The sequence below is a fragment of the Mya arenaria genome, chromosome 5 (genome assembly GCF_026914265.1).
Source record: "Mya arenaria isolate MELC-2E11 chromosome 5, ASM2691426v1".
Classification (NCBI taxonomy): domain Eukaryota; kingdom Metazoa; phylum Mollusca; class Bivalvia; order Myida; family Myidae; genus Mya; species Mya arenaria.
In genome coordinates, this window is record NC_069126.1 from 44,295,672 (window position 1) to 44,363,115 (window position 67,444).

The 67,444-nt window shown below is 34.7% G+C and overlaps 1 protein-coding gene across 7 annotated transcripts; it reads left to right on the forward strand.

Annotated features, from left to right (window-relative positions):
* The first annotated feature begins 416 nt into the window (after nucleotides 1-416).
* LOC128233684 (uncharacterized protein MAL8P1.12-like) lies at nucleotides 417-21,171 on the forward strand. Of its 7 annotated transcripts, none has more exons than XM_052947484.1 (13): nucleotides 417-1,685; nucleotides 2,680-2,742; nucleotides 3,287-3,349; nucleotides 3,519-3,581; nucleotides 6,955-7,017; nucleotides 9,262-9,324; nucleotides 10,254-10,316; nucleotides 11,796-11,858; nucleotides 12,073-12,135; nucleotides 13,765-13,816; nucleotides 14,168-14,262; nucleotides 19,018-19,205; nucleotides 20,093-21,171. In XM_052947484.1, the coding sequence occupies exons 1-13, from the start codon at nucleotides 792-794 to the stop codon at nucleotides 20,229-20,231; spliced, it is 1,872 nt and encodes a 623-aa protein (XP_052803444.1). In that variant the 5' UTR covers nucleotides 417-791; the 3' UTR covers nucleotides 20,232-21,171. The 7 variants fall into 7 exon arrangements, with proteins under 7 accessions (XP_052803444.1, XP_052803446.1, XP_052803445.1 ...); XM_052947486.1 differs by having other exon boundaries at nucleotides 19,018-19,132; XM_052947485.1 differs by having other exon boundaries at nucleotides 13,783-13,816.
* Nucleotides 21,172-67,444: the final 46,273 nt, after the last annotated feature.

Below are 67,444 nucleotides of genomic sequence, written 5' to 3' on the forward strand. Positions count from 1 at the left end.
TTATGAATGGCTAATGTACAAAGTGGTGTACAAAACACGTAAAATACCGCATATGGTAATACGTCGATGTCTTCGTTAGAAATACTTTGGATATACATTATAATATTTCAATATTTATGCGTATACAGTATGTTTACTAATAAATAGAGAAAGACGGATACACATACAGTTGGTTGTTCTTCATTAACATAACGCTGTTTTTAAGAAGTATTAAAGAAGAATAGAATAGTAAGTTTCTTAAACATTGGTAATAAAAGGTTGCCAGACGTTTTTAAGCTTTTTATGTTGACAAACTGAAACAAGTGTCAACTGCACGTACACATTCGGTAAATAACTGATAATGAACCGCTACCCATGCAAAGTCAACACTTTAAATCTTCTCTTATCAAAACTGTTGACTGCTCCCTTAGCAACGTACATAAGTTGTTTACATTGAAAACATTTCGTGTGCTTTCTTATAGTAACTACTGTCGAGTTTTGATTATGTGAATTCAAATAAGGATTCTTTTTGAGTGTGTTTTTATATGGGTAAATGTGTTTTTCAAAGATGATGAATAAAGTGTTTGGTTAAAGACTATGGTAATGTATGATTCTACCTATAAACAATACATATTTTAAACAAGGAAGTTAATTGCTTCTCAAAACAATTTAGGTCGATTGTCCCCGGTGTTAAATGATAACATTTTACTAGAGATTTCTTTTGAATTTCACACTATTTATTTCATGATAGTGAATTTAAATGTACATTTAGAATTCGGATTATAAAGAGATCTTTTAAATCAACAATTAAAATGGCAGACAACCAAGTTCCGTGTGAAATGTGTTGTAAGGAACAGGCAGTTGGATACTGCAATACATGTGGAAACATTGGTGAATCGTGTTTCGGAATTCACAAGACAGGAAGGGCATTCCAAACCCACATTCTGAAGATGTACGGAAATGATGGATACAATTCAAGGAGTTTTATATATGATATCACAGAGGAGATATGTAAACACCACCCGACTGAAAGGGCGTTATTATTTTGTCAAATTCATGAATTAATGATTTGTGGTCGATGTTTTCGTTCGGATCATATTTCATGTGGTCATGAGGTTGTTGATCTGTGTCTTGAGGCAAACCATATTGATAACGACCAATGTAATGCTATGTTTGCAGCTTTAAATGCTTTTAAGGATGACAGTAAGCGCATAAAGAAAGAAGTTGATAGTAAAAAAGAAAGAAGTAGTGCCCATGTGGTTAAATGCAAAACAAAATTGGATGATTTGGAAAATAGACTAAAACAGAAAGTGGAACATTCGATAAGTAGTTTCAAAGAGGACGTGCAAATATTTCAAGACGAAAACATAGCCGCCTTTTCATGCATTTCTTCAATTTGTGAAGATAACGTGTCCTGGGCTATTCAAGAGGAAAGTAAACTCAATGAGTTTGTGAACAACTCATTTACAGGTCGCCTTTACCTCATGAGCCGAAATTTTGAGAAGGGATTTTCAAAGGCCAAAAAGCAGATGAAAGAGGCTGAATATAAGCATACCTTTAAAAATGTTTGTTTAAAGGAAAATACGGCTGCCTTAAAGTGCTTGATTGAAGACTTGACTGATGTTTGCGAACTTCAGGAGGAAGTTGATGGAAGCGACGAAGTAACCACGTTATCAATCGGGAATGCGACTGTCGAAAATGAAAAAGTATGTTTTTATCTGTTTTATGTATCCAAATGCATCCGACAATGACGACAGGTTTAAGATTAAACATTCAATGCTGGTAAGCAAATGCATCATTTTACTGGTCCGTTCTCAATAATATCGCATGTAGGAATATCTATTAGATAGAATTATATAAGTAGTGTATCAATAATGAATAAAGGCTATAACCGTATATAAAACTCTATACAACAAATAGGCCAACAGATGTACATGTACCATTAACCCGAATAATACTACGCTTTTATTTGTAAGAATCAAATTCCAGTATCCGATGAACAATTAAGCATGTCATTTAATGCAGCCATTTGCTATTTTGTTGATGTGTATACTCTTTACCCAATACAATTTCTGTATCGATTAAAGGTAAAACGTGTGATAAAAATAACAGAAAACAATATAGCTGCAGTATTATCATGCTTGATTTTTGCTTTTTTTTCAATACAAACTGATCGTTTGATGGCCTAATTTGTAATCTTCCAGACTAAATGAAGTATGTTTTTAATATTTTGCTTCGGAATTACTATTAATTTTCTGACATTATCAAAATATATGGGAATAGGAAACATAACGAAATCACAAAATTGAACAAAAGTGTGCAATATTTAAAACTTCGAATGGAGTTGATGGCCTTTCGGCAATTGTTCCTTGAGGCCAAAACAAATATATGTTCGTGTCTGATTTCATAGGATAGAATTTTGTTATGTTTTGTTGTGTTTCATAACTTGTAGCGAAACATCATTGTCACACCACAAAACGGCGACATTTGGTCTTGATTAATCGCAAGCAATACCTTCTATAAAACAATACATTTTGGCGTCTGCTGAATCAAAAAAGTGGTTTCAGAAAATGGACAAACTACTGGCCAGAAGAAGGACCTGATGGCATTTTAATGCTTTTGATTTTTAGTAAATCTATCATATACATTTTATCATATTTAAACATTTGCATTAGTTATCACAAAATGATTTATTTCCAGACTCGTAAGGAGCTTTTCGAAGAATTAATCCAAGCGAAACTGGACACAAATAAAGCAGAAACGGTAATTATATTTGTAGATAAATAGCAAACTAAGGAGTTATTTCAAGTCCACGCGTGTTATTGCTGAAATGTAAAAACTAGTTCGATCATTAAAATAAAATGGACATTTACCTTCTTGCACATACCATAATGTTGAAACTTTCTTCATATACATAATACGCGATAAGAAAATAACCGCAACATACGAATACAAATTATTGCATAAATTGTATGTTTTACGCCGAAAAAAGGGTGCAACATTGCAAGAACACTGAACAACGCGAATATGTGTTAAATGAAAGCCATAATAGTGCCGTTTCAGCATTGCTGCTTAACAAATGCATACCTTAAGTGAACTGTTCCTCGGTCAACAGTATGTTCCCTCTTGCGCAATGCTATTTGTTAAAAAATCTTACCGTACATATCTTTAATAAAGTCCTGGTACAACCCAAAAGTATGCGGGTGTGTAAAGATTGGTTTCATTATTTCAATTTGCAATAATGTTATTTAAGCGTCGTTGTTATTGACCTGTTTTCAAACTTCAAACAAATCCTCTTCTTTTTCAGGCAAGAAATGAGATCAAAGAACAGTTATTGCAAGCGAAACGGGACTTAGAAAACTCTGAAAAAGTAAGTAAAACACTTACAGTAGTTCTTACGATAAATGAAATGCGCAAGGGAATAGTATAAATTGATATGACTTTGCGATATATGCAATGACATTTGCGTTTGGCATTTTACATGTGTTATGATGATATATTGCAACTGCAAGCTTTATCTTTTGCATGTGTGCTTTCAGACACTGAAAGGGCTTGAACAAGAGTCACTGAATACGAAACAGAACATGGAGAAATCTGAAAAGGTAAAAGCAGAAATGCCTTTCAATGAAGAAATGAATTAAGGTAATGATATCAGTATTGTTGTGTGGACGCAGTTTGGCTGGTTAAAGTACATGCGTTCATATTCCCGATAATGACATCATTCACGCAACTCATTATTTATTTTTACACCAAAAGTTCAGTATTGCATTCTAGAATTGTTAAAAAACACATAATTCATTTTATTTAAGAAAACTTGTAAAACTCATTTGTTTATATACATATGGTATACGTATGGTAGTTACATGCGAAGAAGGGTTTTACCGATATCATTTAAGTTAATCCGTATAGCCTAGACGCTTGTTTATAAATTTCTGAACAAATGGAAGCGGTTCCATAATGTGTGATGGGTTAAAAAGAAATGTAAATAATGATACTCGTATTCAAATGGTGTATATTTTGAATTGTATTTATTTTAGTTATCAAAAGAAAATAAGATTCATTGGAGTACTTATAAAAAACCTGTTCTTAATGATGGTTTTCAAATGTTTTTGTAATTCATGATATCGAGTAACGCAAGTGTTTTCTTGTGTTGACAAGATGCACTGTACCCATCCTGGACTTCAATACAATGGTATATTGTCATTTTAAAAAAGCCATTGTCTATAGTATTTCATTCTGAACTAAATATTATTTGTAAAATAGTTATTATATAGTTTTTGTTTATATTTGAAAACGTGAAATGATTTCATCCATCCCAAATGGTATATGGAATACCTCAACATTCCTAAACGCTTGTTTAAAGCGACACTAAAATCCGAAATAGAAAGTAGAAAAAGAAGTATTTATTTAATCCAGATATTCAAATAATGTTTTTGATTACTGATTGTTCATCTCCATTCTAAATGTAAAAATACCATGTCTATCATTGATTATTTCTCAGTTTCAACCGCATATTTGTGGAGGCAGGATCTTTATTTCCAAACACAATCTCTGGTTGTACTTTACTTTAAACATGTGTGTTTATTTCTTCTGGCACGTCCTATCATAGGTATAATGTATCTGTTTGTCTCCAAATGTAGTACTTTTCATTGAAATATTTTAATCATTTCGCAAATGATACAATTCCCCTGTGAGGTCTGAACAAATACAGTATACTGATATTTAAAAGGAATTAAATTAAAGCAAATAATGTCAATTCCCGTATTTTTCATTTCAACATCTTTCGCCCAAGGTCCAATCTCTTCGATAGCATCGTAATTAATCGTCACAATACATAAAAGACATAATCCATTATGACATAAGTTAATAACACAAACCTGTTTACCAATGCTTTTAGTATCTTTTCCTTACTTATTTTCATATTAGTGTGGATTAATGTGATAAGTTTAACATTTAAGAAAGAAAAAAAACACACTTAATTGAAATTAAACAGGAATCTTTCAAAGGAAGGTCACTGGGTATACAATTATCTAACAGGCATGAACAATATTTAAACTGCACGATGTTATAACACCATCCAATTGCGCCGCGCATGGAGTAATTCCTCCACTAGTGACTAGTATCAATACGCGTACTATAACATCATTATAGTGAAACTGAAATAAGAAAATGAAAGTGTAAGCAGACTATGCTATCTAATGGAGTGTTATGGAATGATAACCAATACACAACCGAAGCTATTCGTATATCAAAATATAAAAAAAACAACAACAACATGTGAGCTGATTAAAATTATGATATTTAAGAAGCTATAAGAACTGAATGTGAAAATGTAATAAACATTCGAAGCTGCATTTGTGTCAATTTTAATAATATATAATATACAAGGATCATCATTCGTACTGATCACTTATTTAGTTTAACGTGTGACAAGTTTATAAATTACAACAAGGGTTTGTTTATCAAAAAAAAAAGTTGCGACCTTATACAAACATGCTTATATTTCTTATCGTTCATATCGAAATTCATCCTAATAACCCTTGAAATAAAACCTTTACAACCGTTACGACAGTCCTGGCAAAATATAAATGTATGTAGGTTTGTAAACTAAGATTTCAATGCATACATAGTAATTATGTTAGTTTTCGTTATCGGCATGTTTACCCAAGGATTTCACATTCAATCAGCTCATATCTAATGACCTTCGTTCTGCCTTCCTTTAGATGAAGGTTTAAATGTTAGTACAGTATAGTTTTGTCCAATCTTCAGGATAGTGGCATATTCGGTTCCCTGTGATTATTATGGCTTATTGATACTTTCAGTGAAAGAAAACAGTGCACTGTCTTTACTGGTTCAATATCTGATGCGAAATAAAAACACCCATAAATCGCTTTGCTGATGACTCGATCCTATATATCATCATCAATGACCCTATGTTTGCTGATCAACACTTACATTTTGACCTGGATGATACCAATATGCTTAAATGTGGTTTGTATCATTGTTCCCACCGAAAAATCACTTTACATATCTCAAAATATAAAAGGCAGGCACATCCGCCTAATTTAATGGATACTGTTCACATAGCGAGAGTTAAAACTAACAAACATTCGGGCGTCACAATATCAAGTATCTGCTCATGGCATGGACATATCTGATCCTTTGAAACAAATGCCTGCAACCTATTTACGTCATGCGATCATTCAATACGTCCTAGATCGTAAATAGCTTGAAGAATTATATGTATCATGCACCTCTTTTGAAACACGAGGCATATTGAATCATATCCGGAGCAACACGACTATTTTCTTTTCAAATCTGCATATAAAAACATGAAATAGATCTAAAAGGGAAACAAGGCGGAAAAAAAACATACAACATATTCTATAAGATGATTTAATCTCTTACAATAACCTTAGACAAATCCTAAAATATTCATATGAAAAACTGCAGATACAAACTCAGTAGCAAAAATTAAAACATAAACCCCGTGTAACAATGTAAGGGCCAAAGACGTAGAACCAAAATACAAATAATCAGAAACAAGAAACATGAAACAACAGAACAAAAAAACAGCACTCACAACACAGTGCTTACTTCAGAATTCTGTTGATATTCGCAATATTGCATGTCAAACCAAATTCCTTTCTGTCATCTTCAATATCCCCATGGAATGTTCTCCCGGAAACAGTTTGTTTTCCATTGTTGCCTTCAAGTATAGTCTTTACAAGACTACGAAAAATCATTTTCTTATTTTGACTATGTGAAGGTAAGGTGAAGGTCAATAATGAAATGCTGTGGATGCACTTAATCTTAATGAACATTGTTGAGCATTACCTTTGTCAAACCTTCTTTATATAAATCAGAGCAATCAAACTTGATTTTACCGTCACCTGACATGCTGTCGTCTAGTTTTTATTGTCAGTCATTGTCATTCATACAGATAAGTATGCATCATAATGTTCACGTTTTCAGACAAGGGAGAAACTCTGTGATGAGCTGCAACAAGTAAAACAGAAACTTGATCATTCTGAAAAGGTAAGACATTTGAGAATTGTGTAAAAGAATGTTATATAACGTATCTTCAGGGATGGCACGTGCAATGAAACGTTTACAATTATCTTTGGTAGAACAAACAAATGCACAAGTTACAGATATAGTCATGATAAAGAATAATCTTGATTTAAAGTCGGGTAAATGATAACAAAAATGATTTGCTCAATGAGCTATTTTCCAAAGTGTATTACTAAATTAAATGCTATCACATGTCGCGTGACTCTCTATTCATATACTATATGTTCGTTCATGCGTGTGTGTGGGGGGGGGGAGGGGTGGTTGTGTGTGTGTGCGTGTTCGTGTGTTACAGGATGAACTCTTAAAATTGGAACAGACTGAGTGGCAAGAAGTAAGCAAAAAAAATCCTTGCGAAAATAAATTTTGTGTAGGTGTGTAACATTGATATCAATGTGTGAATATCGATTAGCTGAATGGTCGATTGTATAATTTTTACCACACGCCTATATTTACACCTCATCTTCCATTTCTTAAATGAATGGCCATCCAATTGGCCATCCGATGAACGCAACATCTTGTTGGAATCGCTAAACATCGTGTCTGTTTATGAATTTTGTCAGCAGGCCAAGGAAAACTTTAATGTTGATGCTGAAAAGTGTTCATTAATGATTTGTTAAATGTAACAAGTCTTTGTGATGTTTCCTGTGTTATTGTGACGTATAATGATAAAATGTTTCCGGTTACCGTCGGGTCGTTCTATTTACCTGACGTTTGATAAAGAATAAATGAACGATTTTAAAAATAAGGTATATCTAACAATTCTGGAAAAAGTATTGTGAGTTATAAACTATGGGTGTAAAGAAAAGTTATAAATTGCGTGATTGATGTCGTTACCGGGCATCGAGGTTGGGCTGGTTCAAGCACGCGTTAAGTTCTACGGACACCACACACTAAAACTAACTCAACAGCGTTAATATACCCTCATAATGACATCAATCACGCAATTCATTCCTTAAATTATTTTCTATTGTCGTTAATAGAGTTCTATAACATCAAAACGTCGCTGTATGGTTTAGTGATCAACACTACGCATTATGACAGATGTATGGATGACGTTGGATGAAAGTGGTAAAAATTATATACGCTAATATTTAGTATATACGTGGAATATGCTATTACAAGGACAAACGAATTTGTATCGTGAACGACATACTTACCGGATCATAACGGAGGTATCGCTTGGGTGGAAGTTGACTTGATAAAGCTCTTAGGACAGGGTCACCAGCATTTGGAATAAGTATTTTGAGATCCATATGGGCTTCGGACAGCTTGTTCTTGTCTGTTCGGTATATAACTTTTCGAGGAATCTGTTATTACAAAAAGATTAAATTCAACATCATTATCGAAGAGAGATTTCCAATTATAATTGGCATTCATACGGCGATGTTTTATTAGGTAACCCTTGTCAAAAAGGCAGATATGACGAAAACATGGGGATTTTTTTTGGTTTTAGGAAACGGATAGCTCCATAGACGGGGCAATGATAGCTTACATTTTGGCCACACAATACTGCAACGCCACCAGAATGAATTAATGTTTCCTTAGAAATAAAGATAAAAGCAATAATGGACTCGGATGATTCAGCGGAATAAGAAGAAATATGATTTATTTGTGACATGCAAAACTGCACACATATAGCTTATTGTTTTGCAGAACAGACTGCAAAACTCTTGCATTTGTACTAACAATTCGCGAAACATGATCTCATCATAAAAAGATCATGATTGTCTTGACCTGTTTTTCATAGATGCAAAAGTGGTACAAATGTAAGACTGATTGTGGTCCATTTTCACATAGTTACAGTACCTTTTAAACATTAGGGGTATCATTAACTCGTTTAATTTCACAGGGAAAACTAGCAACATCATTGTATGCAGATTGTGTCTTATCTCTCTCAGCTTGGTTAGGCCATTTGGTGTATAGTTTGTATTTCATACGATATTACAGTTAATATATTAAACACAATATCCAGTCATTTTACGTTCTCAGACCAGGCAGGAACTGTGTTATGAGCTGAAAGAAGTTAAACAAGACCGTGATAATTCAGAAAAAGTGACACCTTTCACATACATGTTTATGAATTGTATAGTACAGTTATACATGGATAACACTTAGTATTGTGTCAATTGATATGGCTTTTCAATATACGCATTGCCATTTTATTATTTGTTCAAGTTCTGACTTGAGCTTTCACCTCTTTGCTTTCAGACAAGGGAGCGATTCGAACAAGATTTACAGAAAGTGAAACAGGACATAGATAAATCTGAAAAGGTAAGGTATACAATGTTGTTCAATACCTGTATGCAAGTTATTTGTAAAACGAATAACTGAAATAAAGAAAATAAAAGAAAAAAGCTGTCAGCCATTTGAATTGATCACAACAGATCATTAATAGTTTGTTAAGTTATATAAATATGTTCAGATAGTGCATACTTCATTTTATGCATCGGGTGTAGAAATACCCATACAATTTTGGCATTGTTTGAAAATGTGTTGCCTGCTGATAACAAAGAAAATTACATAAAATACATTTACACAATAAATGTAGACAGACCCATTTTTAAAAACAACTCAAATATATACGACATATATGTTAGAGGAACAATGTAAGGGACTAAACAAAACTGAATGTGATACATAAACATCACAAAGAGACCAGGTACAAATCAACATAGTTGTTTCAATGAGTGATGTGTTGACTGCCTTGGAACGGTCCGAGTAGCACGGTTTCACTGAAACACGATTGAACTGTATGTTTAAAGTAGTTTATAACCGAATAACCTAAATATATTCCAACATATGTCAAAATTATAATAAAACAACATCTTAAAAATGACACTCCAAAATCAATACATACTTGTGTACAAAAAACATCAATTTTGAGTGATAAACCTTTAAATACTTTCTAAATAATGCAAAGATGTAAACTAATAATTACTGATAACATGATTGTAACCGTGTATTTAATAGCAGAAAGCACAAAAATATTCAATGCTTGGTGAATGCTTTAAAATATACAGTGATATACTAAAGTCTTATAATTTTGAAATATTGTCGTGTTTTATGATCATTTCTTTTAAATAAAACTCGGTCTCCTTCATAGGTACCGTTGTTTTCGACATTTATTCACTCTTTTTGGAATTTTAAAACAATATTATTTATTGTGGTATATCTTATTTGGGATTTCTATACGCCTTCAGATTAGAAAGGGGATCGAACAAGAGTTTCTGCAAGTGAAACAGGGATTGGACAATTCTGAAAAGGTAAAATCAAGAGTTAAAAATACCAAGGACTATGGCAAAATATGGCATAAAATGAAATCTAGTATGTTCAGTATTCCAATTTTCAAGATTTCTGTTATTACCAAAAAGGTAAATGTCAACATCATTATCGCAGTAAGATGCCCACTTGTTCTTGGCAGCCTTATGGCGTTGTTGTTTGAGGTGACACTTGTCAAGAAGTCAGATATGACGACAAAGTGAATAATGTTTTGGTTTTTGGGAACATAGCTCGACAGTCGGGACAATGACATATTTTTGTTGGTCACGGAATGTAGCTTTACTAAAATAAACCGATTTTCCTTAGAAAAAAAGATAATTAACAATTTGCGAAACATGATCTCATCATAAAAAAGGTCATGATTGATCTGACCTGTTGACTTTGAGGCAAAAGTGGTACAAAGGTAAAAACAATTGTGATCCATTTCCAAATAGTGACAGTACCTTTTTATTGGTAACTTTTATCACATTAAGGACATTTCTCTTCGGTTGATATATACCCTGTTCTTGTCTGAAGCCGATTAATGACACAGACTTGAGTACCAATAACGCGTGCAATTACACGGAAAACTAGCAACATTCTTGTATGAAGTTGTTGTCTTATCCCGCTCAGCTTGGTTAAGCTATTTGATGGAATAAACGGTCTGAATCGTTTTTGTTGAGATCAGTCGAAAAAATTATGTATCGACACAAAGGTGTAACATATGCTCGCTATATTCTGTTTTCGTGATAACACTATAATTATAGCGGTTTCCTTTTCGCTTTATGTACATGTATTCCTCAGAATACAGCTAGGAATATAGCAATATTTTGAGATGATCGTAGACATAGCCATAACCTTCGTCGCTGTTTAGCGAAAATACCTAAACCTTTGAAGTGTCTTTTACCAAACACAATTCAAATAATGAAAATCAAAACAAACTACGTTATATATTCCTGTGGAATTAAAAATGTTGATGGGGTACTCCGTCAGAAATAGTTTTCTGGTTATATGAAGTCTAAAAAAAGTATTCGAAATTCTTAAGTTCTAAAAAACTGCAATTTCAGTATACACAGGCCAATATTGCGAGTTTTAATTTATAAATGTTGCTCCGTGTCCAAGCAAAACAATTTATTCATAGATCATGTAATAATATCAACATATGTACTATTTTGCAGTATAAATCACTTTAATATTCATAGACGTGTATATTACCATGAGTTACAAATCATTGTTTATCATGACAATACATATTGATTTGAAATATGTTAATATAAATGTATAGTAATGAATATGATAAAAATATGAAAATAAGACACCATATTCAAATATATTCGTATTATCTGTTATGCAGGACGCCAGTAGAACCGAAAAGAACTGGCTAAATAGCACATTATCTGATTTCTTCTGGTGTATAGTTTTACTTGTATAGAACATTACAGTTAACATATGTTACACAAAAACCAATCCTTCTACGTTTTCAGTGCAGACAGGAACTGTGTGATGAGTTGAAAGAAGTTAAACAAGACCGTGATAATTCAGAAAAGGTGACACCTTTAAAAAACATGTTTTTGAATTTTAGAGTACAGATATACATGCAGTAAAATACTAAAAGCAGTCATTACTATACAACAAAAGTAAAGGGCAACATAGTATTGAGACAACTAATATGGCTTTTCAATATACTCATTTCCATTTGTTCATTTGAAATTGTAATATAATTTCAAGTTCTGACTTGATCTTTCGCCTCTTTGCTTTCAGACAAAGAAAGGACTCGAAAAAGATTTACAGAAAGCGAAACAGGACATACAGAAATCTGAGAAAGTAAACAATGTTGTACAATACCTGTAAACATGTTCTTTTAAAAAAGAATAACTTCAATATAGAATACAAAGGTTGACAAACAATTGATTTGATAATTATAGTAATTAAGTTCTATAAACATGTACTGTTAGTACATACTTCATTTTATGTATCGGATGTAGAAATACAATTGTCATTCCTTTCATATTTTGGCGATAATGTTACTTTTAAATGCATTCTGATCCCATACAACCTTGGTATAATTTGAAAGGCTGTTGCCTGCTAATTATTTACAAAATGACCTAAAATACATTTGCGCAACGGAACTAAATAGACCAGCCCATTATTAAAAGAAAATCAAATATAAGACCTTGTTTACAAAACGAAGTAATGGTCCAAATGAATCTAAATGAGATACATAAACAACACAAACATACCACACAAGCATCAACATGTTTCTTTAATGAATGATGTGAAACACGGGTTCACTGAAACACGCATGTACTGTGAGTTGAAACTAGTCTATATGCGAATAACCTCACACATATTCAAACATGTATCAGTAAAAACAATAGTACATCACCTTGAAGCCTCGCCATAGCCAGTATCGACCTAAAACAATAAACAAATAAAGTAAATCGAACTCATCAACTGATAAATAATTTCAAGTACCGAATGACTTTCACGGTACAACATTACTTGCTTTAAATAATTATTCCGGTACAATATTTACGTATTCGTCTGCTTGTCTGTGACACACTATACGTAAATAGGAGTGTGTGTCGATGCATCCAGAACGCACATAATGGCAAAATTCCTTCCTTAATAGTTCCGTTATTTTCCGTCGTTGAAGATGCTTAACATACTTAGGTAAAATTGGTAGAATTTACTCAAGCCATTCTGCAATCCTAGCTTTAATTGTATAGCATATTATAGTAACCTATCGTACATGTTTAAAAGATCCGAATAAGTATCTGTCTTATACACTGAGCGTGGATAAACGTTGATTGAAAACATAAATTATTTTGTTTTTATTCATTTTTTATCATGAATTTATTTAATATTGTGATAAGACATGATTTTTATAGAACAAGTCGTTATTTTATTACACTACTATAGATATATTATCAAAATTTCAGTTTACAGATATGCATTGTTAAGTATGATTATTGGATGTAGGTACATCAAAGAGCAGTCGTCATTTTGGGCTGGAGGGCGTCTAAAATTCATGTAAAGTCTGTAGCTTTATTGTTGTGTTTTAATTACTTGGCAGAATGTTTTAGCGTATTGCTTGTTAAAGGTAAATATCACATTTAAAGGTCATTTTACAAACGTCATTGCATATCGAAACTTCTTAGTATTTTAGTAGGCACGATACAACGTTAAGACGGAGTTAAGAAGTACGAAAGTCACTTTAAAATGGTAGAATGACTTGGCTGTCTTTTACTAAAACCCATTGTGTGAAAAATATCAGTTTTTGTTTAAGATTGACTCATGCCTTAACAAAGATAAAACAGTGAATACAGCGATAAAAGATATGAAAAACGTATGTTCTGGTTGATATGTAGCGTGTGTCGTTTTTCGAAATAAGTTCTGTATACAAACCATATCCTCTTTCTCATTTATATGTTATAACTAATATTTTTAAAGGAATGTACAATACTCCAGGCAAAGTGTACTCACTTGAAGGAATACATTAAATGTAAGTTTCCCTTACACAATTACGTAGTATACACGTAAATAGATGTATAATTTGGTGACGAATTATATTATCTTTATTTTAATATATAGTTATGTTTTAGGTGATAGTAAATAATTATTATTGTTTAAGTCAGTGTTGGTTAATAAAAGTTGTTTTTAATTGAGTAACAACCCCAAATCTTTAACAAGGGAAAAGTGATCCATAGTATCGATCGTTTTGGCTGTTTTAAATTGGTTGTGTAGCTAGCTTCTTTAACAAAATCTAGCAGAAAAACAAACAAAATGTGTGTTTTACCAAATCCATTATCAATAATCGAAATTACAATATTAATAATTAGTATGTTTGTTAAAGGGACGCAGCCCACTGGAGCAGTGAAGGTCAAGATTAACCTGGAACAACACTTTCCAATTGAGTGTTTATTTACATTCCCGGATGGTATTCATACGGTAATCGTTTCTGTTTGTCAATGACGAGTGTCCAGCTGACGAATTCTCGCAAGTAATTTCTTGATATTCCTAACACCATACTGTTGATTGTAACAATAAAAAGGCAAAGATATATTGCACCACTTAATCGTTCTCCAAAACTACATTCACTTGTTGCAATATTTGTGATTTAGTTATCCAACTTATACAGACAGAATGCCCTCAACGTGAAACTACATTTCTGCCAATATATTATGGTATCTTTAAAAAATATTATGATTTGATCGAGTATCAGTACAGTTGACAATAAAAAGAAAAAACATGAACTTTTAAAACAGCATAATATATAACATAATATATACGCAACTTAAAATATATACGCAACTCAACTTATCTAACTATAGATTCAGCATAAGTATGCTCATCATGGTTGGTCCCCCAGCTAAAATCGTAGTATTTAAGGTGTGAGTTTTTTTACGAGAAAGTCTGGTAGTATGGCTATCACTATATTGAAATATGTATTCTAAGACTGCTTCCTGTACTTCGCAGAAAATGTGAATGCCCTAAATACAAAAAAAAATGAATGATTATATCACATCACTGATAAATTAAGTTATAAATACGATAGAGAGGTTGATTACGATCAAACTAAATTTGATTTGCTATTAAGAAGGAGGGTCTCTGAGGTTAATCGTTTTGGGGCATCTTTATTCGAAGTATTTTAAAACTGTTTTGCACATGAGGGTCGACTCCTGCAAAATATTCAACAATCGACCTTACCCTTTAAAGTTAGACATTTTAGTTGATTTTATGCTTTAGGACCGCAAATCGAAATCAGGTATTGTGAAATGTATTTTTGAAATGACATTTAAAATCATAAATGCGTCGGATGAAAAAAAAATGAAATGTAATGTGTTTTGCGGTTAAAATTGGTGCGGATTGAAGACCACTTTATTTTAATGCTTTCATAGATTGCAACGTTAATGTGAATTTGAAAGAAAGCCAACGAATCTTGAATACATATTTTGAGGAACCGAGGGGAATAGCTTATTAAAGATAATCCCGCAGATAATGGACACATGTTGACACTGCCTTACATTACCTACTACAAATAGTCAAAACGTTCTCAGTCAATATCAGGTTTCATTTGATCAACTTTACACTAGCAATTAATACGTTAGATGAAAGCAAGTACATTTAGATATATCAGTTTTTGATATGAAACTAGCTTATTGGATTAGGAATTCATCATATGTCATCATAGATAGTGACAGGAACTTATCGATTACAGTTTGAGGCCACTGAAACTATTTTTTGGATTTGATTTTTATTGCCTGTGAACAGAATTGTAACAGAAAGTGAAATCATGCTTGGCGAGACTACAGCTCTTCAACGCTTTGAACGCTTTTATTTTTCTATTCATGCGTAGCCATATTATGCTGACAATCCTTATGATTGCATTTCTTCTCCACTCAGCATGGACGAATGTTATGAAGTTAGATTCAGGTTCTTACTGATGTTGTTTTATATTACCCTACATTTCATGTTTTGTACATTTACTTTCTTTACTAAAGGATTCAAATATTGAGTTAAAGCTGAAATCCTCGCAACTATCAATCGAGCATTGCCCATCTTAAAAGTTATAGTTTCACATGTTACTTTTGTAAATAATGTATATGTATAATTATGTCATATGTTATGTATATATTGATTTTAATAGCAGGTGACATGCATCCAAATCCTGCCTCAAATCAAGAACCACGTCAATATCGTCCACTTCCTCAATATGTACAATACCTCACTTACCTAGTAAAATCTAATTTGTTCACAACAATGTCCTGATCGTATTTCCAAAGCTCTATTCAGAACTTAAAGATTTCAATATTCTTGATATTTCAGAGATTTTCCTTGATTCTTACAAAAAGACGATAATCACGGCGGAGATACTTTATGTGTTAAGAGCAAGATTTTGTAACAAAGACGGCTCGACCAGGAAATAATTGATTTGGAGTGTATATGGGTCCCATTAGTTATATCTAACAAATATATACTATCTAGTTTATTGTGTTGACCACCAAATACGACAGCAACCCATCCTCGGCACCCACGCGTATCATAACCTAAATGATACCCTGGGCAAAATGGCTAGGGAAACTTCATAAATCTTGAAAATTCATAATCATTTTCCGACCAATGAAATAGCCGATAAAAAAGGAAAGAATCTCCTTTTTGAATATCTATCGTCATATTTAACATTATCCTGCATAAAACGATTTATAAGCCGTGATTTCATTAGATTATTACGAACCAAGATTACAGCCGTAACTTCTAGGCCATCATGCGACCAATCAAGCGGCTGGAAATCACATTATTGATTATTTACAAGTTCGAGAATTTTACAGCTGATTTGCCCAGGGTATTATTTAGGTTATGATACGCTGGGGTGCCGAGGATGCAGCAACCAAGCACACATATATCTTCGAATCCATTCATCTGGCTATTAATTCCGGTATCCACGAAAGAATCGAAAAAATTGTGAGAAGTTTTCCGTGTCTTTAATAATTGATAATCCAACTTACTTTACTGAATCATCTGAGGCCATTACAGATATTATATTTACATCATAGGAAACACTTATTCATTCTAGTGTAGCTGCAGATCCATTTCTTGACCAAAATGTAAGATGTCAATGTTCCATCAAAGGACCCTTCAGTTTCGAAAAACCGAACTCTTTTTTGCGATATTGATTTTGACATCATATACTTATATCGTATCAGTTGTACCAGATATCTCGAAAAGCTGTATACCGAACTGACAAGTTCTGGATCACGAACCTCCCTTGCTAGACATCACCATTAGCCGACGTCATCGGGCTTACTGCAAGGCACGAGGATATAACTCAGAACAACGATTGAACAAGTTCAGAACGCTCCAGAATGAGACAACTAATCTAATCAAAACACATATAGCATCTATTCCTAGCAGATAACCTAAAAACTCAAAATACTTATTGAAAAAGCTGGTGGTCCTGTCTTAAAAGTGTTGTCAAGTCTACATTTGTTCAGGCGATACACCTGTTTCAATCCAAAACATATGTCATAAACGATACAAAGACTAATGCGGATGACATAAGGAAGAAAATCGAGTGCTTGAAATGATCCAACAATAACTTTTAAGATGCATTACAGGCGCCATTAAACTTGTATCAATCACTAAAATCAAGAAAGGAGTCGGATGAGACACACTGTAAAATCGTCGTTATAAACTTCGATTTATTCAATTTTGCAAAAATAAAAAAGTCATTCCAGAACATGTTTGTGATTTAGTACCACAAACAATCGAAACTCAAAACCTACTGGTTATACAACGCTGGTCATCACAAGCCTTTCCCTGCACGCACTTCTTATCACTTGAACTCATTTCTTCCGTCTGTAATCCGTTGTCTATTTTTCTAAACAGCAGACTCGATTTCATGATTCAAGGAGCAGCTAAAAAAATCATACTCTACCCGGCTTGCTTATTACCTTCATGGAAATAGAACCCTACAAGTGCTTCATACGCGACTTAACACACATTGTAGCGTTCTAGCTACTGATCTCCATGCTAAAACATTTTTGCGAGTCCGTACTGTATTGTACATTGTGAGGTAAAACACTGTCATCATTTCTCTTTTTAATGTACACGTTTCTTGTCTTCCCGATTATAGCTACTTGAGAACATAACATGTGCATCTCCAAGCTGACTTCCATGTAGTGTTGTGACTAAACGTTCAGTCTTTCATCTAACAAATCCAATTTCAAATACGTCTAAACCTACGGGGAACAAACTCAATCCACTTTACAATGCATTGTTTTCTATTGTTGCCTATACTCGTCATATAATCATTATTTGTTTCCAACTGTGATAAAACATACATTTGCAAGTATTTATATAAATCAATAGTATGTGTTTATTATTTTTTGTTCATTTAAACGTTAATAGTAACCGAAAAGCCATGATAAGCTTAACTACTGTGCACACTAAACCTGTTGGAAAGGACTTTCATAAAATGTCTACCATCTTCCAGCCGAATCCATTATTTTGATATTATATTCATGAATTGCATGGTTGGTATGTTTCTTTCAATATGACAATGTTTGAAACAAATACGGAGCATTATCAGTATGCCTTGAATGTACATGTTTAATATCCAGATCCAAATACGAATTTTTGATAATTACTTCATAGAAAAAAAGCATCATCAGTATGCCCTGAATTTATAGGTTTAATATGCAGATCTAAATACAAACTTGTGATAATTACTTTTAATGATTTCAAGATGTGCCCTCGCGATCAATGGGATATGGTGTCACAGTCTGTTTAATATAATATAACTATAAAGGTGTCAGTGACCGTTTGTGCCGTCTTCTCATACATATTCTTATTTTAATATAACTTTGAGTCTTGAAATAGATGAATTTGTTTTGGAGTAAATTGATCTGCTTTATTTTCATATAATCACAGTCAAATCAAGTTTCATCATTCACGTATGTTACGAAAGCCTGCCTTGTTTAAGAAAACAGTCAGACCTTCTTCCGTAGTTGTTTAAGACATATTTCAAAAAGGTCGTAAATAATCTACTTACATAAAATGTTGCTTTTTGCCAAACGGTACTAAACATCAGAAATTATAATAGACATTTAGAATGAAAATTAAAATATATAGTGTATGCTATATTATTATATGCATAGCTTTCCTTATTATACGAGCGTTTAGATGCCCTTAATATACTTGTAGAAATACAATCCGAGCCCGGGGAAACCGTATAAAGGCAGGATGTTTAGAGGATGTTTGAAGAACAACTATGAGGGTCAGCTGGTTTGTAGGATGTTGAAGGCGACGTTTAGGAGAGGTCTGATGTTTACTGTTACTAAAGACAAGTGTGTTGGGCTGGATGGCGTATCACTATTTCGTCCTTTTTTTTCGTAAGAATAGTTACACAGTACAAATAAGGGTCAGCAGGTGTCTAAAATGTTAAAGGCGGCGTTCGACGAAAACTTGTGTTCATTGTACCGTTTGACGAGAGGCTTTTCCAAGATAACGTCTCGGTAAATGATAGTCTCTCGTCTGAACGTGGTGTTAAGGGGGTACAAAGTACTACATAGTAAACATTCATGTGAATCAGCATCAGAATTTGTTACCTGTTAATAGTGCTTGTCAGAAAAAGCCATTATCGGAGGTGTTCAACATTTATAGGTTATTTACAAGATGTATCAATATTGAAGCAAAGAATACAAAAAAGTCATGCTTTTGGTGTAGTTTTGTACCAGCTGTTATAATGGACTCATTTTTACTCTTTGGGAGGCGCGAGTGTCGTTTTGGTTGGTGTCCAATTATTGGATGTCAGTACTTTCTGCTTAACTGTGATCATTTTTCTGAACTACGAAATAACTTCTGTGTAACACATAATGCGAAAAACTACAGCAACAAGTTCAGTAGCAAAAGGTTTAAACATAAACCCGGTTTAATGGCACTGGGTAAACGCCAAAGACATAGAACATAAAAATAAAAAAAATCACAAACATGGAAAAACAGCACAACATCCACAAACAGCACATTGCATACATACTATATATAAAAAAAACTAGGTATGTTTATCAAGGATTGGTAGGTACCGCCTTGGAACGGTCAGTAAAATGTAAATTTACAGGGGGTTTAAACCAGCTTAAGTGCATAAAACCTCACTCTCATCCCAACAATCCTCAATAAAGAAAAACACAAAAGGTAAATCTTATCAACTTGAGGAAACAATAAGATTTCATACCAAAGCATGCAAAATCACACCGTTACTGAAGTTATACCGTTGTTTTAGGTGGAAAACCGCTATATCAACGCTCTATGATGAATACATACAGATGGTGAAAGCGGAGCTTGCAGCCAAGGGCATCACAGAGACTAACATAGATTTAACGGAGGAGCTGGAAGAGACCTTCACTGTCGATGTTGCGTGACTTTCATCGATCTCCTGTTGTCGTTAGTCTTTCTATCAGGCGATATTTGTTTTAATAGCTAAAGATTTATTAAGTCATGCGAAATAATTGCATTATACGATAGCGTTATATTATGCTTATATATGGGAAATGTTAATATATGGCTACAAGCTATGTTGCAAATACCGTGCTACGATGTTGTTATATAACGTTTGGATCAATTGGCAAGAAGACATATAAAATGATAACAACAAACAAATCATTTACTTTTTCTAGAATATACTATATACTTTGTATCTTATCTTGTCTGGTAAATGTTTGTTTGGTAAGCGCTGCAAGCTCTCGGTCCTATTAAATTCATGACATAAGCGAGGTTTCGTAAGCCCTAAGTGTGTCTAAAAGTACAAAATGAAAGTTAATCAATTATTATTACAAATTATTCAATGTATTTAAAGTGTATCACTTTAAAGCACATGGATGAAGTTTTTATCATATATAGTTTGCAAAATTGTTGTAAATTGTGCAAATGTTTTGTTTGCATGATGTTATGATTGTATTGAAATTTAGCATATTAATCGGAATATGAAGACAGATGGGCTATCCATGTGTGCGGAGAATATCAGTGCAAAAAGGAACGTGCCAATACATATAAACGCTATTCATTTTTACGCACGCTTTTGTTGTATGTTGTCCTTGTCCTTGGAACAGTTACCCCAGCCACAACACTCGCGCTCGTGTATACTTTCTTCAATAGCTCGGATAGCAGATGTTGTAAATATTGCTTCTCAAGATGAAAGTCAAGTAAAATAACTTAATATGTCAGCTCAATGTGAACGCTTTATTGATTTGTTGTTTTGGCGTAGCAGTGTTGTTTTAAACAAAACTTCAACACCAATTAAACAGTTATTGATTCTTGTTTTATTTTGTTATTGTTTCTTTTGGGGTTTTTGTTTTTTGTTGTTTTTTTTTGGCGGGGGGGGCGGAGGGGGGGGGGCGTTCAGACATATTTTAGGTATATATGTTTCAATGTGGCTATTAAAAAGTTTTGTATTCCCTTAATTTCATCTCTTGTTGAGGAAATTTATGATTTCTTATAGAAAACACCACAAATAAGAAACAATTCATGTATAGACTCGATACACGGGGATATATATTACAGCAATAGTAAGATAATTGTTAAAATGGAGAGAAAACATGCAACTATGTTTATCTCATGTGCCGTAAGGTAAGTCATTGAAAATATAAATTGATATCTGTCATGTTTTGAAAGATCAGCCATTGAACATGTTAATAGGTCTCTTTCATGTGTTGCAGAGTCAGGCATTGCAAATGTTGATGAGTCTCTCTTATGTTTTATACAGTCAGACATTGGACATGTAAACGAGTCTCTCTCACATTTTGTAGGGTCAGCCATTGAACATGTTAATAGGTTTTTCTCAGCTTTTGTAGTGTCAGCCATTACACATGTAAATAGGTTTATGTCATGTTTTGTCGAATCAGCCATTGAACATGTTAATAGGTGTCTCTCATGTTTTGTAGGGTCAGCCATTGGACATGTTAATAGGTTGCCCTCATCTTTTGTACTTGCAGCCATTGGACATGTTAATAGATCACACTCATGTGTCGCAGAGTCAGCCATTGAACATGTTAATAGATTTTTTGTAGGGTCAGCCATTGGATATGTTAATAGGTTTCTCTCATGTTTTGTAGGGTCAGCCATTGGATACGTTAATAGGTTTCTCTCATGTTTTGTAGGGTCAGCCATTGAACATTTCAACAGGTTTATCTCATGTTTTGTCATCCAATGAACATGTAATTGGGTTTTCTCATGTTTTATAGGGCAAACAAATGAACATGTTAATGGAGGTTTCCATAATTTTAAAGCATGTTTACATTGTAAAGTCAGCCATTGAACATGTACATAGGTTTCTCTCATGTTTTTTTAGGATCATCCATTAAACTTGTTAATAAGATTCTCTCATGTTTTGTAGGGCCATCCATTTGACATGTTAATAGGTTCCTCTCATGTTTTGTAGGGATCATCCATTGGCCATGTAAATAGGTTTCTCTCATGTTTTGTAGGGTTAGCTATTGAACATTTCAATAGGTTTATCTCATGTTTTGTCATCCAATGAACATGAATTGGGTTATCCCATGTTTTACAGTGCAAACAAAGGAACATGTTAATGTGGGTTTCCCATAATTTTAAAGCATGTTTACATTGACCGTTCCTTTCAAAGCAACAGAATGAAAAACTCAAGTATTTCTTACTGTTGAAATAAAGGCGGATATCACACAAATGTACCTTGGCAGGTAAACGGTTACAAAGTTTGCAAATGCCAATTTAGGGTGTTACCCGTCATGGATTTATTTACATCCACATATTACACTCTATTTCAATATAGTTTTACCAACAGATTAAGGATTCATCCGTTTTGGATTGAATTCCATTATGGATTACTACTTTGTTTAACTAACTTTATAAACTAAGATTAAACCTGAACTAAAACAGGAAGGTGAAATAAAGTCCCAATCATATTATATCAACATATAATTCAATATCAAATTGTGTTGTTGTTTTTTCTGTAAATTAAAATTAAAAAAGCAACGTATCTGTTTAACGGAATCCTCTTTAATTTTTTGCATAATAATGTTTTAATCGAAAAAATACGCTTTACAATTGTTATAAAGTTATGTTTTAAACAAACCTCTTTAATTTTTTAAAACGCATTAACACAATACTATCTCGATTACGCTTCTTTATCTGGGTACTTTGGTATCACGAAGAAGTTTAAGCAAAATCTCCAAAAAACATTTTTTCGATCTATTCACGATTATCATTGATCTAGATGAACTCATGACAAAATACAAAGTTATATGAAGGAAACGATTACCACAAGTAATAATTATTAGTCAATCGTGTATGTGTGTATATGTTTATGTTTATTTTTTTGTATATGCATATAAAAATATAATCACCTATATACCATTCATTGTATCGTTATAATTTTGATAATTGTAAGTTTTGGTATGTTATATGTTGTCTGTAGTGCACGAAAGTAATTGCATATATATGTATAAATATTTACACATGTTTTGTACTTGTCGCCTTTCTTTTAAGATATTCGACCACATGGGTCTATGATATTCTGGTAAATATTGTTCTGTTCTGTTCTATATTAGCGTGCTGTTAAGAGAACATGTAAACAGTGTTTATATTTGATTGTTTGACTACTTGGATTGTCTCTGTAGTTTTCATTGGTTTATGTTAGTGACATTTGTATTCTTAAGTACATGTTTCTAGTTTATAGTTTATTTTTGTATGTGATTAATGTCATATGATAATACTTTAATAGTGAAAATATGCCTGGACTGCATTGGATTTAGCATTTGAACTTGTTTAGAGCTTAACCTGTGAAAATAAACATTGTTAAAAAAACAATTAACCTTTGTTACAGAAGTAATGTAAAAATTTAGACAGTATGATTCATTAAATTGGAAACTTATAATAAAATTATTATTATTGGTTATAAGTATTATTCAACTGTTATCTCTGATATGTATTTTATTTAATATTTTCCATTTATTGTATGTTTTTATAAGCTATGACATTGCAAAAATAAATATGTCTGTCATTACTACCGACAGAAGTTGACCTTATAGTGTTGTTCAGTTAATAAAACTGGTATAGACTAATAAGCGAACACAGAAAACAAACAAAATGTAAGAACATTTATACGCATATACTGAGCTGTGCGTTGAAATCGTTTATCTATACCTCTTTAAGTGATATATCCGCAGTTCTTGATAAAGCTACAGAAGCATGTTGCTGTATTGTAGTCAAGCACATGTAGTTTATCGGCATATAACCAGATGTATAACTTGGCAGTTATTCCTATAAGGTTCCAGGTAATTTTTGCTGCGACAAAGTGCTGAGAGCACATTCAATATGATAAGAATTGCTATAAATCAATAATTTCAATCATAAACAATTATTGTAAAATACATGTAATTGATTGTTAATTCCGCGATAAAAAACGGCCGTACTTGCTTGACATGACATCAAATTGCAAACAGTGGTAAAACAATTGTCTAGTAGATTACATTAAATGTTTATTAAAAATCCTCGCTTAGCTGCTACAGCTTTTCAGTACGTTGTTTTACTAGAGTTTTCGGAAATAATTTTTTGACGCTGTGGCTATCTCCTCAAGCTATCCCTTGCAAGGTAACAGACCCATAAGGACCGATCTCAAGATCATGGTCTTCGGTCGACCTGACCGAAACTGGGTCTCAAACAAGGGAGCTAAAAATCATCTGCCAAACATCAGATACTGTACTAAAGTAAGATACAGCAGATTTTCCAACATCAGATTAAGTTTGTTCAATGATTGCAGGACAATACTTGTTCTGCTCTGTGTCAGGAATGATTAACACCGGTAAAGGTAGTTCTATATTAAACTCTAGTATGGCTATGATAACTATAATACACCCAAAAATGTCCAATGTATGGTCATTAACTACGGTAACATTTAGGTCGATATCAAAATTTTCAAGGTCATCTAATGAAGGTTTGTGATCAAGGATTGAAATATTGAACATATTGCAAAGTATGTAAATATTCCAAATAAACACTTATTCACTAGATCTAATAAATTAATTTATCTAATATTTCCTAAAATAACTTAACTATCTAGCAACATGAATCAATGTTGTATCTTTGAATATTGGTAACGTAATGGTTGAAGTGGACGCGTTTCAAATCGGAGATACATTTTTTTTTGTTTCAATTAAAGTCTGGATTCTTTCTTAAACATGTGGATTAATTGGCATTTGCGTACGGATTACGTGACTCTGTAATCATGACTAACAAAAGAAAAGACATAAATGGTAGTGGAAGTACTCGGACAATATAAACATAAGCAAACTGACAAAACAGAGAACCTTGAGTTTGTAAATATTTTTCAAAAACGCAATATTTGTTTTTTTATTATACAAGTCATTGTTTGATTCTATTTGTAATATTTATATAAACTTTAATTAATCATATATTTTGTTTGTACATTTCAACATTGGAACGCTAAGCGAAATAATGTTGGAGAAGTTTTATATTACAAAAAAATAAGTGATAGAATTGAAGTATTAAATAAAAATCATTTTGATAAAATTATTTGGCTTTAACTTGATCGCACCCTCTTTAACATCCCCGAATGTATTTATTTATGTGGTACCTACATTTGGGGTGAGGTCTCGCCTATATACAATACTTTTAATGTGCAATTATTTGACATATTAGAAAGTAATCTGTATTATACGAGTCTTGGTTGTGTATGTGTATGCGATGATTTAAAAAGTTGGGTTGGAAACTATAGTTCGTAGCGTTACACCGTAAAGCGGAGCACAATTGTGTCAAAATAGCCTGTCCAAAACTGGTTTGGTCAGCTTTGTAGTTGGCGCTATAAAGTGCGGGAATGACGTAGTTTAGCGGGTCAAGTTGGTTTTGTTCATTCCGAATATAATGATATATTATCTTCGCATGTATGCAATTTGTTAAACAATATATTACATTTTGGGTGGTTATGTCACGAGCAATGGACTGAAGGGATTATTATCCCCCTTCATAAACACGGTTCAGAATCTGATGTCAATAATTACAGGGGATTAATACATATGTTACTATATATAGTAACACATTTGTACAGGGATTTCGCGATTATTTGCATGACTCAGCGATTATCAGTTTTGCGGCCCGGGCCGATTATCGATTATCATTTTGCGGCCCGTAGAACGTTCGCACGTGAATTCAATTTTCGCCTTAAAATGAATTTTGGCGACTGTGAAATAATGTCTTGACTAAATAAATAAAATTGTATTGATCTGCTTAAACATAGTTATTGTTATAATCTTACAGGAAGGTAAACGCGAACGCAGTTTAGGAAGATATGCTAGTGTTTGATAACCAGTGTGGACCGTTAGGGTGGCGTTTTTCATTCTGCGTTTACATTCAAAAAACCAAACAAAGGGAGCGGCAAAATTGAATTTACTTGAAAAACAGCATCTGTTCATACATGCTGACATCATTAAAACGAGGGATTGGTTTATCCAAGTACAAACAGTCGTTCTACTTGATAGGTGTTCATGTTTATTGAATTGAATTCAGTTATTCAGACCATAAACAGAAAGATGTCAGTGATTCGTACAGAAAAAATCGGATAGACGGTGTGGACTGTTCAAAGTGATCAATTGAAATTGGAATGGGAACATAAAAGTGACAACAAAATACTGTTTGCCTGTTTGGCTCACTCTCAAAAACGAAATAAAAGTAAATTTAATTTGAGAGTGAGTTAACTCATCGTTGTCAAGCGAGAGCAAAATAAGCACAATTGGATAGCAGGTAAACTTTAAAAAGCAAACTGTAGACTTACAAATAAATAAAAACATACATATGTATTAAAGAGGTTAATACACGGCGTTGCCGGGCCGTTGAGTGAAAATTGGCCCTCGTGCTCATTATGTCCCTCGACTACGTCTCGGGCCATTATGAGTCACTCGGGACAATTATCACTCAACGGCCCGGCAACGCCGTGTATTAACCTCTAAATATCTTTAGGAAACTTATTTACCACTGTTATAAATAAGCGTGTCGAAACGTTTTGTGAAGATATTATTTTGGATGCCCAATTCGGATTTCGAAAGGGGCGCTCTACAATTGATGTTAAATATATATATATATATATATATATATATATATATATATATATATATATATATATATATATATATATATATATATATGTATATATATATATTTAACACATACATAAAAACATATAATCACACACATACTTATGTAGACATACGGCAATATTTAAAAGTTGTGTGTGATTATATGTTTTTATGTATGTGTTTATGTTTATGTATATGTATATAAAAGATATAATCGCCTATAAAATCATTCATATGTATTGTTATAACTTAATTTTTGGTATGTTATACGTTGTCTGTAGTGCATGAAAGTGTATATATATGTACGAATATGTACAAATGTTTTGTACTTGCCGCCATTTTGTATTAAATTCGGCATTATAACCAGTACACTAGTTGGCAATTTTGTTGTTAGGTAATAACTTTATGTGTTTATATATATACTCGTTTGCACTACATTGTTTTTAACTATGCATGCACGTTGACATTGATCATTATAAACATATGTGTTGTTGACGATGTACATTGTACAACTCGAATTAAACTGTCCGTCTGTCTGTCTGCAATAGAAGAGCGAATAAACAATGTGATTGATGTTGCCAGTAGCACATGCGACTCATAATAGAGGCAATCTGTTTAAAACGTCATTGTTGATGAAGATTCAAAATTAAATATACATATTCATTTCATGCATATCGGTGAAAGAATGAGAAATGTTGGTGAATGATAACATTTGATCATTCCACTCTGTACAGACAACTCGGGACTATTTTTTCCATCGTATATAAGATTTGCTTCCCTTGTTTTTGAAAAGTACATGTATGTAACAAAGTTGAGTACATATTTGCTGTCGTCTGTAGTGCAGTATTAGACACATTGGCCAAATCGTATAGAATTGTCAAAATCAAATTATGCAATAGTTTTAATAAAACAAACATTTATGCGATTGATTTAAACTATTAAAAAAGAACAAATGTACCAAATTATGTATGAACTATTGAATGAATGAATGAATGAATGAATGAATGAATGAATGAATGAATGAATGAATGAATGAATGTAAATATTTGTATAGCGCATTATAAAACAAGTCTCTAAGCGCTGCACACGCGAATTAAAAGGTTAAAAAGTCCACATCATTTCACTGATACGCCAATTTAAATAGGTGAGTTTTTAAAGCCTTTTTGAAAACTGTCAGGGAGTCAATGTGTTTAATTTCTACTGGCAGGCTGTTCCAAAGATTGGCTGCACATTTATCAAATCTCTTTTCACCATATGTTTTAGTTTTTGTACGTGGAACGTTCAGTAGTTTAGCAGAGTCTGATCTCAGAAGTCGTATTGGCTGGTATTCACTAATTAGATTGTTCATGTATACAGGAGCAAGTTCATGTCTGATTTTGACTTTGTACTGTACTCTGTACGGAACCGGGAGTCAGTGTAGAGAATATAGAACCGGGGTTATGTGGTCACGCTTCTTTGTAAGCGTGATTAAACGAGCGGCAGTGTTCTGGATGCGCTGCAGTTTGTCGATTACTTTGCAGTTTGCACCACATAGCAAAACATTGGCATAGTCCAGCCGAGAGGTCACGAGAGAATTCACAAGTGTTTTACAGGCATTTATGGTAATGAATGGCCGAATCCGCCCAATATTACGCAGATGAAAAAAACAGGATTTTGAAATTGCATTAGCCTGTTTGTCCATGCTTATCAAAGAAGGCACCTAAGTTTTTCACAAATGATGATTCATGAACAATTGTTCCGTCAAATTGTAATTTGCAGCCAGAAAAATTCTTTCCTTGATGTTTTGGTGCAAAGATGATGAGTTCAGTTTTGTCCTGGTTGATCTTAAGCATGTTCAGGTGCATCCAGGAACTGATGTCCGACAAGCACGCTTCAATTGCTGGTACTACACTAGTCCAACTGTCTTTTGGTTTAATGACAAGGTAGCATTGCGTATCATCAGCATAACCATGGTGTAGCATGGTGTGGTTCTTACATATATCCCCTATTGGTCTAGAGAACATACAGTACTTTCTCGGTCCCAGTACCGAGCCCTGAGGAACGCCAAAATCTAAAGAGGTTTCGTCAGAAACAGCCGACCGAACTGCAACGCGTTGAGACTTATTACTCAGATAAGAGTGAAACCACAGCAGGACAGAGCCAGATATTCCATAGGCATGTTCCAAACGTTTAAGTAGAATAGGATGGTCGATGACATCAAAGGCGGCAGATAGATCTAACATTATCAAAACCACACATGAGTTATTGTCAAGTGCGGCCGCTATGTCTTGGTGGACTCGCAGAAGTGCTGTCTCTGTGGAATGTCGTGCACGGTACGCAGATTGTAAATTGTCATGTAATGTATTAGTGTCCAAGTGATCCTCCAGCCTTCTTGCTACCAACCCAGGTTTCTTTAGTAAGGGTCGTACAATGGCCTGCTTAAATTGAGTAGGTACTTCAGAGTTCAACAATGATTGATTCATTATAGCTGTGATGATTGGGAGGAGACTATCTAGACAGGGCTTCAACAGAGATGTTGGAATGGGGTCCAATTCACAAGACTTTGCAGATGCATGTATGATGGTTTTCCTAACCTCTTCAGGGGTAACAGGAGCCAGGGCTTCCATGCGCTCTCCAATGAACTTAACATCAGCCCGAAGGACATCATTGTCAGTCTGATTCTCACTCAACTTGTTACGGATACTGATAATTATTCCAATGAAAAAGTCACAAAATTTATTTGCCAAAGATTTGTCATTATCGGTGGATGGTAACACCGTATCTCGCTTACAACCCATGAGAGTGTTTGTGAGTTTAAAAAGGTGACGCCGATCGTTACTGTTTTCTTCAATTTTGGATGAATAGTAATCCTTTTTGGTCTGTAGCATAAGTTTATTATAGATAATACAAGCTTCTTTGTATATCTCTGTATGAACTGTCAAATTAGGTTTTCGCATCTTTCTCTCAGCCTTACGACGGTTCCTCTTAGCAGCACGGAGACTATCATTATACCATGGTGTGTTTGGCCTGATGGTTATCACTTTGGTTTGTAATGGGGCATGTTTATCTAACAGCTCCTGGAGGCCTGTATTATACCTCTCTACAAGTTCCTCAGTCGTACCCTCTATGGACTGCAGCGTTTGTGAATTGGTGATATCTGTTACAAGATCGTCAATAGATATATCACGGAAGGCACGAAAAGATACAATTTTATGTTCTCTTTTTGGCTTTTGAGTTTGTAGATGGGTGCATATGGCAAGATGATCACCAGATGGGCAACCTTTAGAGTCAAATAGGCCTGGATTCTCTATCACGGGAGTTTCTTGGAGTAGAGAGCTACTTTGTCTGGTTATGAGTACATCCAGAGTGTGACCACGATAGTGAGTTGCACCAACTACATGTTGAGATAACCCATGTACTTCGAGAGTCTCAAGGAACTTCTGACTGTCAACGTTGGTAGAGTCATCGAGATGAAAGTTTAGATCACCTGTTAAGATGACTTCTTCTGGGCTCAAAGCTAGTTCATCTAAATATGATGACCACTCCTCGAAGAATGTTGCAATGTGAAAGTTGTTGCCCTTTGACACAGGAGGTCTGTATAACGAACACAAGATAAAATGTGAGCTATTGGTACTGATGTCGCATTCCATATGGTCAAAATGTGTTGCCTGTGTAAACGATTGTACAGACTTAACATTGATGGTATTTTGGTATACAAGTCCTACACCACCACCACTCCTCTCTGATCTAGAGACATGACAAAAGTTGTACCCATCTGGGAGGATCTCTGATATAACACTATTGTCGACAGCAGTTCCTAACCAGGTTTCAGTCAGAACAAGCAAGTCAATGTTTTTATTTACTATAAAATCATATATAGAAAGTGTTTTGTTTTTGATTGAGCGGCAGTTCAAGGTATATAGAGACAAACTTCCTGAAGTAGGCTGAACATCTTTGCTAGCAATCTTCAATTGTCTCTTTCTATGGGCGTTTGTAGAAATTGTGTGATCCGCTTTAATTGGTATCAAGTTTGTCCAATGAATACCAGCATTAGATCTTGTCCTCAGGCGACCGGCCCGTTTACCTCTATATCGAAGGATATTGAATGACTTAAGCCTACTTAGTACTTCTATAGATGGTAATATACTCCTTCTAGGTGTAGATCTTAAATCCAATAATTGGTCTCTATTGTATGTAATTGCCATGTCACATGGTGAGCTGTTGATCACTAAATGTGTTGAAACTATGAAAAAAAAGTAGATCCAATATTGTTCAATATTGAAATATTAAAATCAATCTAACTAATTAATCCAGTAATAATTCCACAAATCAAACTCATGAACATAATGGTATCCACTTCACAAATCACTCTGCCAAAAATCCAAATTTTAGAATCACTAGTTTTCACATAATAATCCAAAATGTGAGAGAGCAAAACATTGCAGCCTTCACCAGGCGCACTAATACGCTAATTGCTATTTCATGGAACATACTGTTACAATTAACCCGCTTGGTAGGTATCGGTTGAATATTTGCTTGGTCAAATGTGCTAGTAATAGATCATTTTCATCCAACTCTAACCGCGTATATGTATGCACAAGCATTTTGAATTTGACCAATTTCCTTCAATTGTTTACCTTAATCAGTTCAACAATTCATTTTTCTTTTCAAAGTTATGCTCAGAAAAGGCTTGTCCAAAAGCTGAACGATAAAGTCAAGTCTTATCAAATCGCTCATATCATTGGCCATAAAAACCTAAACATTTTAGTAATTAAAGCAGATTGAAACCCAACTAGCCTTACTAGACCATGGTGTATTGCGACATCTTGTCGAGAAAGCTTTCAAAGTCTGCGCTCCATCCATTTCAAAAGCATCTTCGGGCACATCCTCGACATTTCTCTGGGATTTTCGTAAACACAAAATTTAACGGGAACTTGACATTCAACTCTATGAGATATGAAACTAATTTCCTGTCTTAACAACAAACATCCTTCGGCTGTACTGAGCATGAATTCACCCCGAAAGAATAAATACCGTAAAATCCAGAGTCTGAGCGCGACAGTGATAGATATACACTACGAAAAACACTAAAAGCAGTTGCTTTTAGGAATACACACTTTTATAAGTCCATCTTTGTTAATTAAAATCTGTGAAATTGTTCTTGAATGTACAAAAAAATGCCACAAGCTCAAGTTTCATTCAATTGCATTTCTACGCGATATATGTTTTATTTCCGGAATCTTTTTGATTTAATACTTGTTTTCAGCCTCAATAAATCTTAAAAATGTGTTTCGTGGATGAAAGTAGTCTTTTTTTAAAAATAATTTCAATTAATTATGTACAAAAGTGATTATGTATCTACTGAAAATTTACTCAATAAACTAAAAAGCAAACAAAATTGGATAGCAGAATGGACAATGATAAAAAAGAGCATTCCCAAGGCAGTTATTGACACACTAGAATGTGGGGTGCTTGAATCAACACAGAATGTTTTCCTAAAAATTGACATGGATACTCTTAAATACTAAACAAAATAAATAAGGACATTAAAGGTAGTGAACCTAAGTTTAACCTCCAATGGCAAAGTAAGAAAATCCCAAGTGAAATAAAAGGGGAAGCTAGTTTAAACAATGCAAACCTAAATTGGAAAAAAATTGGAAACATATTTATAGCTCAAATGCATCTTTAGGTGCTCGGCAATTTCAATGGAAGTACCTATTAAATATAATCTTCACAGAGCATCGCCTTGCTCTTATGAAAGTATCAAGATATGGATTATGTAATATATGTCTGAAGAATAGAGAGACATTATTTCATCTCGTTTGGGATTGTTCAGTTGTTAAACTAATTTGGAACAAAATTAACAACTTAGTGAATCAGATACTCAAATATAACAAAGAAAACAGTATTCAACTGAACTATGACTTTATTGTTCTAGGGGTTGAAAAATCTAAAATAAAAGACATTATAAATACAATTATTTTTTAAACAAAATGGCAAATATGGAAACAGAGAAATGAATGTAAATTTAATGGGGCAAAAGGAATATCAGAAGAAGCTGTGTTAAAAAAAAAATAAGGTGGAATATTAGAATATTGTACATGCATAATAAGTCGTACGAAATATCAAAGATTAAAGAATTCATTTATGTATACTCAAAAAAGATAAAAGCATAAGCTAAAAAATAAATTCTAAAAAAAATGAGTGTAAAAATTCTTTCTTTAATGAAAGATTTTTTTAAATACTCACAATTAAATTCAGGGTAAGAGTCACACATCAACGCCTTCAATTTTTTTGTTTTCGTTCCATACCTGAAGGCAGCAACAAGTGTCAATTCTCCATGAAGTAAATTTGATAATTTCACCATTGCTTTTGTTTTTGATAACTAAGACAATGGCGAAAAGAATCAAAGATAAACATCCCTGGGACTCTCCTGAAAGACAGAAAAAAAAATGAATTCAAATAAAATTTAACACTTAAAATTATGCAAAGCCACAAAATCTGATCTTAGCTTACATATTTATGATACTCTGTAAATATTTTATTATAGCTTGAAAAATATCAATGTCTTAATAATACAATGTACATTCTCTATGACAATGTTAAACTGTTAAATGTTGATACATTTCGTAACAAAAATAACATCTAGAACTTGACAAAAAGAATAATGTATAAATTCGAAGCACGTGTAAATTTAACGGAAGTAGAAATGTTCAAGATAAGGGAAGTAACCCGTGAATGGGGCTACACTACACCATATTTATTCCAACACTGCATTGATGTAGTGCTGATAAAATATATATGTATGTCTGATATATTTCTTAAACAGTTCCTTTGTCGAAACACTGGTTGGTTATTTTTGTTATGTATAATTGTAAGTGCTGTAAGGGGTGCCCCGATCCCTGGTAGCACATATGTTTCGGGGAAAATAAAAGGGACTTCATTGATGTCTCAAAAAGAAAAATAAGTTTAATTCCAACAATGATTTCCATACTTCTTTTTTAGTGGACGGACTGCTCGCGCGAAAAGGTAGTAACCTTGACATAGTGGTTAGGCTGCAGTTACCTCCCTTCGCAAAGAGGCCACAGAAAGGGACTGTCGTCAAACAAAATTTACACCAGCGGGAAAATATATTTAAAAAATTAAACATGATAAATGCATAAAATCAGTGACGCCACCCGTGAAAATATTTTTTCTGTGACCACTCGTGAAATAAAATACGATCTTTCACTGAATTCAACAAATTTCCTTTATATATATTCAGTAACTTGAACATTCCTTAGTTTATTTACGTTTCATTTATGTACATTGACAGAACATATAAAAGTCATTTACATAAAACACATAATCCCTCATTATGAGTTATTAGGGCGATAAAAGCTTAAAACACATCATATTTTACTGCTGTTCAATTCAATAGGGAATAATCACAATGCAAGCGTTACAAGATGCACCAGAGAATATCCCAAATATAAAATGCCAGATAAAAAAGCTGGGTTTATCTATACAATTGTGTTTAACATGAATACTAATAGTGTGCATCCTGTAATACTTAATATGGATTGATAAGCTAAAATGTCGCAGATTGAGTATGAGCCATTCATATTGATGTAATACCTTTTAAATTTAATATTACATATTATATAAAATGATTATGTACTTAAATAGGATACTATAACTTAAGAAATAAAATTACAATGTTACAAAGCCCCTACTTAACATGCAGCATGTTGATATTTGGGTTTCTCAAATCATCAAACATTCCTTTTAACACTATGTATGATGAGGATTTATTCTAAAATTTAAAAAAAATGCATTAACACTAAATATATCTTTGTTTGTGAATATATAAAATGAACTTTTAAGTATCCGGTAAAGTAACAAACTCTTGGTTAAGCTTACTGGCCGAGATATACAAATTATCCCTAATTGTCTGATATATTGGGCATGTCAACATAACAAGAATTTCATCCTCAACGCAATTTCTACAGAGAGGATAAACATGATTCGCAAGGGCTAGACCTGCATATCTATCATTCTCAATTTTTATTGGAGCAACTTCACACTCCTTTTTTGCAAAAGAGGATCTATGTTTGTTGGGAATGAGCATAACCACGTTTTTCTCAGTTTCAAACTCTTGTTTAAACAGTCTATAGGTTCTCAATTCGTTTCTTCCAGTCCCATTTCACCACTCTCAGTATTTAACTGTTGTTTCCATTCATAATTAACATAACAGTTCATATAAGCTATAAAAAACCCACTTGCACTTTGAGCTACTTAATAAACAGTTTTGTTAAAGTCTAGAAATTCGTCAATTAGAAGTTCAAGATAGATTTACTGACAAGCAGTTTGGAGGTTATGATTTCCATTTACGAAAGAGAATGGCGATCGGCTTTTCGACGAACATCTAAAGTGAACTACATTATTTTTGTGGGTCAACATACATACAATTATCAGAAACCACCCATCAACATATTATTTTCAGCAATAAGTACAACATCAATCAGCATATAATGGAATACATGTTTTCTTATAATCAAGATCAATACCTTTACCAACGCAAATGTGTTCTTCTGTCATATTTCCTTTAACAATATTAACATGCATATCCATCATTAACTATGAAAAGTATAAATTTGAAAACAGGAAAGAAGTATAATAATATAAAATAAATCTTTCTAATAGATAGAAAGGTAAAGTTTTTATTACATTAGTTAGTGTATGCATATCATACTAATTAAGCCTATGCCATTTCCATTGAACGGCACAATGTAACATACTGAATATCATTAGCAACATTTTAAAATAAAGTGATCATTTTAAGCAGTCATCTTTGCAAATCAGTAGAATAACAAAAAAAAACGTTAAGGAGGCTGTATTTATACTGTTATCTTTTTTCCTTCCATAACAATCTGCCCGGTGAAGAGGATGTCGCCTTAAATGTTCCCGTAGCTAGGCGGTGGTCCCGGTGGATATGCGGGATCGGATGCAGGATACGTCCCGCCCGACGGATAATTGGCCGGTGGTGGAGGGTAAACCCCAAACTGGGGTCCTTGCGCTCGTTGCTGTGTGTTAATCAACTCCTGTTGAAGGCGCAGTTGCTCCTGAAGCATCCCGTTTTGTTCCTGGATGTTTTGTGTATTGACATTCGCACCCACCCCGTCCATACCTGATCCCCCATAAGCAGTGTTGGTGCTTGACACGGTCCCTGTATGTTCAAACAATATTACAGTCCTACCATTTCGACGATTTTGAACACGAACACCAAAATAGCTACCATACGTGCAAACAATAAACATGCCAAATATGTTGACACCTAGAGCCAATATGCAGCCGGCAATTATTATACCAGCCAGGAGCTTTACTTTGTCCTCATAGCCGGTTCCTTCGTCGTCAAACCCATACGTGTCGGTATTCATGCCCCCAGTCCCGGCGAGAATCGTACCGATGAAGCAGCCCATGAATAGAAACATGGACAGTATGTATTGACCAGTGATCTGAAACATAAAACACTGAATATCAATGACCATTAATATCGAGCGGGTCTTCCTATATCATTGTTTCCTTAGTTTGTTGTATTTTGCCAAGAAATACAAATAATTGAAACGTAATCAGTTTAGTTATCGCTTCTAAGTGTCAGTGGATAGTTCACTACATGTATACTTTTGTATGTATTTGAATGCATGAAGCTCATTACGTGTACGTGTGTATTGATATCGACACATTCCTGTGTTATATTTTCAGGCTCATGATAGCTTCGGATAAACAGGTAGTAGAATTCCAACATAGAACCTTACAAATTTAGATTGGTGTAATTTGACAAAATATTTAAGAATTTAACAGTTTTTATATCATGCAACATTCATACTTATGCCTCACAGTTCCTCATAAATTTCCTGCAATAGCCAAGGACGCTATAATGCAAAGAGAACTAATATTCATGTAATACATAATAGCTTCACTTTCAAATAATGCACGAACTATTATTGGGTTTTTTTCTCGGTGAATATGTTTCCATATAAAAGTTGTCTTTTAATGTGTAAAATGTCACATGTTTTGAATTATTACTTATATACACATTTTGTCTATATCGGTAACGAAATGTTAACCAGTAGTCTGTTTCAAAACTAGTAGTAGAATGTAGTTGTGTTAAATAGTTTCCACGTCAATTTCAAAATTAGGTCATTTTTAAACAGGTGCCATTTTAAGCCGAGACTAGTTCTTAGGAAACTGTCATTGTTGTCTAACATCTTTGTGTTTTCAATGTGATATACTCCTAGTATATCTGTTGACGTAGAGCGGATATCTGCCCATTCACCGAAAACGACCATGTTGCATGAATTTAACACCAAGTATTAATTTCCAAAAAAAAGGGTGAATACGCTCGATTTCTTTCGATTTTGTAACTCCCCATATCTCAGACCGGTGTTTCAACATAGATCCAACAAATGCGTCCAACAATTGACAAAGAACGCTAGGCTAAAACTTGTAATGCTTTGTATTATTTTTAAAACCTAAAGAGCCTTAAGACCTTTCCCTGCTATGGAGTCTTGGTTTTGACCCAAAGACCCGGTATAGTTAAAAATGTTCCAAATATCATCGTTCATGAGACTCTATCATAGTTGGGTTTTTTTATTTTCACATATATTTTTTCTCTAATTGTCTAATCCTAAGTGACACTGGGACATTAATTAATAGTTTCTACAAAAGTGGCGTGCTGACAACAACAGTGCGAAACTTAATGTATATATTTGCATTTGCAAAGTACGTTTGTATGGCTGAATATCAAAATAGTTCATATAACAAAAACAATAGAAAACACTGGGTATACCGGGGTTAGCCGGGGAAATAGGCCGTCGTTTTACCTTTCAGGTGGCCCCACACTGCCGGGTGAATGCTGTGGTTTGTCTTCGCTTTAAATATAGCGGAGAATGGGCCATACCTAGGGTGCGAGGGGTATGACTGGGGATTTTACCATCTGTTCGTCCCCGCAGGGCGGGGATTTTAAGCCGGTGTTTGCTGGACCGAAAGTCATAGTCCCCGCTATTCCCCGGACCTGGGGGGTCCGTGGTTACAATTGACGGGTACATTAGTAGTAATAACAAAATCACTATTGAAACTGTATTAACATCCTTGTGACAGGCAAATAATCGAAGAAACTTGTTAATCAATGATATTGTTTAGGTTTTGATCGCATGATCATTATTGTTACCATTTACCACCCTTATTTCATTTCCATAATATATCTAATCAACCAGCTATACAGCTGTATGTATACAATTATTCACACTTTTGCAATACATGAACATTCTCCATATTTCAGCTGTACTTGAATTGTTTTCGATAGTGGCAACCTTATCAAGATGATAACATACACTTATATTTCGTCTCCTTTCGTATATTTGTTTGACGTGATACTTAGATGCATAAGTCAAAAAATAACTTCTCTCCTGTTCTGTTTAATACTTAAGGATTTTATATAATTTTGAGTATTTAATTGCTGTTCCTGGTTATCCATGTACCGACCAAATGTTTTCATACACAGATGAACCCAATCATAAAATATTATATGTTTTTATTGACACTCATGTCTTGCAAAAGTTCGCTAAGGTAAGCGTACGCCGCTTGTGACGTCACTTGTATTATCAACGTCACATATATTTTACAGCAATAACACGTCATTGAACCAATTATAAACTACCTCCACCTCCCCCCTGAGCTTAAGTCGTATCAACTTCGTGTTAAAAATTATTATTCACTGGCGGGACTAGTGGAGGTGAACAAGGGCCCGTCCCCCTGAATGGACGGACAATTAAAAACTTATTTTAACCTTAAATTGATACCTTGAGTTAACTATAAGAACGATGGTTTATTTATATACATAGTTTTTTTCATGAGTAATTCCACTTTATAAGATGTATTAGAGTGTTCTTGAATGAAGGGTTGAACTGCATCAGTGACAAGCGTCAATTCAATACCTCAGTAAAACTAGAACTCCGCGAGTCGGATGTGTCGCCTGACGAATTATTTACTGTCGACATTATAACTGTTGGATTGGCATTTTATTCATTTATAGACAATGATGTTGCCATTTAAATTTCAAGTGTAAGTGGCATTTGAACTGAAGGTAAAACCGTTAAGTCGGACAAAATTTAACAACGAAAATTAACAAAGGGCTATAACTCTAAAATTATGGAAGCACGAGTTACGTTTCATGTGTACTGCACTTGCCCTCAATGAGACCTATCTACCTATTAAGTTTCAGGTTGATATCTCTTATAGTTTACGATATATGCCCCTGGCAAAATTTAAGCTAATTAATTAACAAAGGGCAACAACTCTTAACATATAGATGCAAGGGTTACGGTTCTTGTGCACTGCACTTGCCCTCAATAGGATCTATCTAGCTACAGGTATGAAGTTTTACGTTGATACTTCTTATCTTCTTCAAAATATGTCCCGGACAAAACTTTAAGCATGAAAATTAACAAGAGAAGAAGAAAGCAAGAGTTACTGTTATTGTGCACTGCACTTGCCCATTTTGAGATCTTTCTAAATATGAACTTTCAAGTTGATAACTTATATTCTACAAGATGCCCCGGACAAAACTTTAAGCATGAAAATTAACAAAGGGCAATAACTCTTAAAATAGTTAACGAAAAATGCCCCGGACAAGTGAAATCGGGACACGGACGCCAACAAAGGGCAATAACTCTAAAAATAGTTTACGAGATATGCCCCGGACAAGTGAAATCGGGACACGGACGCCAACAAAGAGCATTAACTAAAAATTTGGAAGCAAGAGTAGCAGTGCTTGGGCTCTGCACTTGCCATTAATGCGACCTATCTACATAGAAGTTTCAAGTAAATACAACTAATAATTTACGAGATATGCCCCGGACAAGTGAATACAGGACGCGACCGCCGCCACCGCCGCCACCGCCGCCACCGCCGCCACCGCCGTCGCCGCCGCCACCGCCGCTGACAAAAGTAACCACTATATGTCGACTTTTCAGGTGACACAAAATGAGTAGGTTTGACCCCATTTATGAATTCCTGGATGCACCATCGTTATTTATAATCCAATAAACTACATAAAACAAATCCACCTGTAAGAATTGAATTACCCACTAAATATAAACAAGACATACTTTGTTTTGATTGTATGCGGGAAAAAAACCCAACACAATAAGTAATATATCTTGCAAAATATATTGCCAATCATGAGCTTACCGCGCATCCTATTTCCCGTTTCTTGATGTCATCTTTTGCGAACTCGCCGCCTTTAAAAGCGATGAACGTACACACGGCAGCGTGGATCATTCCCTGAAATCATCATCATCATCGTCATCATCATCTTCATCATCATCATCATCATTATTATTATTATTATTATTATTATTATCATTAGCAGCAAAAGCAAAAGCAGCAGCAGCAGCATTATCATCATCAGCATCATCATCATCATCATCATCATCATCATCATCATCATCATCACCACATCATAATTATCTTAAATGTTAAGCATATAAAGAAATTTAAAAAACAACAACAGAACAATATTTTTTATACCAAGATGCCGACGAAAAAACAACCGACGAAATATGGAGGTCCAAATCCTCCCTCCGGGTACTTGACAACGGCGATAATTCCGATGCTGAGGAGTCCAACAGACAGGAATCCCATCAGACCGGCTAAAATCATGTATCTCAGCAAGGCTGCCGCACGACCATCGTCTGGTTTAGATACGTATAACATGAATACGCGGTGTACATTCTTAAACGGTTAGAATGGTTTTGGTTAAGGGTTGTTTCCCCATCACCATCCGCTGTCAACATTTTCCAAATGTTAGTATTTGATTGAAATAAAAATCAACAACACGAAGTCGCTTTGCAACTGCAAGGTATGTTATATGAATGCACCTTAAACAGGTAAACTGACATTTACAAAGAGCATGTGTCTGTTTAAGTACTTTTATGTATTTACTTTGTCAAAAACCAAAAATCATTCAGGTGGGATGAAAACTAATTAATTCATTCATAAATGAATTCAATAATTCGTAAACTAATTGATTAAACTCATTTAAAAATAAATTAACTTTCAGTTGAAAGTGTTAACGTAACAAAAAAGTTAAGGGTCGTCTTTCCACAACATGACTCCTTTTCACTGATAGCATCACATTAATTATTAGTTCAAAGATTAACAAGAACCATTACGAACGTTTAAACGTTTATGACGACCTAACGTCGTGGCGTGTTTATTTGTAAAAAAGTATGTTAATTCAGTAACCGTCTTTTTTATTCAGTACAAAAATTCTATAAAAACATATACCTTCAGAAGTCATAGTTATGTCCAAAACTTTAAAAACCTTAATACTTATCTCCTGACGCTTGATACAATATTTTAGTTTTATTACGAATGTTTGGTTGTTAAAATAGAATATTGATATTTGGCCATCCATTCTATACGCATGGGCAGATTGCCTAAATAGACATGCCATTTAAAATGATCTTAAGTCATTTTCTAAAATGTTCATGGTCAATTTAAAAGGATTATTTAAATATTTTAGACATAAAGTTAATAAAAATAAAAAACAACTAAAAATTTATAAATATCTATATCATATAACCAGTGAGATATTTGAATCTTTAAACAGGTTTATGTTAAGGTGTTTAGTTAATAGAAATATCGATCACTCCTATTATCAAGTATCGTGTTTTGTTTTAATGTAAAATTTCATTATATATTAAGACCGAGACACAGTTTTGGTCGGAACAATAGGGTTAAATCGGTTAAATCGTTCACTTAAAGTTAAAATCAAAGCGCTTGAAGAACTGGGCTTTCATGCGTTGAAACTTTTCGCATTCGTATTCCACATCGCTGTTTTACATTCAAACAGGAAACCGTGTGTCCTCAAAGAAAATAAGAAAACTGTATTTCTAGTATTGATTTCATCGAATTAAATTTCAATAGTCGTAATTGGTTCAAGAATTACAGTTGATTATATTTTATATAGAACGGACGCCCTAATTGAACAAAGACATATGCACACAATTAACTGTCCGCATTTTTTGCATCACAATAAAACTTATCTGCATGTTATTTGCATGATGATATGGTTATTATTGGTTAAACTGTTGATGATTTATAAAACAGCTTTAATCTGCTACACGAGTATCGTGTTAATTAGGGGTGGAGGTTCTCGTCGATCAATTTAAGATCATGGTATTCAAAAAGGGGTAATATACCAGTCGATGAAAGCTGTTTATACGCCAACAAACATACTGAGAAAGTAAATGAATTTAATTATCTTGGTAGAGTGTTTAATTAAACCGTTTTTTTTGTTATTCTAAACCAGGACGTTATAGCCAGGGAAGGTTTCAAGGTTTATAGGAGTCTTGTAACACTGCTAAGCATTATAATTTTCATACCTAGTGTTTCATGCCAGTCTTTTATTCCATTTTGTATAATTGCGCGAATTAACGGAACGTGACGTGAATTTTGGACTTAACGTCGACGTCACTTCGGACACAGCATACACACTTTCCATGATACAATGGAAACATATAGAAGGAGCCTCGAGCATATAGGTCAATCCCAAGAATTGTATGATGACTTGTTGGTTCCCATTACCAGAGACAAACTTCGGATTGAAATGAGACTTAATATGACCCGTGACCATGGCAACCGACTGTGGATGCTACAGAAAGTGAGTCGAGCTATTGATACGGCAATCAACGTGCTACAGTAAGGAGTAATCCCTGTGCTTCAGGAACCCCATATTCCAACAGCATCGTTCATCACCACAAGTGACAGAACAAACAGGAAGCATATGTACAATCGGAAAGTTACTAAACAGGTACATAATTTTCAGCGTCAAGCAAAGCCAATCAGCTGATCAGCCTTTATGACTGCCTTCAATCAACACCACCGGTATTGAGCGACGTAGATGGTATACTCGTACGTTTGCGGTTAAATAGATATGCGATTAAAGAGATTCATATGGCTGTGAGACCCAAGCGACCCTTATTCGCCGTTGTCCACATACAGGTTTAAGTCTGTACTGTTTGGGGCGGCGTGTTCTTCATTAATCCTATGTGCAATCATCATCAACCACCTCAAAATCACAAAGACAACTGGCTGAGAGGTATCGTTATCGGATATTATTACAAAGCGTGAAATATTGCAGAACAAGTTTATAATTCGCTTGATATACTTCCAAATCACCATTCGTACCAAGATCATTTTGCAAGGGTTGTGGAGTTTGATATGATTGGGATTCGCCACTGCCGTTCGAGCTTCAGGAGAAATGATAAGAAATAGCTCGGGCATCAATTGTGTTTCTTCTATATCAAACAGCAGATGCTTGTTCAACCTTGTAGCCGAAGACATCGTCAATGCATCGGATGAAAGTATGTTGCAGGCGTTTTCAATTACTAATATAGCGTTATATGGTTCAGCCGAAAGGACTTACCCTACCACAGGATACAGTTAATGGCCACAGTGATTGGCGCGCGGATCTGTAGGACAAGTATTCAAAGAAAAATACAAAAAAGAAAATATAAGTTCCTTCCTAATATGTTAAACAAGACTTCATTGAAGTTTGATCAGGGAAACAAACTTAACAGAGAGGGTTAACACAGATAACGAAACCTCTCTGTAAACTTGAGCCAGCTGTCTTTTTGATTTTGAGGCGGTTGATGATGGTTGTGTAGGATAAATTGAGAACACGTAGTACAGACTTGAACCTGCATGCAGTCAACGGCGAATCAGGGACGCTTGGGTCACTAAACCATAGGAGTCTCGTTAATCGCATAACTATTAAATCGGAAGCGTCTTAGTATACAATCTAAGTCGCTCAGTACCGGTGGTGTTGATTGTAGGCAGTCTTAAAGGCTAGACCTATCAGCTAATTGACGGCAGCTGCAATTACCCACAATGCGTCCGGGTGGTGATTGAATCTTTCATGACTCCATGGTGAGACATATAGTGAATGGGATATTCGTTTTTAACGCTAGTGTCCACTTCATCAATAAATCCCCTATCCCTTGTTCACGTATAATTTCACTGTCTTTCTGCAATGTGAATGGTTCCTTTCGCAACCGCTTGATCAGGTTTTCTGTACGTCTCACACTCACATTTGGTCAGCATCGGACGATGGACATCTTTCCATGAAACCTTGGATACCTTTAAATTAACCAGTTTATGTTGTGTCGCAGAATGTAAAATGGCAGTGTCCGTTTGTGTATATGCCATTGACTGGAAAGTCGCTGCTTCGGGGTTCAGTTTGTCTATTTGTCGTCTGCTGTTCCTCACGTACAATTCCCTAGTATACGCCTTAAGACTAATATATCACTATATATAGATAAATGATAAAAAAAATTAATAGATATAAGCCAACAGCAATCTAAGAAATACATTTACTGTATTTGAGTAAGCATCTGACCAGTCAACTGAATAAATTACATTACAGTCCTAATCTCAATGAAACTGATAAACGTTCATGTGTATCATCTTTGATATAACCATCCATTGCACTTTCACTGACCCGACGGCCATGTATTTTAAATAGTCTGTTTTAATACCATTGTTTGCAGCAACAGTATCACCACCTGATCTTAAGGAGTACAAGCAATATCTCTTTACATCTTTTACATTAGGCGTTAAAGCCGAGGTTCTACATTTTCGTATTTACCTGTTTAGTTTTGTAACCGTCTTTCGTTAAACATATGTTGCAAAACAAATACACCTTATCTACCAGTTTGCTCCAAATAATCAACTTCTTAACATTCTCAACTGGGCATAACTTTGTATTTGTTTTAGCAATGTGGCTGACAAACTTTACATTGACGGCAGAGTGTTCACGGCGCTGTACCCGAACTCCCCCCGAATGCTCGCGCTTGTGTGAGTCGCACTCGTGATGGTGCATAGAGGAGATTCGGCAACCAAGGCGGTCCCGCCTCCAGTAATGTCTATGTTTGGTATAGCAATAATATTGATAAATCTTGCAACGTCTCTATGATCAGTTTGTACAACAATGGTCTGATACTATTATTCTCAACTAAAGTAAGAATATTCTAAACAATTTATGAAAGATTTTAAATTCAAGAAATATCTTGAAATTAATATGAACAATAAATATAGAATTGCATTATCCAGACTACTATGGTGTTCACATTCTCTGGAAATCGAGGTTGGAAGATACAATGATATATCACGTATAATCGTTAATGCAAACTTTGTAATGCAAGTATGGTTGAATCTGAACACCTCTTTATACTATGCTGTCCTTTTTACTCTGACATACGTCTACAATATAATATTTCAGGATCATGGAATACCTTGAATACATTTGTCAAGATAATGTCATCAATTCAAATGATAGTATAACTTTAAGACGTTTGGCTAAATTCATAAACCATGCTATGCCTCCATTGATGCAGTGACTTCTTAGTTTTGTACCTTTAAGTATATTGTTGTATTAGAACATATAAAATTGTTGTATGTACTGTTCAAATCTTTGTATTCTGTGTGCATCTCACTTAATATGTGTACTGTTACTTGTTCATGGCCAAAGGGTCTTGTGTTGCCGATATTGCCAATAAAACTTGAATCATAGCCCACCATCACGATATTTATCAGTCTAACTCCCTTTAATAAATATAGCCATATAAGAATCGTGAAAATCAATGTCACATACACGAATATTTATTAACTCGGAACTTCTTAAAAAGCCTGCAAATGCTACCAAAAATGCACAAATGATACTCTTAGCGGGTAAAGCGGCCCTACTCCCTTACCCATTACATAACGACCATTTATGAAAACGCATTAATGCACCATGCTCTTTAGTGTCCCTGTGACTTGCAAAGCAGGTCAAGGAGCAGGGTCACTTTCTCTGCCAAATACGCCAGGCAGTCCGCTAATTTCTTGTTGATGATCCTGAAAAAAAACAAATGTATAAAACAAAATCACAATAACAATTATCTTATTCGCATAACATAACTTGTTACAAATCACAAACTTATATTCTTCATCATGTTAGAACACAAACATAAATTATGCTTCTGTGTGTTTATGCAAAATTAAAATTGTTTATATCATAATTAATCCAGCGTGTGCTACTTTCTACGTTCTTAATAATCATGGATAAGCAAATCTGCTATATAGCAATACTGCGACGTCGTTCTTGCGATACCGCAGCGACAAGTGTAAATATTCCAGCGATACCGCCTCTTGATAGAAATACTGCAATTATCACAAACGTCCCTCAAGGGAGATTATCCACTGTACAAGACAGATTTACAATCTTTTAAAACACAGTTATTTCGCTTTACTAAAATCAACATTTAACGCTAGCATTCTAAGTTTCAAATCAGCATTTCCAAATATCGCCTTTCCATTTTTACATTTAACATAATACTGCTTCTCTGTGTGTTAATCAAACCAATCGATAATTTCATCGATTAACACACCATTTGTACACAAACATGCCCCAAACAATGATGATTTCCAGCACGGACACACTAAAATACCTCTTGCTCTATCATGTGCCATCTTCTCAACCACTCTAGGAATAACCATTGGCGGCACAAACAATCCTAACTGACCGCTCCTGTTTTCCGCAAATACATCTTCACCTTAACAATTCAAATTCCAAAATCAATCTAGAGTAAAATTTCGGTAATTTTACATTATAATAATGCAAACCAATCAAGTTGTAATTGACCGTATCTCTCAAAAATCGTTTGCAAAATGCAACTGAATATTCCCCAGTCATCAAAATCTCATAACCTTGACAAATAATCAGCCATTTCATTTTCAGACCAAGGTATTCATTCCAATTCTAGTAAAATACGATTTGCCATGCAAACCTAGAAAATACTGAAAGCAACATCCAGTAATTCCCTTTTCATGGAACCTTTTACAGCAATTGATCAGACACCTTGATTATCAGTATACCATTCAACCTTTTGATGCCTTACAATATGTACCAACGACAACAATACTCTGTACACGGCAAATAACTCCCGCCATGTAGACGACTTTACATTTTCTTTATTTGACCAGACTCCTTGCGAAACCATGTATAGTACTAACTCCATACACTGCGTAGTCAATATCACTAGCATTTGAATAAACTACCTTAGTACATGATATTGACTGCTCTTCCTTTTTGGTATTCTTTAATGCTAAATTATGAACTCAAAACAACAACCGTTCTTTACTCTCATCGCTCAAAAATATACGAATCCCAATAACGTGCATTCAAAATGTCAGCACTCAAGTACCTAGTCATAATTTGTGAAATATTCCCAAGTACAACTGCCATCGAAATCAACTATCCTAGTATACTAGCAACTTTTCTAACAGGAAGTCGAGCCTTTTTATCAGCTGAAACAATCAACTCTTAGATACTAGTTGTTGAATATGCTTTACTTAGTCTACGAACTGGTATGGAAATGGAACCTTTCAAAATATTAAGATCGCCGCCCTAATTTTTGAACAGGGGTCCATATGCATTTTGTTGTGTTTGGAATGAAGCCGGATTTTAATAAATCGGACTTAATGTGAGTACTTAAGATTAAAACATTGCCATATGTACTCGAATAAGCAAGACCATCATTTCGAAACATTGTAACCAGCAACCCTACTCTAATCCGAATGGCAAAACCATAAATTTGTAGTATACGATGTCATACAATGAAAACCCAAAATACTTCGTATGAGGTTCGTAAATCTGCACAAAATAATGATATGCACTTGTAAGATCAAACTTGATCATGAAATATCCTATCTGAATTAAAGCCAATGCAGTTTTTTGATGTCATCATATATAACATTCTGGTTCCATAAATGTTTATAAACCTCTTTTAAAATCTAATATCAAGCGTTTTTTACCAGAATTCTGAACTGAAACGGTAAAAGGATTGACTACATATGAATGTTTACTACATTTCTCTATTAGATCTATCTAGAAAATCTTGTATAGACGCAGTAACAAACTCTGGCTCTAAAATAGCTGACTTGTTGTTTTTTACAAAAAGTTTCTTGTGGCTTCGAATATAAAGGAATCTTATAACCATGATTTATGATATCCAAAATAAAATTATTAGTGTCAAGGTTTGCCAAAAGTTTAAATGATCTTTGAGCCTACCCTTAACAATCATATGCTTCTGAACCTGTTCTTACTCGAAAAACAATCATGGGTAAATCGTCTGTAATCATACTATACTAATCATATCATCAGAAATCACGCTTAGACCGGCTGGCTGGTCGCTCTAGGTTACTGTACGGACGTGGGGACAGTTCCGCCGGAACTGGGTCTGCCAAAGCCTGGAACTGTACCGTAGCCGGATGTGAAGACTAGACCATAACCGGAGGTATTGCTAACGGATCCGTAGGGACAAAAACGACCTCGTCCCCCTCCCACAGGAAAAGGCGGCTGCACAGATAAGCGATTGCTAGAAAAGTCACAAGCCTTACCCCTTGAAGAGCGTTTTATCTAGAGGGCTTTGCTCTCAGCCCTGTGAATTTTAGGTTCATCTTCACTGTTGCTTGCTACTTGGTTTTACTCGTACTAACGTCTTGTTTCCCATCCACCCTCGGAACTATCTGCAGTCCTTATCAACTTATTTCTCATGTGTAATGTGTCCAACATCTCAATTAACTGTTCATTGTAATATTCAATTTCCCCTTGTTGTAAAGCCCATTTTGATTGTTTTACAGTATCTACACGTTCATTATTGAATTGAAATTGCACTTTATCTACTTCGAAAAGCCACTTTATATCCTTCTCTGAGTTGAGTTGTTTAACATCTGAAGCTACAGAGTAACTATTACCATGTACTGCTTGCTTCAAGCTACTCAATTCTGACAAAATAGTACTTAGCCGCAACTGAATGGGATCACGGTTCTCAGTCTCAGAATTTATCAAGGATTCCGTCGCTATAACCTAGCACGTGGTCGCGCACAATGAAATTAAACCGGTTTTTAAAACCTTACAAATTAGTCTTGCCAGTCTGACTGTCCAAAGCTGAATGAGCAATTTAACCAATACTACATTTCCTCCTGCTGATTTACAGCGCCACCTAAAGTTTGTTACATTAAACTAAGTAAATTAATTGTTTTCTAATTCGTAAACTCAAACTAAGAAAAATACATTTCTCCTATATCGGTGTGATATTACCGCTGACATTTGCGACATCAATTCTCGTATCAACATTGTCAGAGTTTTCACATTCGGACGATCTTTGTTTAAATCTGAAAAAGGCACATGTTGCTTGACGTTAATTCATGTTTTGTTACCGTTTGTACATCTGCTACCTGTTTGTTCTGTCATTTTCGGTGATGAAGGATTCTGTTGGAATATGGAGTTCCTGAAGCTCAGGGATTTCTCCTTCCTGTAGCACGTTGCAATTGATTTCCGTGTCAATAGCTCGTCTCACTACCGGCAACATGCACTGCCGGTTGCCATGGTCACGGGCCATATTACGTCTCATTTCAGTCCAAAGTTTGTCTCTGATAATGTGAACCAACAAGTCACCATATAATTCTTGGGACTGGTCTAAGGACTCGAGGCCCCTGATGTATGTTTCCATTTTACCATGGGAAGTATGTATGATGTGCGCAGTTTTCTCCGGGCGTGGCAGTTCAAGCAAAGACTTGTGCGTGCTGGTGATCTTATGCTACTGACCAAAATTTTAGAAGTTCGACGGCTATTTACGTATTTATCATGAGCTAATGAAAAACCAGCAATATTTCAGACAGCACATGTAACAATGATCGTAGAAAGCTGCTTTTAAACATCAGACAGGATGTGGTTCGAATACACTTAAGTCCAATTTTTCCCTTCTGTTATGTCACAATTACGATTCGACAACGAGGGTTTAGGCAAGTTAAGATAAAACTCTACTATGAAATTTACTATGACACAGCTTTTGGTGGCGCCGACGGTTCGTTTACTTGTATCACCTCTGCATTGCGGTTCTTGTTTTCATCACTTTTGGAAACGTCTGTTGCCTCGGGCGTGTCTGTCTGCGGAGTGTCAGCATTTTAAATTCTAGGTCAATGGAATAATCTTCAAGTGACGTCGACGTTAAGGCCAAACGCCGCGAAGTCACGTAATGTAAGTTCACGCGTGTAATTAATGACAGGCATGAAACACTAGGTTTGAAATTATAATGGTTAGCAGTGTTATGATAATATTAAAAGCCTTGAATATTATTAAACACTGTACCAAGAAAATAAAAAACCATTGACTCTCCCAGTTGGCGTATAACCTGCTTTCATCGACATGTATATTACCCTTTTTGAACACAATGATATTATATTGATCCACGTTAACCCCTAATCTCCAATTAACACAAAACTCGTGTAGCAGATTAAAACTTGATTTGAAATTGTTTCTTGTTTGTGATTTTTTGTGTTTATGTTCTTGGCGTTTACCCAGTGCCATTAAACCGGGTTTATGTTTAAACGTTTTGCTGCTGAGCTTGTTTCTGTAGCTTTTTCGCATAAATATTGAAATAGCAATGTGGAGTACGTATGCAGAAAGCTTGGAGTTTCAACGCATGAAACCCCAGTTCTTCAAGCGCTTTGATTTTAAGCTTTCAGTAAACGTTTAAATCGATGTGACCCTATTGTTCTGACCGATACTGTGGTTCGGTCTTATTAAACAAACCCTTTCAATACATTGGAAGAGAACGCTATACTTGATAATAGGAGTGATCGATAATTCTATTAACCAAACACCCAGACATAAGCCTCTCATAAAAGTAAAGTATCTCACTGGTGATATGAGATAGATATTTATTGATTTCTGAATTTCTTTTATTTGTATTGACTTTTATGTCTAAAATACTAAAACAATCCCTTTAGGGTGATCATGAAATTTTCAGAAAAAGGTTAAGTGGATTTCAAAATTTCAAGTTTATTTAGGCAATTTGCCCATGCGTATAGATCTATCAGACAAACATCAATATTTTATTTTAATAACCAAACATTCGTAATAAAACAAATATATTGTATCAAGCTTCAGGAGATAATTATTTAAGATTTACAGGTTTAGGACATAACTATGACTTCTGAAGGTATATCTTTTATAGAATTTGTTCACTGAATAAAAAGACCTTATATACATGTTTTTGACATATAAACACGCCACGGCGTTAGGTCGTCATGTACGTTTAAACGTTTATAATGGTTCTCGTAAATCTTTGAACTAATAATTTATGTGACGCCTCAGCGAAAATGAGTCATGTTCTGAAAAGGCGACCATTTCTTTCTTTGTGACTTAACACTTTCAATTGAAAGTTAATTTATTAATAAATGAGTTTTATTAGTCAGTCAATGAATTAGTTAATAAGTTAATTAATGAATTAATTAGGTTTTTTTTAAGTCATTTGACCTGAATGGTTCAAGTTTTTTGACAATAAAGTATTTATATAAACAGTATTTAAACAGATACATGTTCTTTGTAAATGTCAGTTTACCTGTTTAAGGTGCATTCATTAAATATACCTTGCAGCTGCACAACGACTTTGTGTTGTTGTTTTTTCAATCAAATACTAACATTTGGAAAATGTTGACAGCGGATGGTGATGGGGAAACAACCCTTAACCAAAACCATTCTAACCGTTTAAGCATGTACACCGCGTATTCATGTTATACGTATCTAAACCAGACGATGGTCGTGCGGCAGCCTTGCTGAGATACAAGATTTTAGCCGGTCTGATGGGATTCCTGTCTGTTGGACTCCTCAGCATCGGAATTATCGCCGTTGTCAAGTACCCGGATGGAGGATTTGGACTCCCATATTTCGTTGGTTGCTTTTTCGTCGGCATTTTGGTATTAATGTGTTTTTTAACAAGTGTATATGCTTAACTTTTACGATAATAATGTTATGATGATGATGATGATGATGATGATGATGATGATGATGATGATTGTGAAAATGATGATTATGATTTATTATTATTATTAGTAGTAGTAGTAGTAGTAGTAGTAGTAGTAGTAGTAGTAGTAGTAGTAGTAGTAGTAGTAGTAGTAGTAGTAGTAGTAGTAGTAGTATTATTAGTATTATTATTATTTCAGTGTATGATCCACGCTGCCGTGTGTACGTTCATCGCTTTTAAAGGCGACGAGTTTGCAAAGGATGACATCAAGAAACGGAAAATAGGATCCGCGGTAAGAACATGGTTGGCAAAATATTGAGTCAGATTGCGAGATGTATTATTAATTATGTTGTTTTTTCCCGCATACAACCAACACAAGTTGTATACACACACTGTCTTTGGCATAATATACATTATCTTTCGTTTCTTGGGGGTCTATTTTGTCCGTACATACACAGTGTGTGTATACCACGTGATAAATTACGTAATATATGCTACAGCGGAAGGCAACCTTTTGCCTAAAATATATCCTTAAAACAAAGACAACTTTTCTTTTTCTACACCATTTTAAATGGAACGAATTCATTGTTTTATGTTTCAGATCACTTTTCAATACATAACGTCCGTGTTTCTATTCATGGGCTGCTTCATCGGTACGATTTCCGCCGGGACTGGGGGCATAAATACCGACACGTATGGGTTTGACGACGAAGGAACCGGCTATGAGGACAAAGTAAAGCTCCTGTCTTACATTACAATTGCCGGCTGCATTTTGGCTCTAGGTGTTAACATATTTGGCATGTGTCTTGTTTGCACGTATGGCAGATATTTTGGAGTTCGTATTCAGTGTGGAGCTCGCCGAACAGGTAATACTGTGATAATGATTGGAAATACAGGGACAATGTCAAGCACCAACCCTGCTTATGGGGGATTAGGTATGAGCGGGGTGGGTACGAATGCCAATACACAAAACCTTCAAGAACAAAACAGACTGCTTCAGGAGCAACTGCGCCTTCAACAGGAGTTGATTAACACACAGCAACGGGGGCAAGGAGCCCAGTTTGGGTTTAATCCCCCACCTCCGGCAAACTACCCCGCATATCCCCCGGGACAACTGCCGAGCTACGGGAATATTTAAGACGGCATTCGCCGGGCGGATTATTTGTTAAGCTTTATGGAAAGAAAAAATAGAGTTACAGGATAAATACAGCCTCTTAAACATTTCTCGTTATTCTACTTATTTACAAAGATGACTGCCTAAAAACGATCACTTTGTTTAAAATTTGGTTCCATATTCTGTAGGTCCTTGTCAGACCATAAAAGTCAATAATGCCGTTCAATGGAAATGGCATAGGCTTAATTAGTATGATATGCATACAATAACTAAGTTAATATAATCCTTACCTTTCTATCTATTAGAATTATTGTTTGTATTGATATTATTATACTTCTATCCAGTTTCAAATTGATACGTATCAAATTAATGTTGTAAAAAGAAACACAATTGCGTTCAAATTACTTAATACATATATTTAATCTTCAATCTTTATTATCAATGGCGTTGTTTTAACAGATTGTCTCGATCGTGAGTCGAATGTGCTACTGGCATCGTCGATCAACTTGTTTACTTGGTCTTATGACAGACAGACAGATAGACAGTTTATTTCGACTTGTACAATCTACATCGTCAACAACACGTATGTTTATAATAACCAATGGCAACGTGTATGCATAGTAATAACAATGTAGTACAAACGAGTATACATACAAAAAATCACACAAAAAGTGAATAGGTTACAACAAATTGGTTGACTAGTATAATTGTGATACTCTATCTAAATCTGAGGATGAACAATTTTTACCGTATTAAGTTCTGACATTAATTTTAGGATCGTACTTTAAGAGTATCTCTAACAAACATACATAAGCTCAGTTCTATTATTTGATTGCAGCAATTGTAAATATTTGAATACAGACGGTCTTATATAATAGCATTTCTTAATATATTGCTGTATGATATCATAAAAAGGCGAACACACACAGACAAAATGAAATTCATCTTCAATATCGTTGAAATTACTACATAGACAATAGCTTTGATTTCGTACAATATTATTTCTAGCGTATCTACCGGTTTATATACGAAGTGGTTGCACAGACAGGCATAGTATACAAAAGAAATAAGGTCAGTTTTGGGGGAAAATGTCCAGATAGCTTTCATATTCAAGACTTGTCTTAACAAGTCTACACAGATCTAGCACCGTGCTTTTTTCTTAAGTACCATACCAATCTTGTTTAAAGCATGCATCGTATATTCTACATCTGAAGACTGTCATAAATGTATTAACATTAATATTGTGAATATTATCATAAACATAAATCATAAAACTGAAATTATTTAATATCGTTTTAATGCTATACACCGAATAACGACAACCTTTATCACAATCATACTTAGCTTGTGAATAAACATTTAAAAACAAATAATATCAGTTGTAGCAACCTTAAACCAATATGACAACATAAGTTCAAAGGAATGAAAATGCATTCAAGCTATTTTATTCTAAAGAAACGATTATAGTGGATATAGACCAAAGCCAGTCAGGGGTTGGCTTGAAAACATGTAGAAACACTAGCAAAAGCCTCATTTCTAAACAAAGTAATGAGTTGAATGCCGAGACGCATGATTGTTACGCACAGCATGCTGGGAATGAAACTTCTGCATGTGTCAATATTGAATTTGAACGTTTGTTCTACATGAAACACTGGTATAAAGCCTGTATTGTATAACACATCAAATATTTACAACAGTTATTGTAGGAACAACTGCGGCCATTGAAATAATATCACATGACGTAAGAGCTACGTATTAGAAATACAATTCTCTTTATTTCTTGCGAAGCATCAACCCATGGAACGCCAGTGCTTTTAAGCGCTTTGATTTTAATATTCCACCAAAATATTTAAATCGATCTTTGAGCTTATGTTATTCTGAAAATGGACAACCTTATTGTTTCGACCTAAACTGTCATATTTTACAACACTATCAAATGGATCATAATACCTGATAATCGGAATTAGCATTGTGATCGATATTGCTAAAAGGCCATTCCAAATTGATGTATTTTTCGCAGATTATTTTTGTGCGAATGCACCTATATTTGTTTTATCGCAAACTGGATTTTTGTGGTAAAAAGTTTGTTGTTTTTTTAAGCTGAAATATAATTAATAATATTCTTTCTACGCAGTTCTAGTGTTTCCTGTACATGCAATGAAAGGTATTTTATGCTCTATATCAACCGGTTTAGCATTGGTTTTAATAAATTCAATCAAAATGGCGGCTTCCGGTAACAACACTGTGATTCGAATTTTGGAAATTTAATTTCATTATTTCATTTCATATTATTCTATTTCTACAATTGATTTTTATTATAAGAGAGTAATAAAAGCAATATAACAATTAATGTTTAACATAGATCTATAAAATGTTTAGCAATTTATGAATGATAAAATTAAAATTATCACAAAAGAAGATATTATCACAGGATAGTAATGATGTGCATTTAAAATGGAGCAAACATTAATACTGAGACTCACATGTATATTCACTGCGGTCGTTTAAGTTTTTCAACTTATTTTTAATGGGGTTAAATACAAAGTGTCAAATGTTAAAATATTGGCCCCATTTAAATATAACGGTTACCACAGATACACAGAAAATCGGTGGCTAATGTTTTTCTAACAAATATGAAAAAAATAGAATTCTCATTGGCAATAAATGTGTTGTGACCCTTCTCGAAGTCATTGTCCATCATTCCTTGTACAACAGAATCATTAATTATGCAATAGAATATTTGTGCTTGTTACTTGTAGCTATACCAGAATTTGACCGTATGCCGTCAATGCTGTAGAAGACCGCTGATCTCAACAGGATTATGTTTCATTGTCTGGTCTGAAATGGTGTTTCAAAGTCATTATCGAACCAAATAACGACAAAAACAACAATTGCGAACAAATATCTAGTCACAAAAACGATCAGTATAGAATGGAAACACTTAGCTGGTATTCATTATTGGTCTTAATTGGATCCAAAAACGATGTAGCTTATCGGATTACTTGCTATTAAAAACTGACCAAAACAGTGAATTAAGTCAATGATGTATGACCATAGGATTCACTGAAATTGAATATTGAATACCACCATACAGCGGCATCAAAACTGTTGTTAACAAAGTATTATTTCCATCTCACCCACAATATAGTGCTTCGTTATACCAGGGGCGGCACCTGTGGTTGGCTTACAGAGGTGGTATTTTATACAATGTGTCACATATCGGCCTTATATACTAATCTAAAAACTATAAAGTTACTATAACATTTCCTATAAGCAGGGTTATTTTGTTAAAAAGAATGATCGTTATACTTAAAGTATGTTATAATGATCTTAAAAATATGGTGTATTCATATATTGTGCTTACCAAAAACTGATGAAAAAGGTATTTATTCGAACATTTTTCCATTGTCCAGTAGAGATTCAGATCAAGGTTGTATTCAAATTGGTTAAAGGGCAATTATGTTGAACCTGCTTTCTTCTTTATATGGACTTTTTGAGAAAAAAATATATATATATTTCGCTCTTCGCTCGCTTCAGATTTTATGAAGACTGATAAAAATGTATCTGTTTGGTTCTTTTGCTCGCTCACTCCAATTTTGTTTAACCAAAATCCGAGCAACAAAATATTAATTTGGTGTGGCCTAACCAAAGCTTAACATCCATAGGTCTAGACAAGACTATATAGAATATAGAAGTAATTGTCCAGGGTCAACATTCATAAATTAACATCTTAAACAACGGGGATAAACAAAAAAAGTCACGTGACCACAAATGCAAACGCAAGTAGTATTTTGGTTATAAGCGAGCGTTCGATAAAGTGACATAGCGCTAAAAAGAATGCATTGTTTTGTCTTTCGATCGGTGTATTTGTCACCATTCATGTTTGCACAGTTCCAAGAACACTTCGATACAAATAGTGTTCAAGAATGCAAACGCACGTAGCAAGTGTTAAAATGTCAAAGCTTTAGACAAAAGACCACATGTGTTCCTTTTAATTGCTCAATAATGGGTTTTATTTGTTTTATAAAAAAATTAATATTATAAACGTACCAGGTATATTTTGCTGCAATAGTACCATAAACAGAAACGTGCCCAAACACTGATGACCAATTAAATTTGATCAGTGACTAAGTCTGTGAAGTTATTCTTGTTAACCACAATGCATTGTTGATTAATACAGCTGAAACTTTTCCGGGTACGAACCCTAAAAAGGGATCATTGTTATAGATGCAAAAACGCATTTTTGGTCCCAAAACATGAGCGAGTCCCTTTTCCTACAAACATGTCACTTGACGTGTTGGTTTTATAAATATATTTATTACCCTTAAATAAATAAAATGAACGATACCACAGATTTGTTAATAATATAGGGATATGAGGCAGATTTTAAAGTTTTAAAAATATTACGATTTAATTTTAGCACATAGGCTTATAGGGAAAAGTGCTAGCGATTTAAAATATAATTAAGAAATATAACACACCACCATATTATAAGGACCGGCCAGTCAGCCACCGAAAGTGTATATGGACCGAGGCGTTAGTCGAGGTTCATTCACCTTCGGGGGCTGACTGGACGGTCCTTATAATGTCATATAGCCCAAAGTGGTGTGTTGTATTTTTTTAATATTAAACCGAACAGTTTTCATTACCATTCAATATTTTTAAAGCGATTTAAATGTGTTTTATTGAACAAAGCTCATAATGTTTACTTGCGACAAGTTTTCGCCGTTGTGAAAATAGCAAGCCGCACTTATTAATTGTATGACGTCAGTGGTCCATATTACAATATTGACGAGGTCCGGACCGGCCAAAAAAATAATATGGACCGCTGACGTCATTAAACTGGATTTTCATCAAAATACAGTGATATACGGTCCGATTGATTTTATATATACAAAGAAGGGACAAATTTATGTGAGTTATAAAATTAAAATATAAGGTAATGTAATGTAATGGGTACTGTTCATCAGAACGAGATAGATATGGACCGTACACACATTATCATCAGTAAGGTTTATATAACAACACATACTAAATTCAGAAGGTTACTGTGACCTTCACCTTAAAGATAGGGACACCGTTTTTAAGGGCGTCACGTCCTTATAATATGGTGGTCTGCTTTGCCATATAGTTTAGACGCGTGTTTATCAAAAGCGAACGTTTTTTGTTGCGGTATTTCTACTTTCACTTTGGACAACATTTGAAGGATTTTCCAATTACATCATTAAAACCAGAAAAGCCGATGTTAGCCTTCAAATGAAAACGCTTCCTGCATTTTAGACATAGCCGAGTGCGCGGTCCAAGTCAGAATTTCAAGAGGGTGATTAACAAAACAGAATATGAGATATTGAATGTACCGGCATAAACAAGAATACATAGCGAGATTGGTCCGTGTATTTAGAGAATGTGATGGACATCCGATAGGTCAGAACAGAATATGAGATATTGAACGTACCGGTATGAACAAGTGTATATAGCGAGATTGGTCCGTGTATTTAGAAAATGTGATGGACATCCAATAGGTCAAAACAAAATATGAGATATTGAATGTGCCGGCAGGTCAAAACAGAATATGAGATATTGAATGTACCGGCATAGACAAGAATATATAGCGAGATTGGTCCGTGTATTTAGAGAATGTGATGGACATCTGATAGATCAAAACAGAATATGAGATATTAATTGTACCGGCATAAACATGTGTATATAGCGCGATTGGTCCGTGTATTTAGATAATGTGATGGACATCTGATAGGTCAAAACAGAATATGAGATATTGAATGTACCGGCATAAAATGTGTAGATGTCGAGATGGGTCCAGTACTCCGTGTGTTCGACCTCAACTGGGGGAGGCGCTTTCTTGGCTACTCCCAAAGGACAGTCTTGTTTTCTATTATGATAATAAAATACACACTTAGCATATTTTATAAGTGTGCTGGTGAAGAAAGGCCTATATTGCGCAAACTATTGGTTTGATATTGCTAAAATCTTCCAAAAGTATAGGTGTTCTACCATTTCATTCCATCAAACCACATACTTAACAAACAAGACCAATACATGTAACTGAACGTGAAGTAACAATGTAATTGGCCTGTCAGACATTACCGATGTACCTCATTGGCAAGGTGGATGGGGTAGGTCGAGGAGGGAAGTCCTTTCCCGCTAAGAAATATTTGCAAAAACAGGCCATGAAAGACGTCAATTCAAGGAACTTTCAGAAAAGTTTTAAGAGAAGATGAAGAAGTTGAAATGTATTAAGACTATTATCTGACAATTGAGGGATGATTCTTAAATCTAAATTTAATTTAGGCCCAATTGTTAAAGTTCTTTACGTTCTAATATGTTCTTCCCTTTACCGGTCATGAATATACATGTGACCTGTAGTGTTTGAACAAAACTTGGTAAAACTGTTGCAGCAGCAAATCACAAAGTTTAATATGTTTTACCTTTTAAAATTAACAATACTTTCTTTAATCACCTTGAAAACATTCTGAACAATCGACCCTTAATATATGTACATACTGGGCGGAGTGCATTTTGTTGTGCCTTAATGCTCCTAATGATTTTATTTTTCATTATTGCATCTGATCATTGTGACGTGAACTATGCTTATCGAACCATTGAACGCTCTCTGCTCGGTATATTTAAGCCAAAAGCTATCTTCGGTAATATTCATTTTTGAGGACGAATGGGGACATTTTCCATTTTAAAATTTATGTTCAAAATGTCTTAGGGCTGACACAAGAACCGGCTATGGCAGACATCCGCACAGTCTATGGGCAAACACATGTACAGTCTATGGGCAAACACACGTACAGTCTATGGGCAAACACATGTACAGTCTATTGGCAGACACACGTACAGTCTCTATGCTGACACGTTCAGTCTATGGAAGACACAGTAAATCTCGTTTCCGCAAAACACCCTACGCTCGGGATGTAATGAACTTTTCTCCTACCTCAGATAAGTAGATCCAAAAATTTAACCATGCTAGAAATTCTTTTCTTGCCCACGGGCAAAGATAAAACAAGTACCCGTATGGAACTCCTTTTTAATGGTCATCACATTGTAATTACCTCTCTTGTTGATAACGTTCGTCATTAGCATCATAGAAACCTTGTCTTGTGGCAATATTTATAATGCTAATTAATTGTTTATCGCTTCAAATGTCACCATAAGAACGTTTTCATGCACCTTTCTAGAAATAATGATTCACGGATGAACTTTACACTCTCGGCCATCGAAGATACTTATAATCTTATACTCTCGGCAATAGAAGATACCCAAGGTCAAAGACAAAACAAGTATGGAACTACTTTTTTATTGTTATCACGCAATTACCGTTTTCTGTAGCACCATGGAAACCTTGTCTTGTGGCACTATTTAACATCCAAATTAATTATTTCTCGCTTCAAATTGCTCCAAAAAAGGGTGACCCGGAAACCCTGGTAAACCTCGTTACAATCTTAACCATGGAAGATACTTATATTCTAAACACGGTTACTTTTATTCAGGTCACTTCAATTTTCTTTGAAAACAATCATGAAGAAAAACTGTTAACAGTTGGGCTGAAATCCTCCGACATTTTTTTTATTAACATGCCTGCCGAAATTATACTATTCAATTATTCAAAAGAGAAAAACAGTTACATTATAATACGGATTGTTCCTATTATATATAATACAATTTTAGCCAATGTTCCGTCCTTTTGATGACACTATGTACATTACTCATGAATACATAACTGATAATTGGATATTTCAAGACGTCATTTTTGAAGCCGTTTTCCTCAAAAGGGCGGTTACCTCATTTGGACCCAGTGCGTTACATCTAATAAATCGATTGCAAAGACGACGCAAATTAAACCTTATTTTTGTACCACAATGTGTAAGTGTGATACTGGTTTGAAGTGAATTTCAGTGATTGTTTCTTGTATTGTACAGATCAGTATAGCTCCTGTATCCCTGTGTTGAATTTAAGATATAAATGAAACCAATCTGTTGACTGATTTAATTCGACAGTTGTAGCTCTCGGCCTAAATTTGTGCATCGAAATTAAATTAACTGCGGTAAGAACTTCTCCGAAGTAAGTCCAAATAATTATTCGTTGGAGTTTTTAGATTTTTATAAATGTCACTTCATTGGTAAAGGGTTTATAAAACTTATTATATGGAGTCTATTTTTTAAGATTACTCTACTGTTGGAGCAAGTCCTTTATTATGTGTATGAAATAGACATGCCTTTGGTAATGATAAAGTCTACTCTCGTCAATTGGTTGACTTTTGGACCGAACCGAATAAACCTGCAATGCGTTGTTAAAGAGAAATTGGAATTTATTAGAACGTGATGTGAATAGACATTATTGTTGGTTCTGCTTGGAAAATAATCTTTTATGTTCGTGTTTATGCAAGATTATCTCTTAACCTTTAACAATTGAACAAAAGCTTGTTAACTCTGTCGATCGACACATTGTACAAATACAGCGCAAACGGTTTGATTTGCCGAGTAAACCTTACAGGGTGACCCGAGTCATCTAAAGTAACACGAGACAGTAACATACAACCGAACGGCTTTGACCCAACTCAGAGAAGACATTTATTTGGACAACAATATACTAAATATTATGCTGCACCGGTGGTTTTATGATGTCACCTTTCCATACTGGCCACAGCGGCCGTATACAAAAAGTATCTTAGTGAGCATGTGTCTTTTCTAAGATTGAATGTAAATAAAACATGTTTTAACACAGAATATATGGAAAGAATAAGCAGACAAACAAACGGGTAAAATACTAAATGTGAATCCATTACACCATAAGAAGATGACCTTTAACATGAAAGTTTACATGGATTCTTACATATCAAACGACAAAGGTCGCTACATGGAAAAATGACCATCGGCCTATGCATATCAAAAGTGAGACGTACAAAAACTTGATCAAGCGGTTGCGAAAGGTTGCGAAAGGAACCATTCATGTTGTAGAAAGAAAGTGCAATTACCCGTGAACAAGGTATCGAAGATTTATTGAGGAGGTTGATACTAACGTTAGAAATGAGTATCTCGTTCACTTTATTTTTCACCAACGATTCATGAAGGAATCAATCACCACAACAATACGCATTGGAGCTGCCGGCAATCAGCTGATAAACCTTTATGACTTCCTACAATCGACACCACCGGTATTAAGTGACTTAAATGGTATACTCGTACGTTTCCGGTTAAATAGATATGCGATTAACGAGATTTCTATGGTTGTGAGACCCAAGCGATCCTGATTCGCCGTTGTCCACATACAGGTTCAAGTCTGTACTGTTTGGAGGTACGTGTTCTCCATTCATCTTATGTGCAACCATAATCAGCCACCTCAAAATTCACAAAGACAAAAGACAGCTGGCTCACATTTACTCAGAGGTTTCGTTTTCTATATTAAACCTCTCTGTTAAGTTTGTTCCCGTGATCAATGAAGTTTTGTTTGACATATTAGGAAGGAACTTATATTTGCTTTTTTGCATTTTTCTCTAAATACTTTACCTTGAATATGGTGGCAAATAAGAAAATCGTGGAAGTGGAAGGCGTTAAAGCCCCTAGAAAATTTCCCCGAGGTTCGTACACGACATATTCGCATTTACCTTTTTAGTTTTGTAACCGTCTTTCGTTCAACATATGTTGCTAAACAAATACTCCTTATCTACAAGTTTGCTCCAAATAATCAACTTCTTAACATTCTCAACTGGACATATCTTTGTATTTGTTCGGCAATCATAGCCCAAGCACCATCACGATATTTATCAGTCTTGCTCCCTTCAATAAATATAGCCATATAAGATTCGTGAAAAACAATGTCACCTACACGAATGTTTATTAACTCGGAACTTCTCAAAAAGCCTGCAAAGGCTACCAAAAATGCACAAATGATACGCTGACTTTATAATTCTTTCTGCTGTATACCATCTGTCGTATATGCTATTTAAAATATCTATATCTATTTGTTGTACTTTTAATATTTGGTCTAGACAATATGCGTTTTGCAGACTCAAGAATATTCACTACTAATTTAGAATTTGTAGAAGATACTAAACCAAACATTTCATAAAACCATTTTATAGCATAAAAGGCTGCAGTCACAGGACTTGGTGTTTTAGCGGTTTGAATTAAAGATGCTAAATCAATAGCAACTACAAGACTCAGCCCTGTGGGTAAAGCGTCCCTACTCCCTCACCCATTACACAACGCCCATTTATGAAAACGCATAAATGCACCATGATATTTTGTGTGCGCGCTGAATGCGTGTGACTTACGAAGCAGGTCAGGGAGCAGGGTCACTTTCCCCGCAAAAACGTCAGGCAGACCGTTAATTTCTTGTTTAATCCTGAAAAACAAATGTATAAAACAAAATCACAATAACAATTATCTTGCTCGCATAACATAACTTGTTACAAATCACAAACTTATATTCTTCATCATTTTATAACACACATAAAAATTATGTTTCTGTGTGTTTATGCACAATTAAAGTTGTTTATATAATAATCAGCATGTGCTTTTTTCTACGTTTTCAATAATCATGGATAAACAAATCTGCTATATAGCAATACTGCTACGTCGTTCTTGCGATACTGCAATGACAAGTGTAAATATTCCGGCGATACCGCCTCTTTACAGCAATACTGCAAATATCATAAAAGTTTCTTTCTATGTTTTCAGTAATTATTGATAAACAATTCTGCTATGTAGCAATACTGCTACGTCAGTATTGTGATACCGCAGTGACAAGTGAAAATATTTCGGCGATACCGCCTCTTGAAAGAAATACTGAAAATATGAAGAACATCCCTCAAGGGAGGTTATCCACTGTCCAAGACAGATTTACAATCTTTTAAAACACAGTTATTCCGCTTTACTAAAATCAACTTTTAACGCCAGCATTATATATTTCAAATCAGCATTTCCAAATATCCCCTTTCCTTTTTTACATTTAACATAATACTGCTTCTCTGTGTGCCAATCAAACCAATCGATAAACACACCATTTGTACACAAACATGCCCAAAACAATGATGATTTCCAACACGGACACACTAAAATACCTCTTGCTCTATCATGTGCAATTTTCTCTACCACTCTATGAATAACTGCAATGCAAGGTGGCACAAACAATTCTTACCGACCGCTCCAGTTTTTCGCGAATGCATCTATACCGTAACAATTCAGGGTAAAAGTTCGGTAGTTTTACATTATAAAATTATGCAAACCAATCAAGTTGTAATTGACCGTATTTCTCAAAAATCTCAAAATGCAACTGGATATTCCCCAGTCATCATAATTTCATATCCTAGACAAATAATCAGCCTTTTCATTTTCAGACCTATGTATCCATTCCGATTCTAGCTAAATATGGTTTGCGATGCAATCCTGGAAAATACTGAACGCAGCATATTATTATTCCCTTTCCATGGAACCTTTTACAGCAATTGATCGGACACCTTGATTATCAGTATACCATTTAACCTTTTGGTGTATTACAATATGTACCAACGGCAACAATACGCTGTACACGGCAACTAACTCCCGCCATGTAGACGACTTTCTTTATTCAAACAGACTCCTTACAAAACTTCATTTATAGTGCTAACCTTATACCCTGCGTAGTCTATATCACTAGCATTTGAATAAATTACCATAGTACATGCTTTTGACTGCTCTTACTTTTTGGTATTCATGAATGCTAAATAAGACCTTAATACAACAACTGTTCTTTACCCTCATCGCTCAAAAATATACGAATCCCAATAACGTGCATTCAAAATGTCAGCACTCAAGTACCTAGTGATAATTTGTGAAATATTCCCATCGAAATCAACTATCCTAGCAACTTTTCTAACAGAAACACGAGCCTTTTTATCAGCTGAAACAATCAACTCTTAGATACTAGTAGTTGGATATGCTTTACTTCGTCTACGAACTGGTATGGATATTGTACCTTGCAAAGTATCAAGATCGCAACTTTGAACAGGAGTTCATATACATTTTGTCGTGTTTGGAATGAAGCCCGATTTTAATAAATAGGACCCAATGTGAGTACTTAATCTCAGAACACTGTCATATGTACTCGAATAATAATGTAACCCTTCTCCGCGCCATTTATTAATCAATGGTCGGCATAACTTGCTTAAAAGATAACAAGCGGATGATTATCCGAATGGCAAAACCACAAATTTGTAGTATACGAGATTACCCCTCTTGTCATACAATGAATACCCTAAATGCTTCGTATGAGGTTCGTAAATCTGCACAAAATAATATGATCTTGTAACTTGATCATGAAATATCCTATCTGAATTAAAGCCAATGAAGTTTTTATGTCTTCATATCTAACAGACTACTTCCATAAATGTTTATTTACCTCTCCTAATTCTGATATCAAGCTTCTTAATCTGAAACGGTCAAAGGATTGACTACATATGAAGGTTTACCACATTTCTCTATTAGACATCTATCTTGTAAATCTTGAATTGCTTCAGTAACAAACTCTGGCCCTAAAATAGCTGACTTGTTGTTTTACAAAAAGTGTCTTGTGGCTCCGAATATAAAGGAATTTTATAACCATAATTTATAATATCCAAAAACAATCATTAGTGTCAATGGTTTGCCAAACGTTTAAATGATATTTGAGCCTACCCTTAACAATCATATGCTATAGACCCTGTTCATGCCGAAAAATAAATCATCCGAAATGACGCTTTCTGGGACCGGCTGGCTGGTCGCTCTGGGCACCAGTACGGACGTGAGGACAGGTCCTCCGGAACTGAGTGGTCTCTTCGCACGCGAAAAATGGACCGGGAGCGGAGAGTCTGCCAAAGCCTGGAACTGTACCGTAGCCAGATGTGAAGCCTGGACCGTAACCGGAGGTATTGCTAACCGGTCCGTAGGGACGAAAACGACCTCGTCCCCCTCCCACATGAAAAGGCGGCTACACAGACATGCGAATGCTAGAAAAGTCACGGCCCTTACCCCTTGAAGAGCGTTTTGTCTTACTGACTCTTCTCTCAGCCCAGTGAATTTTAGGTTCATCTTTACTGTCGCTTGCAACTGGGTTTGACTAGTCATGACGTACTGTTTCCCATCCGCCCTCGGAACAATCTGCAATCCTTATCAACTTATTTTCTTATTTCTTTTTGAGTAATTTGTCCGACATTTCACTTAACTGTTCATTGCAATATTCAATTTCCACGTGCTGTTAAGCCCATTTTAATTGTTTTACAGTATCTTCAAGTTCATTATTGAATTGAAATTGCACTTTATTTCCTTCAAAAAGCCACTTAATATCCTGCTCTGATTTGAGCTTTTTAACTTCTGAAGCTAGAGAGTATCTACTAACTTGAACTTCTTGCTTAAAGCTGCTCAATTCTGACAAAATAGTACTTAGCTGCACCTGAATGGAATCATGGTTCTCAGTCTCAGTATTTACCATTCCGTCGCCATAATTTAGCACGTGGTCGTGCACAATGAAATAAAATCTGGTTTTAAAACCTAACAAATTAGACAAGTCTTGCCAGTCTGACTGTCTAAAGCTGAATGACCAATTCACCGACCAATACTACATTTCCCCGTGCTGACAAACAGCGCCACAAAAAGTTCGTTACATTTCACTAAATAACTTATTTTTCTCGTAAACTCAAACTAACAAATTTACATTTCTCCTATATCGGTGTGATGTTACCGCTGACATTTGCGACATCTGAAGTGTGATTTGCATGCGAAAACTTTTCAATTCTCGCATCAAAATTGTCTGAGTTTGCACATGCAGACGATCTTTGTTTAAATCTGAAAAAGACACATGTTGCTCGACGTTAATTCCTACTTTATTACCTTCCGTTTGTACATCTGCTTCCTGTTTGTTCTGTTTCTTCCGATGATAAAGGATGCTGTTGGAATATGGAGTTCCTGAAGCACATGGATTTCTCCTTCCTGTAACACGTTGATTTCCGTATCAATAGCTCGTCTCACTTCCGGCAACGTACACAGCCGGTTGTCATGGCTTACGGACCATATTACGTCTCATTTTACTCAAAGGTTTTGTCTCTGTTAATAGGAACCAACAAGTCACCATAGTTTTCTTGGGACTGCCCTAAGGACCCGAGGCCCCTGATGTATGTTTCCATTTTACCATGGGAAGTCTGTATGCTGTGCGCAGTTTTCTCCGGGCGTGGCATTTCAAGCAAGGACTTCATGTACGTGCTGATGATCTTATGCGACTGACCAAAATTCCACTAGTTCGACTGCATGTGCGTACTTTGCATGATATAGTTAAAAATCAGCAATATTTGAGACACCACATGTATCAATGATCGTAGAGGGCTGCTTTTAAACATCAGACAGGATGTGGTTCGAATACACTAATGACTTAAGAAGTCCAATTTTACCATTCTGTTATGTCACAATTACAATTCGGCAACGAGTGTTTACGCAAGTTAAGACAAAACTCTGGCACAACTTTTGGTAGCGCCGACGGTTCGTGTACTT

What these genes read in the sequence shown, in the direction of transcription:
- LOC128233684 (XM_052947484.1), top strand. Translation starts at nt 792, where the DNA reads ATGGCAGACAACCAAGTTCCGTGTGAAATGTGTTGTAAGGAACAGGCA. An exon ending in ACACAAATAAAGCAGAAACG is followed by an intron (nt 2,743 to 3,286) that starts GTAATTATATTT and finishes CTTCTTTTTCAG; the next exon opens with GCAAGAAATGAGATCAAAGA. An exon ending in ACTTAGAAAACTCTGAAAAA is followed by an intron (nt 3,350 to 3,518) that starts GTAAGTAAAACA and finishes GTGTGCTTTCAG; the next exon opens with ACACTGAAAGGGCTTGAACA.